The sequence below is a fragment of the Myxocyprinus asiaticus genome, chromosome 25 (genome assembly GCF_019703515.2).
Source record: "Myxocyprinus asiaticus isolate MX2 ecotype Aquarium Trade chromosome 25, UBuf_Myxa_2, whole genome shotgun sequence".
Lineage (NCBI taxonomy): Eukaryota > Metazoa > Chordata > Actinopteri > Cypriniformes > Catostomidae > Myxocyprinus > Myxocyprinus asiaticus.
The window spans coordinates 35,211,704-35,283,792 of record NC_059368.1 but is presented as its reverse complement, the minus strand read 5'-3'; the positions used below and the strand labels follow the sequence as shown (position 1 = coordinate 35,283,792).

Below are 72,089 nucleotides of genomic sequence, written 5' to 3'. Positions count from 1 at the left end.
CTGTCCCGACGGAATGCCCAACATCAAAAGGCGGGTCTGTTTCCATGGTAACAGAATTCGGTAGCACCCACGCATCACTTTGAAGAGACGTATGCATCAGTGGTTGAAGTCCCTTTGTGGTGTTCATTCAGCACTGAAAAGGTCTCACATGCAACATGCCCGGGGAGAATGACAGCGGAAGCCATGATCATGAGGCCCAAAAGCCTGTGAAATGTTTTCACATGGAGAACACGTGCAACACTGGAAAATGACAGAACGTGAACTGGAGACAGATGCACTTGCGTCGCTCGCGAATCCAGCTCCACCCCTAGAAACAGAGTCTGTAGCCCTGGCAACAGGACACTTTTGTCTAGGTTTCACACAGCCCTGGATCAAATGGCTGAGAATGACATCTCGATGTTGGGCAGCCGAAGCCTCAGAGTGGGCAAACACCAACCAATCGTCGAGATAATTCAAAATGTGGATGACTTGAAGCCTCAAGGGCATCAAAGCTGCATCCATGCATTTTGTGAAAGTGCGTGGTGCCAGTGCAAGTCCGAATGAAAGGACGCAAAATTGATACGCTTGCCCCCGAAAGTGAATCTGAGAAAGCACCTGTGCTTGGCGCAATCTGAATATGGAAATAAACGTCCTTTAAATCTATTGTCACAAACCAGTCCCCAGGCTGCACTAGTGACATTATTTATTTCTGCATCAGCATTCTGTATTGACATTTCATTAGAGCGAAATTCAAACGTTTCAAAATCCAGAATGGGACTCAAGCCACCGTCTTTTTTAGGGACCAGAAAATAATGGCTGTAAAAGCCGCATTCTCTCTGAGAAGGGGGAATCTCCTCTATTGCCCCTTTTTCTAAGAGAGAGTGAATTTCCCAAAACAAAAAAATGGGGCTTCCCAAACAGAAACGTCTGTCATAACAACCCCACTGAACACAGGCGGAGCCAGCCAGAATTTAATTGTATAACCATGCTTTATCGTTTGAAGTACCCACTTCGAAATGCCCTACAGCTGCTGCCAAGCCAACAGACGGGCAGACAGAGGGATTAATGCATGGCTCTTGCCTGCATTGTGACCTGTAACCACTAGATGGTGCGCTTGGCTTACTTTTGGTGACTGCCCCAGAACCAGTGGCACAGCGGAGGGAAGCCTTCCCTCCTCCAATACAGTGGCTGGTTGAAGGGAATTTGTTAATGTTTTTGCCTTTATTGTATTTAGGCATAAATGATGGGCACACTGAAATGTATCTACAGCAGGGACGTTGACAGAATTAACCTTTTGCCTGGTATTTGAAAGTGGAAAAATGTATTGGTTCATGTTTTTGTTATAATCGCTGATGACAGTGTGCTGGAGGGCTACTTCTTTTGTCCAGTCGCCATAATTTTTTACAAACCTAGTAATTTCGGTTGAGCCATTCGCATTGTGAAAATTGGAGAGGCATGTAACTCCACACATGTCCTTTCACTGAATTACAAGTATATTCCTCTCAATCCTACACCACCTCATATCCCCACGAGCTGTCTTGCGTTCCCATCTTTTGATGTCTTTAAATTCTGCAGGAAACAGTTTACAATTCAACCTGCATGTCCCACAGGCATTAGTTCCCATTTCTAACAACTTAACAATAAGAGCTGGGGACGTGTAAAAGTTGTCAAACCAAACATTGTGGGCCTGATCTTTGAATGGCTGCAGTAACGATTCAATTACTTTGGTGGCCAAGTCAGTGACACGCCCATCATGACTACCTGTGTAAACATTAAAGCTGAGAGTATACCCCGAGTCTGATGTTGCAATTACCCATAATTTAAAACCCCACCGAGTAGGCTTGCCCTTCATGTATTGTTTAAATCCTGACCGAGCTTTAGACTTGACCATACTTTCATCTATTGCGAGATTTTGGTTAGGTTGAAAGAGCTGCTGGCATTTTTGTTTGAGGTGGTCCATAAGATAATGCACTTCCTAAGGCGATCCTGATAATCCTCTGTGGTATGGTCTACAACATGTAGAGCTGCTAAAAGAGCCTTGTTGCGGTCACGTGACATAAATCCCCTCGCCCACGAGCCTTGAAGTGACATGGTTCCCCAATGACGATGGGAATCAAGGAGAATTGAAAACCCCTTGTAAATGAGCAACCCAAGAAATTTGTAAAATTCATCGGGGGTCACCTCCATCCAAGCTCCTTGGTAGCTGGAATATGATGGACAGTTTAGGACGAGCTCCCACCCCTGATTGTTTGTAAATCTGCATATCTCAGCAACTACAGCCTGAGTAAAAAAACAGCATGAAAAAGTAAATTTCTCGCAACATCGTATTGGAGGTTGACCACACAGCCTGACGCACATTACCTAAGTCAATACTGAATGCATGTCTAGGCTTAAATGGGAGAGGTTTTGGTGCCTGTGAATCAATGTCAGAGTACAAGGGATAAGAAACAGAGTCAAGGAAGCATTTAAGCTTTCTAGCTGACTTGGGACCTGTGCGAGAATGGCTAGCCATACCCAAAATAATAAGAGTAACAGTGTTAGTGTTACTGTGAGTATCAGTCATATAAGAAATAGAAACAAACAATACATACACATTCATACATACCCAGTTGATGGTCTTGGCTGGGGATCAGGTTCCATCTCATCCTGCATCTCCTCATGGTCCAGGTCTTCCTGCAGTAGTTCCTGGTCCAGCAGATCTTCCTCCTGTGTGCTCATGCCCTCATGAGCCATGTCCTCCTCTGCTATGAACCTAAGCTCATCAGCAGTCAGCTGCCTCCTCCTCTTGAGGATGCTGAGCAGGGAGCCATAGTCTCTATCCATCTCTACAATAGAAAATAAAGTACAACAATTGGTAGCCAGCAGTGTGTTCTTCACAAATCCATACACTGAATAGTCACCAAAGGCTTGCAGACTAAGCAGAATGTCCAACTGTAGACAGCACTCTCACACTTTCCTTGTGAACAGGAAGCTACACACAATCTAAATTCATGTTTGTGTGATGGATGGGTAAGGCTATCTGCTAAATTATAGAAAGATATCTACCATTTTTTTTTTATTAAATGGGAAAATCAACAAGCTAGATAACTTATCTAATTAGCAGGCCAGTTTCCAGGCAGGTCTGAACAGTGTCAAAAAAAAAAAAAAAAAAAAAAAGGTCTGAACAGCATCTGCTCTCTGCACCACATTACTTCAAACGCTCCGGCTGGTAAGGGTTAATGGCGCCTACTCAAGACGTGCATGGTAACTCTTCGCATACTTTGTTCATCAGAAAATGGCCGCCGAGCTATGCTCAGAGCATGTCCAACGAGACTCGCGCTTTTGCTCAGGGGGAGGGTGAAAAACACAAGGAAGAACCCGATGTCCGTTCGCACTCCAAACTTCTCAGACACAAAGCCGAAATCCCAAACGTCTCTCGTACATGGAGCTCCAAGTCTGGAGGCTGTGGAACTGGAACAAGTGGGGACAACGCCTCGTGGTGAGAAATTGAAAGCCTCGAAAAGCGCAGCTATCCCTGTGCAACCCTTGTAATGTTTGGAAAAAACACATTAAAATTGTTTTGAAATCTATGCTGTATAAACAACATACTTACATTTTCACCACTCAAAAGGGAGGATTAATAGTCCTCGCTTCAACATGAGTTGTTGGAACAAACACGGGCTTAGACAAAATCGTGCACTGAAGAACAGAAATCTGACTCGATGGCACCAAAGCGAGAGGTTTTATGGAGCACGTGATATAGCTCCCTAGGGGCCTCGCTTAAGCGCCAACAGCCAATAAACTGGCATGATTGTACAAGACCACGTGACACTCAGGGCGTGTCCCAATGCGATTATGCAGCTCGAGTTCCTACGAAAAGGAACTTTCTTTTTATAGCAAGACCAATTTACTCATGATTTTATTTCTTTTTTCTTTCCTGTTTGACTGTCTGTCTCTCTGCCTCCAAAAGCCCCTAACATACTAAAGTGCACAGCGATCACACAGAGGTAAGTTTGCATAAGAGGAGTCATGACCAAAATCCTCAGATGGTTTAACGACTACAGTACCATGAAATGACTCATGCAATAGGGGAAGTTTCTCTGTTATTTCCTCAGCATTAAAAAGAAGTCAAAGAGACACTATTTACAAAGTAAACACTGAGGAGCCTCATGACCTTCTGAAGTAACACAATACTTTATACACATTCAATATAAATGACAACATCATAAAATGGGCTTCAAAAGAAGTGATAAAGAAATAAAAATGATACTGGTACATAGGAAGTCCTAAAATAGCTTTGTAAGAGTTCATGTAAACAAATGTAATTTAAAAAAAATTGCAAAGCTGTTTTAAATGTACACAAATGTAACAAGAACATAATTAAAATCTTATCTCACTGGTAATGCAGACATCATTTTGTTTCTTACAGCCTTTTTAAAAAATGACTGGTCATAAAGTGTTCTTATGAAGGGAAAATAAAAGGAAAATAAACTGTAATGTACTTAATAATATTCTTAGGAAGGCAATGCCATAAATCAAATAAAAATGATCAAGTGGAAAAAAAGTCTGAAATTAGTATAAATATCTAGATTAAGTATAATTATATTTATTTTTAAAACTCAGCTTTCTGGGAAAATATCAAGGTTTCACAATATAAGAAAATTGTGAAAATGTGTATCTAGAATATAACTGTCCCTGCAGTAATATACCCAGCCTCAAAATCATGTACCATTTCCCTAAAGGCCACTGATTTATTTATTTGTGCTATTTATATTCACATCCCAGTAGTCTTAGCCGGAAAACTCCCCCCTCCCCCCAAAAAAGTAACCTCTTTAAATGTAGTTTATGTTCATTTAATTTCTCTTCAGGTAAAATAAATTATAGACAAAAACTATATTACCACAATTGTTATGTTACATTATCAATACAATTCAATATGACATGTAATATGATTATATACAATGCTGTGTAAGTAATTGTGTATGTCCTTGGCTTTTAATGGTAATGCACTTATCACAAAACAAGCCCTGGGGTGTACTGTGCTAAAACATATCTGTGGGACAGATTACATGAATTTCTTGTTTTGTACTGCATGAGCATGCATCATGATAGTGTGACAGGGCACCTCTTAACCAAAATAGAGGGCAATTGTAACTAACATGACAATCAGTAAACCATTGAATTATTCTGTGGTGTGAACAACCAAGATGTTAAGTGCTACCAATTTGAAGGAGGGTGTATTGTGATCACAGCAAGGAAATAAAACAGAATGGAAAAAGTGGTGGAAATATTCCTGGTGATATAGCTTCAGATCTAGATTCATCCTGATGTTATTACAGGACTTGTCCCAACACATATTTTGTAACTAGTATTTATGCCCATGTTAAATCAGACCTCCACAGAAAGCTCTGCCGATTTCTGCAGAACTGGAATCCCCATTATACATGACATCATGTTCCTTTTGTGTTCATTTCTGAAATATTTTGGCTAATTTGATTATCTGTTTCAAATGAGAGTGTGGTAATCATCCAAAAACTAAACTTATGTCATCATTTACTCACCCTAATGTTGTTCCAAATCGGTTTGACTTTCTTCTGTGGAACACAAAATAAAATGTTGAGCAGAATGTTATTAACACTTTCATTACATGGACAAAAGTTGCAACGGAAGTGAATGATGACAGGCTGGGTAGTGATACAGATTTCCTGATTCTATTCGACTCTAATTTTAATTCATTTTCATTTCAGTGTATTTCAGTTATAATGTCCATTTTGCTTACATATGGAAGAAATTATCTTTCAACTAATGCTTAGAAGTGACCTTCTAAGTTGGTACATTTCGAAAATATTAATAAAAAAATATTAGATTTTCATTATTTTGGTCACAGTATATACTTTATAAGCTATAATGTGACCAAAATAATGAAAATCTATTATTTTTTTATTAATATTTTCAAAATGTACCAACTTAGAAGGTCACATCTAAGCATTAGTTGAGAGATTATATATATATATATATATATATATATATATATATATATATATATATATATATATATATATATATATATTATATACCCCCCGGATTACAAAATAGCCAGACTGAAATCGGAAACTAAAATCGGTCTGTGCTTACCGAAATTCAAAACACTACCCCCAGAGGCCAAACCTAAAACTAACCATCAGAGTATGAAAAAGTGAAGTAAACATTGGAGTAAAAATGTAATGTTAGAGGGGAAAATGCAACCTCTGAATCACAGTTGTCACTGATTTAGCGAACGCAATAACGTCCAGGTTTCAATGTGGGATCTGAACTTGGGTTTCCCACGCTGCTGATTACATACATATGCTAATCGCAAACATTTTTAGTCACAAGCAGTGATTTACTCCCATTGTAGAAGGTTGTGCATAAACGAAAAAAATATATATCTTGTAATTTTAAGGATTGATATCGAGATAAATTCTGTTCAAATAAAGATCGAAACTGATATCGAGATAAAATACTGATCAAGATTATTTGGAAAATCTATAATTTTACCCAACCCTAATTATATCTTAGGCTAATAAACAGGTTTTAAACAACAAAAGAGTGAGAAAATATACATTTTATATTTTTGGGTGAACTAACACTTTTATCACATTTTACTATGCTTATATCCTTTCTAGAGATTTCAGACATCTTGGCCTGCTAGTGTTTTAAAGAAGTGTTCTTAGTTGTTATGCCTTCACTGTGAATTGCCCTCTCAGCTACTGAAAGGCCAACCTGAAACTTCTTGATTCCCACAGAGATTAAGTGTTCAGTACATCCGATGAACCAGCTGTGTTTACTTACAAGAGTTTACACTGGAACCATCCTCTCGTTTGAGTGCATGCATTAACAATCTTTACTGTCTCAACAGTGGCTGTCTGGACTTCCTTTAAAGGGATAGTTCACCCTCATGATATCCCAGGTGTGTATGACTTTCTTTTTTTACCAGAACACATTTGAAGAAAAAAAATATATATCTCAGCTCAGTAGGTCCTTAAAATGCAAGTGGATGGTGATTTCTCTTTTGAAACTCCAAAAATCACAAACAGTCAGCATAAACATCACCGATATGACTCCAGCGGTTAAATTAATGTCTTCTAAAGTGATACAGTCATTTTTGGTGCAAAAAAATTTCAATATTTAAGTACTTTTTAACTATAAACAATTGTTTCCGTTAGGCTCCACGAGAGGGTGGAGATCACGCGGTCTCTCTTGTGACGTATTCCGTTGCCATGATACAGATGTAATCTCACGTGCTCTACTAGGTAGAGGCATCCAGGATGAGCACACAAATGCACAATTGTGAGGAAAGAAACAGATAAATGCAGATCTAAACCAAAACCAACTAAGCTACTGCACAGCGTTCCTCCTTCTCACTTGTAAACAGAGCTGCTCTTCCGGCTGTGACTCATGTGCGTCAGTTCTTGCGTGTTTCAAATGCTAATGCTATTATGTCACACGCGCTTACCGCTCCTGACCGGAAGCGTGATTTAGAGTTTAAAAAAGTACTTAAATATTTATATTTTTTGACCCAAAAGCAATTGTGTCACATTAGAAGACATTAATTTAACAGCTGGTGTCGTATGGATGACGTTTATGCTGACTGTCTGTGATTTTTGGAGCTACAAAAGAGAAATCTCTATTCACTTGTATTTTAAGGACCTACTGAGCTGTGATATTTTTCTATTTTTCTTCAAATGTGTTCTGGTGAAAAAGGAAAGTCATACACACCTGGGATATCATGAGGGTGAGTAAATAATGAGATAATTTAAATTTTTGGGTGAACTATCCCTTTAAGAGTACAAACGCTTAATGTAATGGTGAAATTACATCATGTTTGCAGCCATACAGGCACAAATTTTTGAAGTACTGTTGTTTACACCTCCAGAATATAAAGAATCTGCATCAAGTTAAGAATGAACTTATCATGTAGTCATTTTCTTTATTGTCTTAGAATGTTCAGTATACACAAACCAGATCTCAGATTTATATTTTGACAAAAGATCTCATCTTATTATAACTATGAGACTGATGAGGCATCATACATTTATTTTTAAAACAGGAATAAAAGAAATAGAAGCAGTAATTTGGAAAAGCATTGTTGTTATTGTTGGCTCGCCACTGTAAACATTCTTCTTTACTCTCAAAACAACTTGAGATAAAAAGGACACAATTTCTGCCAGATTGTTCTAAATGTTTGCTAGAAAACAATTCCAATCTCTTTAATCTTAAAAATATAAATACAACATAAGTAGGGATATTATGTCACATTTAATTACACTTAAGATAAATATAATATTTAACATAAATAAATATAACTTTTTGCTTCACATGGTTCATTGGAACAGAAGTGGGAAATCTGGAATATGTCAATGGACACTGTGATAGTACCAGACTTGCTGCCTCCTGCACAGAATGCTGCATGCCTAATTCACTTTCCTTTATGGCTTCATCAGCAAAAGCGATAAACTATGATTAGCTCAGGCATTGCAGACTGGCGGACCATCTAAACAATGAGAGCGACCTATTATTTGAGCCTACCATCACCACAGGACACAGATACATGTGCAACTCATCACAATCACTTCACTGACAAGCTGTTAGTTTATACATTTAGATATTTAACATGGTGGTATTTGACTTGGTGACAGTTGTGGTTAATGCACTTTGAGCTTAGCTGCTTGACATCTCAGCTGTCACACTGTTGTTAACACTGTTTATAAGTCAGCAAGAAAACAAAATATATTTACTTTCTTAATTTACATTCCTTGTCTTATTGTACATGATTTATTGTTGCACGCTATTTGAAATATTTTTTTTGTGTGTGTGTGTGTGTGTTTGTAGTCTTTTAGCAAAAGTCATTTTTAATTGTTCTGGAGTGAAATTAGTAGAAATTAACTACTAATTTTGGCTTATTTTGGTGAGGCAGGTGGCTTATTTTGGGCTTGTTTTTCCAGACCAGGTAGCTTGTTTCTCTTGTGAGATCTGGCAACACTGTAACTGGTATATCACCCACCCCTTAGCGCAGAGTACTGTCATTTTAAAAAGAACGTTATTAACCATTCTTTTATTTTGTTCTAATCAGTAACCATTTGGATAGGAGGCTTCAGAACCTCGAAAAAATTAATGTTTTGCTTGTTTTTAGTTCCTGGATCCTTCAAAATATATCTATTCACCATCCTCACAATACATGATTGAATGCAACGTATGAACTCTTGACAATTTTGCTATTCTCTCTAAGCAGATGCTTACGTATCTATAAGAAAGCCAGATGTCTTGTCTCTGTCAGCTGTATAAAGTTCCCAGGCTCTTCTGTGTGAGCAAGATTATTAATGAGAATGAGGTCATATACATCACTTTGTTTTCAGCCTATATAAACCAACTATAACAATCTACTACGCAGAGTAGTTTATGACCACTTGGGCGTACATAAACTGCTTTGATAGGATATGTATGGGGATGATATGAAACTGAGTCAGGATTGGCTGCTGCTATATGTTTGTGGTGACATAGTTTCCCAGTGTCCTTATTTCCTGGATCTGATGAGGGCACAGACACAATTGCGGCATCAAACTTCCCGTTATGTGTGGATGCGTTAACTTAATGTTTACCACACGTTAGTGCTGCCGTCACAAGCTTTGTTATGATATCAAATAACATGATTGCAGTAAGTTAAGCTGCTGATGAAGTAAAGTTTTGAGTAGCAGAGATTTACTGATATTACCTGTTCAAACAAATCGAGAATTGAATGGTAGATTTTAAGTCATCCTCTTGGCTGTGGTCTTATTCTCTCTAATTGAATAATACCCCTCAAATTGTATTTTTAATTTATGTTAGTCCAGTGAATTTACACTAAATCCCAGAATGTGCTTTCAAAACTCTCTGGAACAGCAGCGATCTGTGCAGACAGAGATGGGGCTGTGATGCTGAGAATCTGCTTTCTTCTGCTTATTAGTTTCTTGCTGTCGACACATTTTTTTCTGTCAAATAAAACAAAAAAGAAGAAGACGTTCACTAAGAGGAAGTGACATTTACTGAAGAATTTGAGATGTCAGTTTAGTGGTTAAGCACGTAAGAAGAGCTAAAACTTTATCAAGTTTTATCAAGTTCTTTGAAGGTAAATCTAATGAAAGAGATTTCTACTTTTTAACATGTTTGTTTTTTTTTTAGGTTTTCTCTTTTCTTGTTTTTTATGTTAAATATATAGCTGTGTTGTGTCTAAAATGTGACTAAAATGCAGTATTGCGCTGAAACTGCCTAGGTTGCACAAGGCCTTTAGTGGTTTACAGGAAGATGTAAGTCAATTCAGCAAGGAGGGGCAAAGGGAGCATCTAACAAATGGTTACTGAGTGTTCTACAAATATGCACATCCTGGTACAACTGAGCAAACAGAAACCAGCTACTTGGAAAGGGAGCTTTGTTTTAATATGACACTCCAACTAGGTGTGAAAAAACCTTGCGACCTGCTAACCTCACCAGTAATTCTTTCATTAAAATATAAAGATGCATGCTGACAGAGTTAAGACTTGGTGTCATTTATTAAAGGCTGTCCTTCTTTAAAAGCTGTCATTATTCTTATTCTAATCATTTTGAGCATTTACATGCAATGTCTGTGACCTAATGAATAGAACATCTACAGATGCACCAATGCATGGCTGACAATGCTGTGACACACTCCATTCACTCCCCAGTGTTGTGTTAAGCACCCAATCGTCATACTTAGAAAAAAGTAAAGCTAGCTTTATGGAAATCAGCTCAAGTAAAAGTTAAGTACTTACAATATAGCTACTTAAGTATCAAAAGTACAAGTAAAACAGCTGAAATAGTCCACAACACAATGGAACATTGAAGGAGGGACCTAAATATTTTTAATGACCAGGGTCTGGGCTCTTTTCACTTGCCAGTTAGCAAACACACAGAACACCCTAGAAACTGCATAGCAATTTGCTAAAAAAATAAATAATAATAATAATAATAATGGGCAACTGCATAACAACACCATAGTAACCACATAGAACAGTTCAGCACTTCTTCTGTTTTGTTGCTATTTTTATCTACTATAAAGCAAAAATTGAGTGTTTAGTTAACTGTTTTAGTTTAGTTAACTATTTTTATGAGCACATATTCAGTCATTATTGATTTGTATCTTGGTTAAATGTTGTGAGCAAGAGACAGACACAGTGGGCATGGCGTCAAGCCTCGGAGAGGCATTTATTGGAAATAATAACAAACATAAAATGTTAATAAAAGAGAATCTGGCATCCTCATGGTGAAATGGGGCATCATGTAGGATAGGGAGTGTCCAGAGGAGGATCCAGGATGTGGGCTGGGTCCAGCGGCCACACACGCTCCCCTCATTAGTCCGTGGCACGTGGGGTGGCGGCTTCCTCGGCAGCCTGTCTTCCCAGGGCCGTGGTGTACAATATGTGAGGGGAAAGCGGCCTGGTATCCGTGCCCATCAGCCACGATGCGTGCTTAAATCTCCCAGCATCGTATCTAATTCATGTCGGTGGTGTGGGTCTGGCACACATCTAATTCGGCCGGTACCCTTCCCGCTCTACTCCTGGATCTGTGAGGACACCAGTATGTGCACACAAGGAGATAGAAGCCGGCCCCCCAAGAAGAGGCGCAATTTAGGTGCTAAACACACAATCAGGTGTGCCTCATTCCACCCCTCTGCCCAAATGAGGCTTAGTAATTATGCGCCTCTTCTCTGTCCTGCACACTCCCGGTGTGAGCCTGGCTGAAGGACGGCCCTCAGAGGCGGGGCGATGATTACGAGAGGGAGGGGTGGGTCGTTTCGCCACATTCCCACCTCCCAAGCGTCGCCCCGGCGGCACCCTCCTTGTCACCCACACGGGAATGCTACTTCCTCAACCAGGCCCTACAGTTGGAGTGGCTGTATTGTGGATACCTCTCTGGGCCTCTCTGGTTTAGTTCCCTGTTCCTGTTTCCTGTTAGTTTTGTAGTCCTTTGTAGTTTCTTTTCAAGATCGGTTTTCCCCTGATTGTTTCCCCAGGTGTTCCTCATTCCCTTGTTTTCCCTTGTGTATTTAAGCCCTTGTTTTCCCCTGGTTTCTTTGTCAGTCTTCATCTGTATTATGCTATCCTTTGTTCCCTGTGTTTTGTTTCATTATGTTCTGAGTTACCTGGTTTACCTTTATTTTATTAAAAAGGCTGCATTTAGATCCTCATTCCTCTCCTGTCTCGTCACAGAAAGACTGACCTAGAAATGGATCTAGCGGCCATCAGGATTCTGCTCCTTCAGCAAGGGGACCATCCAGTAGAGGATCACGCCTGTGAGTTTTTAGAGATGGCAAATGTAGTGCACTATACAGACCACTTTCTGGTGGTTTTCTTCCGGGCCGGTCTGAATAGTGCACTGAGGGAACTCATGTTCACGACCACAGAGATCGTTTCCGAGTCTCTGCCCATGCCCATGACCACAGAGGTCATTCCCAAGTCTCATCCCATGTTCATGACCATGGAGGTCGTTTCCGAGTCTCTGCCCATGCCCACGACCATGGAGGTCGTTCCTGAATCTCTGCCCATGTCCACAACCACGGAGGTCGTAACGTGGGTGTCTAAGAGTGGAAGAGGATGAGAGGAGATGCAGGAGTAGAATCTTTAAATACTTTAATCTCAATCACTGGAGTAGAACAAACGCTGGAGTGGAACAAACACTAAATCTTAATATCAAAACTAAGCACAACATAACACTTCAGTAACTCAATGTAACACTTCAAGGACTGACCAAGGAGTGGGTAAAACTAAAGGATAATTATACAAAAGGGACTAATGAGGGAATAGAATACAGGTAAGGATAATAATAAGAAACAGATGGAAGTGATGAGGGCAGTGCACTATGGGGAATGACGTCCGAGGGAAAACTTCAAAATAAGAGTCCTTGAAGAAGAATGAGGGAGACAGACTGTGACAGACTGTGACACTCTCTCGGCCTCACTCTCCACAGACGTCTCTCTCCCACGCCCCCATCACCACATACCCCCATCGCCCGACTCAGGCCAGGGAGCCATCTGGCCTGTCACTTACTCCCTCCCTATTTCTGGAAAGGAAATCTGCAACAGCCATTTGCGCCTCCAACCTGTGGACCACCTTGAACTTAAAAGGCTGGAGAGCTAGATACCAATGAATGATCCACACATTGGCATCATTCATGCGATGGAGCCACTGGAGAAGGACGTGGTCTGAACAGAGGGTGAAATCACATTCCAGCAGATAGTAACGGATGGTGAGGACCACCCACTTGATGGCCAAACACTCCTTCTCAATTGTGCTGTACTTAATCTCTCTCATCAAGAGCTTGCAACTAATGTACAGCACAGGGTGTTTCTCTCCTCCACCATCTGGGACAGTACAGCTCCCAACCCCCTATCCGATGTTTCCGTCTGCAAGATAAAATGGAAAGAGAAGTCAGGAGAGTGTTGTAATGGCCTGCCACAGAGTGCAGCTTTTACTTGCGAGAACACCTGCTGACACGGCTCCGTCCACTGAACCAGATCTGGTGCCTCTTTATAGTAAGATTAGTCAGCGGGCTGGTGACGGTCGAATAATTTGGCACAAACCTACGATAATAGCCAACCAGCCCCAGGAACTGTCTCACCTCATCTTTGGTCATGGGTCTTGGGCAGGCTGCAATTGCCACGGTCTTATCAATTTGCAGCCACACCTGCCTATGACCCAAGTGGAAGACCAGATAACGTACTTCCACCCATCCAGTTGCATGAACTGCTCTTGCACACAAGCTGCCAAAAGGCAGGCATACCAGGTTTTCCTGGATGTGTGGAGCATGCGTCAGTAATATGGGAGCAGATCCAGTTTGCCAAGAGAGACAAGAAAGACTTCCATGGAGTCTGGCTGGACCTGGCAAATGCCTATGGATCGGTTCCACACCAGCTCGTCAGTTATGCACTTGAGTTTTTCCATGTACCAGGGTGAATTAAGGGCATAGTAGATAGTTACTATGGGGACCTGAAAATATGTCATGCAACACAGGAGTACATAACTAGATGGCAGCAACTGGAAAAAGGGATTGCGATGAGATGTTCGATCTCTCCCATCCTGTTCACAGCTGCATTCGTGATTATCCTAATTGGTGCCAGACAGATGGCCCAAGGAATCCGTGCACAATCTGGGGTGAGATTGCCAGCACTGCGCAGCTATATGGATGATGTCACAAGCATCCTCCAAACTGCTGCATGCACAAACAGACTCTTAAAAAGGCTGGAAGAGCTTTTGGCATGGGCCAGGATGAAGATCAAACCAGCAAAATCATGTAGCCTTTCTATTTGTAAGGGGATTAGAAGCAACCAGATATAGTTTGAGGTGGATGGTGAAAGAATCCCGGTGCTGGCAGAGCAGCCCATTCAAAGTTTAGGGAGAGAATACACAGCAGATCTGTCAGATAAACACATGGCAGGGTTGGTTCTGAAGCAGCTGAAAGAGAGCTTGGATAAGATAGATGATTGTCATCTCCCAGGCAAATACAAGGTCTGGTGTTACCAATTTACCTTGTATCATTTCCTGATGTGGCCGCTAAAGATGTGTGAGATCATTGCAGCAGCAGTGGCAAGGATGGACACCAAGGCCAACAGTTACATCAGGAAGTGGCTGAGCTTTCTGCGTTGTCTTTCAGACGTAGCATTGTTTGTAAAAAATGCCTTACAACTGCCATTAAAATCCATCACCCTGGGTTACAAGCAGGAGAAAACCAGACTGTTCTTAGAACTAAGGGAATCAACAGACCAGTCAGTGAGGGTTGTCAAGCCTAGGTCCGAACAGGCCGCTCCTGGAAGGCAGAGGAGGTTGTAAACAGGGCAAGACTGAAGCAACAAGAGATTGTTGGAAGAACCCAATCAGGAGAAAGCAATGGTAGTGTCAGAAGTAACAAAGATTGTAGAGGAAGGGTATATGATTTGAGCAGTAGCAGCAAGGGTGCTGGACAGTATGGGAAGGTGCATCTAATAGAGTTTTATGATGGGCTGACCTGTGGAAGATACCCCAGGCCAGATTGATTTTTCTAATAAGATCCACCAATGACACTCTTCCAAGCCCCGGAAATTTGTCTCTGTGGTATGAGACAAACGAGGAGAGTTGTCCCCTCTGCGGTGCCCCAAGACCAAATCTGCAGCACATGTTGGCTGGGTGCAAGACCGCCTTGGCACAAGGACAGTACAGGTGATGGCATGATCAGGTTCTACGAAAGCAGGCAGAGATCCTTGACATGTGTAGAATAAAGGCCAACAAAGGCCATCATGTTCCTCAGAGAAATTATATTGAGTTTGTTAAAAAAGTGAGGTGCCATACATGTCATGGCATGGAGGGAGGAAAGGTCAATCCTGGCACATGGAAGTGATTGGTCAATGATGGTCGACCTTGGCCAGCAGCTAAAATTTCCTTCTGAGATCGCAATCCCCTCCTTGAGGCCGGACATTGTGTTATGGTCGGCATCAGCTAGGAAAGTCATCATGATTGAACTTACAGTCCTATGAGAAGAGGGACTGGAGGTAGCCTATGAGAGGAAGAAGCTAAAATATGCCAATCTATCTGCCGAGTGCAGGGAAGTGGCAGCCCTCCACCCTGTGGAGATCGGGTGTCAAGGGTTTATTGGAATATCAATGCAGCACCTGTTGAAAAACATTGGTATCTTTGGATCAGCATTGAAGAAGTCTCTGATGGAAATGGCAGAGGAAGCATAAAAAGGGAGTTTCTGGAGAGGGACTGAGTTGGGGAGCGAAACCAGGCCAAGCTAGGCCTTGGAGGGGCTGCTGACGCAGTCTTGTGTCTCGCCTCTCACATTGCTCTCCTACTTAATCTTTTGGAGGATTGGTTTAAAAACAGGCACTGGATGGGTGGTAGGCAGAGTGTGATAGCTTGTGCTTTTCTTTTTTTTCTAACAGAGATGAGCCCTTGGACGTAGGGTAAGTCTGCTCATGGGGGGGTGGGTGGGTGGTGTATTGAACCCTGGTTGTATGGTATGGTATGTCTTGACAGGAAAGGAGGAATGTCTTGATGGGAGAGAAAGAATGCGAGGCAATTGAGAGGATCCGGTGTCCAGCTGCGGGGGGTGGCAGGACATGTTCTGGGATTAATGGGGCAAAACATCCTTGATAGGTGGCTCCCAGCTGAAGAACCTACAGCTGGACAACTGAAGGCACCGGCAGAGGTGCGGCAGGCAGTAATGCCCAGCAGGTTTAGTCATTTACCTGTGCATTTGAGTTTTCATTTAATAAAACAAGTCAATTGAGATATTACCACATGAAGCAATTTAAAGTGTTAGTTCAACCAAAAATGACAATTCTCTCATCATTCACTCCCCCTCATGCCATCCCAGGTGTGTATTACTTCCTTTCTTCTGCTGAACACAAACAAAGCTTTGTAGCTCCAAAAATCACATAAAAGAAACATAGAAGTAATCCATATGACTGAAAAACAGAAAAAAATGTAAGTTATTTTTTTTACTCTAAATCTCCACTTTCACTTTTTTCAGATAAAAATGTAAGTAAACATAAAGAAGCAATATGAGAAAAGATTATGTAAGGGGAGTTGGAATGCAGAAAGTGGGGGAAAACAATGCTCCATTCTCCCCATAATGTGTTAATCTTTAGATTTCCATTTGTTTAAGTTGCAAGGCACAGTGCGAAAGTGCAAGCACGATCGTCTGTTTTCCGCAACTGCTACATTTTACGTGCGAGTAAGGGCACCCGGTGGAGTTTCTGATGCCCCCCTAGGGAGTTGGTGCCCTACACAGACTGCATAATTTGCATATAGTGAGTGGCGGTACTGGGTAAACATGTCACACTAAGCGATCAAAGACTGCCTATTTTGCCCTTTATGACGAGAAATCATTTACAATTCGCAAATTTTCTCAGACAGCAAAATCGTGGCCAAAATTGTATAATGTGAACATGGCTTAATGTATTAGCTTCTGTTGTGGCAAGATAAATTAAGACAAAGACAAATGGCAAAGATAAATTAAAAAAAAGCCAACAAAAATATTTATTCAGTTTCACCTTCAAGCTAATTTTGAAGGGATTTTAAGAAGATTCTGTCAAAGAGTACAATATTAAAGTACAACTATTACTGTGTATTTTTTTTATAAGTTCTATAATTCTATGAATTTGTTGGATCATATCTCCAGATCAGAATGTCACAGAGACATGGGAATTGGCTCATCTGACTCAGGATACAAGGTGTTTATGCATCACCGTGGAAACTACTTAGCCACGCACTAGCAAACATTTAGAGCACCCTAGCAACCATCCCATTGACTTCCATTCAAAATGGCTGAGAGGGATATCTTCAGATCAGAATATCCTAGAGCAGGGGTACTCGATAAGTGTACTCAAGTCCGGATCCGGACTGAAGGACATTTCATTTGGGACTGAGCTCTAAATTTTTGTGCTAGCTATCTGACACCTGGCTAAGTGATTGTGTAAACATACGTGTATACAGTAGGCTACAGAGCGGGAATAAAGTGCGTTCAGCGCTGCACACTTTATTCCCTCTCCGCGCGCATTGCCTCTTTCCCCACCATAGACTTTAGACACCGTATAAAGCCTAATTTACTGTACGTACAAGTTGCAGGTGTGGTTATTTTAACATAAAAAACATTAACATCAAAAATTTTAACATGGCACCTTTAGACTGTAACATTTTTCCCTGTCTAATTTTAGCTTTAATAATCAGCATGTTACGAGCCTTTCATAATAAATTTTGTGAAAAATAGATGTCATCATGGATGGTAAGGAAAGCCTATTGATACTTATTATGCAAACAATATTTTAATGCTTCACTGTTGTTATGTAAATTGTTTGTTTGTTGTTAGTAGATTCTCACTTTAAGGAAAATATAAAAATGGTCCATTCAGACATTTACATTTTTATAAATGTTCTCTCAGGGGATATCCCTGAACCCTCATACAGTGTGTTTTATCTGTCAAAAGGCCTCCTGTGTCCCATACATACAGTATATATAAATATTTAAACACATAAACTGTACTGCTGTCATTCAGCTTCAAAACGAATTGCTTATCTTATCTTTTAATATTCATATCCAAGTGCCCTCGACTGATGAAATCTTGATGAAATATTTTTATTTTTTGGTAGAAGATCCCTCAAACCCCACTAATTAAGCTGTCTCTGGGCCCCCAATGTCCTCATCCCTTCCCAGTTTTGAAGAGACTGTTTTGACTGTTTAGGAATATATACCTATATATAGAGTATATTAACAAAGTACTATTGCTGCCAACGTGGCAAGTTATAAAAACTATTTTTTTTTTAAATATACATAATTTCCTAGCCATATAACTACTTGCACCATGTAAGCTACATATTATTATCCAGACCTTTGCTGGGAAGGAAATGTAGAGACCGGACCTTTTGGAACTTTAACTGAGTACCCCTGTCCAAGAGACATGACAGTCAGCTTGTTTTAATTGGCTTAGCAAGCAGTCTTCAAGTATTGTCATAGAAACTACTTAGCCACGCCCTAGCAACCATTTAGAGCACCTTAGCAACAAAAACCCATTACCAAAAATAACTTCAGAATGGCACAGAGACTTCAGGTTTGGCTCATTACACTCAGGACAACAAGAAGCCTTTTTAGTATCACCCTGGCAACTGCCTAGCAACCAGATGTGATCACCCTAGCAACAGAGTAGCAAAACACATTTCTGTGCAGCAGAACATCATAGAGACTTCTGGGTTGGCTCATTTGACTCAGGCTAGCAAAGAGCCTTGTTAGTATAACCCTGGTATTTACCTAGCAACCAGATGGTGTCACCCGAGCAACCAAATTGCAATACACATATCTCTGCACCAGAATGTCATAGAGACATATGGGTAGACTCATTTTAGTTGAGATAGAAAACATCCTATTTATTGTTACCCTGGAAACTGCCTAGCAACCAGATGGAACACCCTATCAACCGTGGAACAACACCAATATATCTGTACCAGAACATCCTACAGTCATGGGGGTGGCCTCTTTCAACTTGGGGCAGTTGGCTGGACAGTGTGGTGACCAATTTTGCCACGGCAAGCACCACTCACATTTTCTTCAGGACAGCAGATGATCAAAAACTGGAAAAATCCCATTCACTTACATTGACGGAATTTTCAAGTGGGCCAAGACTATACAAACTTTAACTGTCAAAATGTAAATGTAAACAAACCAACAAAAGGCATTTAATATGCTTTAGGCTGCTCTATCAAATCTATTTTTCCATCTGTCTCTAAGTATCTCTTGTTCCCTGTCTTTTCTATCTATCTATCTATCTATCTATCTATCTATCTATCTATCTATCTGTCTGTCTGTCTGTTTATCTATCTATCTATTTACTTCTCTCTCTCTCTCTCTCTCTGTTGCATGATGGGAGTTGGTGAGAGTGGTGGTGGTGGTGAGAGCTGCTGTGTGAGTGGTGAGAATTTCTAAATCTTGCTTTTTCCTATTTACTTTTTCTTTTCTTTCCAGAAAATACATGGTTTAGAAAGCAAATTGTAAAATAGTTATATATTGGTGATTGTGTGGCAGAATGGCGTATCTTGATGAAACGCCGCCGTTATCACTCTGTAATGGTTTCAGGTGTGTTCCTGAGGATAATGCCACAGTGTAGGATGTGTTAATTGCAGTTGGGGATCAGATTGGTCATGAGAACATTGTATCTGCATCATGCATGAATCAGGCTGTCGTTTTTTTGAAAGATCAAAATTTAGTTAGTCTTTTAATAGTAATAGGCCTTACTGTTAAAGATGCTTTTGTGCAAATTTCTCCGCTGTATACATCGACAACGAAGGTAACAATTTCAAATATCCCGCCTTTGTATTCAATGACATTTTGCAACGTGAGTTAGCGCATTTTGGAAAAGTTGATAGTCCCTTTAAAACTGTTTATATGGTGCTAGAATCGCCTGAGAATACACTGGATATTAATTTTCGTGTGAAACATGAGGGAAGATTATATATGGTGTATGCAACTACTGGCAGCATAAGATGTTTCGAGTGTGGAGACATCGGACACAAGCGTCTTACGTGTCCACATAAGAAAACAGGTGCAGGCGTCTTGAATAATGAGGAAATGGATGTTGAGGAGGAGCAGTCTGATGATACTGAGTCACAAGTTTCTATGTGTGAAAATGATTGTAATTCACAGGGAGTTGTATTTAACACATCTCAGGCCGTTTTTTCAGGAGGTTTCAACAAAGATTCTTTGTATAGTCTGGAACAAATCAATAGTTTTCTGGATGAAATGTATTGTAAACAAATTAACATAAATGACTTCTCTGATGTAGACAAATTTGTTCAATCTGTTATTTTTTATCAGAGGACTGTTGGAGTTGAGGAACTTAGTGAGAAGAAGCGTTTTCGGCTAAAAAAGCATCTTACCACTATAAGAAAAAGTAAAGCAATGAATAGGAGAAAGCAAATCAAAAGATCACAAAAAATCATGCATTACACAGTGTCTTTTCTTCGCTTTCCTATCATGCTTTATTCTTTATTTCCCATCTTAATTTTGTGTAATGGAGGTTTTGAGGATAGGCTCTTTAAATATTAATGGTGGGAGGGATAGTGTAAAGCGTGCTATAGTCTATGAAACAATTGAACAAAAAAAGCTTGATATTGTCTTTCTCCAAGAAACTGCTAGTGATTTAATGAATGAAGCTGAGTGGAATTTGTGGTGGAAAGGACATAAAATACTTAGTCATGGTACAAATACAAGTAGAGGGGTGGGCATCTTTTTCTCTTCAACCATAAGGGTGGATATTAGAAGTACAGAGGAACCAGTGAAGGGTCGTTTGTTGGTAGTTAAAGCTCAAATTCAAGGAATGCTTTTTTTCCTGATAAATATTTATGCACCAACAGTGGGACAGGAACGCCTACATTTTTAAAATATACTTAGAGTCTTAAAAAGTGTTCTAGTGAAGGATGTGTTGTCATTGGTGGAGACTGGAACTGCACTATAAATAGACCGTAATACTGAGGAACTTCATATACAGTCCTCAAGTGCGCTGTCAAAACTCATAAAAGAATTCCAGCTCTTGGATATGTGGAGAATTATATAATAACTATCAAATTTAAAAACATTTCATCAAAACCAAAAACCTTCAATACATTAAAAAGATAATTGTGATCAACACGATCAAAAGCCTTCTCTTGATCCAGGGCAATTAATCCAACATTCACATTGAAACCATTACAAATATCTACAATGTCTCGCACTAAAAACAAATGATCCATAATAGACCTCTTTGGAATGCAATATGATTGATCCTTGTGTACAACTAAACCCAAGTAATTTTTTTTAATCTATTTGCCAGACATTTTGGGAAAAAAAATTATATTCTGTTGTAAGAAGAGCAACAGGATGCCAGTTCTTTAAAAAGGCTAAATCCCCACTTTTTTTTGGCAATAATGATAAAACAGCATATTGACAGGTAGTAGGTAAAACACCATCTCTTATAGACTCACATAAAACATCAAAATAATCATGTCCAATGCAGTTCCAAAACCTTTTATAAAAGTCTGCTGGCAGTCCATCTATTCCAGGGGATCGTCCTGAACTGAGTTGTCCCACAGCAGCAGTAATTTCCTTAAATGTTATACTAGCATCCAAGACAGTTTTAGAATCAGAGTCCAGCTGAGGAAGACCCTGAAGAAGCTGTGTCATACAGTCATCATTTTCACAGTTTTCTGCAGCATAAAGACTTGAATAAAAATCCACAGCATGGTTTCTCATTTTTATAGTCTTAGACATTATCCTCCCATCAGGGAGTTTAAGACAAGGCATTTGTTTTAGTTGAGCCACCTTATATTCCAGGTTAAAAAAAAAAAAGTTGGGGCATCCATTTCTGCTAAAGACATGAAATGGGACCTTATCAAAGCTCCCTTTACTTTCTCATTAAGGACCAGACTTTGCTCTCTCTTTTTCTTTTGTAAATCATTGTACAATACAGAATTATGTGCATCAACCAACTGCAATTCCATTGAATTAATGTGCTTTTCAACTGATTCAATCACATTCTTTATTCTACTACTACAGTTGGCTGTATATTGCTGACAAACATTTTTTATTTGAGTCTTGCCTACATCCCCCACCACTGTTTCAAGTTTTCAAAAGAACTTTTTCCAATTTTCCCAAAACAAAACAAAACAAAATCACAAAAAGCAGCATCCTGCAGCAATTTAACATTAAAATGCCAGTAAACCGATTTTCTAGGTACATTTGACATGGTCATTGTCATAATTAAATGATCAGAAAAACCTACAGGACAAATGCAACATTCAATTACTCTATTAAAATATGTTGACATAAATCTAATTGGGCAGCACTAACTCCTATTAAAAGCTTTAATCCATGTATACTATCTATTCTAAGGGGTATTAGGCAAGGCTGTCCATTGTCTGGTCAACTATATAGTTTAGCAATTGAGCCGCTGCTTTTTAAACTTCGAGAAAGATTGTCAGGTTTTAATGTGCCTGGTTTTTTAGACTCAAGAATTTCTCTTTCTGCTTATGCTGATGATATTTTCACAGTTTTTGTAAATCACACTGAGGATATTAAGTGTTTATCTGAGGTTCTCAGTTTTTACAGTGCATCCGGAAAGTATTCACAGCGCTTCACTTTTTCCACATTTTGTTATGTTACAGCCTAATTCCAAAATGGATTAAATTCATTATTTTCCTCAATTCTACAAACAATACCCCATAATGACAACGTGAAAGAAGTTTGTTTGAAATCTTTGCAAATTTATTAAAAATACAAACCAACAAAATCACATGTACATACGTATTTACAGCCTTTGCTCAATACTTTGTTGAAGCACCTTTGGCACCAATTACAGCCTCAAGTCTTTTTGAGTATGATGCTACAAGCTTGGCACACCTATTTTTGGGCAGTTTCTACCATTCTTCTTTGCAGGACCTCTCAAGCTCCATCAGGTTGGATGGGAGCGTCAGTGCACAGCCATTTTCAGATCTCTCCAGAGATGTTCAATCGGGTTCAAGTCTGGGCTCTGGCTGGGCCACTCAAGGACATTCACAGAGTTGTCCCGTAGCCACTCCTTTGTTATCTTGGCTGTGTGCTTGGGGTCGTTGTCCTGTTAGAAGATGAACCTTTGCCCCAGTCTGAGGTCCAGAGTGCTCTGGAGCAGGTTTTCATCAAGGATGTGTCTGTACATTACTGCATCCATCTTTCCCTCGATCCTGACTAGTCTCCCAGTTCCTGCTGCTGAAAAACATCCCCACAGCATGATGCTGCCACCACCATGCTTCACTGTAGGGATTGTAATGGCCAGGTGATGAGCGGTGCCTGGTTTCCTCCAGACATGACGCTTGTGGGACATTATATAGACAGGTGTGTGTCTTTCCAAATCATGTCCAATCAACTGAATTTACCACAGGTGGACTCCAATCAAGTTGTAGAAACATCTCAAGGATGATCAGTGGAAACAGGATGCACCTGAGCTCAATTTTGAGTGTCATGGCAAAGGCTGTGAATACCTATGTACATGTGATTTTTTTTTTTTTTTTTTCGTTTTTTATTTTTAATAAGTTTGCAAAGATTTCAAACAAACTTCTTTCACATTGTCATTATGGGGTATTGTTTGTAGAATTTTGAGGAAAATAATGAATTTAATCCATTTTGGAATAAGGTTGTAACGTAACAAAATGTGGAAAAAGTGAAGGGCTGTGAATACTTTCTGGATGCACTGTATGAGAAAGCTTCATCAGCTAAAGTGAACTGGGCTAAAAGTGAAGCTTTTTGGGCCGGTAAAGGGGAGTTTGAGAGTCTCCCAAAGTTACCTGGGGACCTTAAGTGGGGAAGAGAGGGATTTAAATTGTTTGGAGTTTTTTTTTGGGGGGGGGGGTCAAATGATTTTCAAAAGCTAAATTGGGAGGGTATAGTGGAGAAAGTGTGCAGCAAGTTGTCTAAATGGAAATGGTTGCTACCTCAGTTGTCCTATAGGGGAAGGATTTTATTGACCAGTAATTTGGTTGCTTCTACTCTATGGCATAAAATAACTGTTACATCCACCTGCTGGACTTATTGAGGAAATTCAAAGGAAACTTGTGAACTTTTTTTAGTCTGGACAACACTGGATTTGTGCTGCTGCTTTATACCTTCCTGTTCAAGAGGGAGGTCAAGGATTGATAGACATCAGATCCAGAATTATGGCTTTCCAGTTGCAACAGTCTCTGAGCTGCTTTTATCACACAGATGTATCATGGCTAAAGACAGCTTCTGCTCTTCTCAGGTGGGTCAGAAGAATGGGACTGGACAAACATTTGATCTTAATGGAGCTCCAGAATGATGATCGTGTGAATCTTACATCCTTCTATAAGTCAGTTCTTGAGGCATGGAAGGTGTTTACCATTTCACGTTCATCAGATACACATGCTGGATTATGGCTTTTTGCAGAGCCACTTTTTCTTAATGACTTTCTACCTTCAAGACTTATGTCTGGTCCCAGTCTGCATGCATGTTTAACTGCTGCTGGATGCACAAAATTGGGACATATTTTGACTATAAGCTCAGAGGAATTTAGTAAAAGGACTGGGGTGAGATGTTTGCGGCTGCTGTAACAAGCTACTGCTGAAATATTTAAGTCTTTGCATGTGGATCATAAGACTTTGACAAATGATTCAGTAGCAATTGATCAATGGAGAAAGGGGGTTCCTTATGTTTTCCCCTCTCTTAATGTAACTATTGCTGTGGGAGAATGGCAAGATGACGGGAAGTGTCTTTTGTCTTTTAAAACCCCTCAGCTTGGAGTTTTTGAGGAAGTAGGGAAAAAATCCCTCTATATTTCCTGTGTGAAGGCATCTAATGCTATTCTTTTGGGTGGACTTCCTTCAACAAAATGGACTGAATTTTTTTTAACTATTTCTTCACCTAGAGGCTGCTGGCAGTCCTTATACAAATGCCCAATTGATAAAAGAACGGGCGACCTTCAGTGGAGGATTGTACATGGGGCGATAGCCACAAACAGATACGTGGTGCACATTGATCCTTCTGTAGGGGTGGGTTGTCCCTTCTGTACAGACTTTGAAATGGTTTTTCATTTATTTGTACAGTGTGCTCGGTTAAATTATTTGTTTTCATTTTTATCTCAATGGTTTACTGAAATTGGTGAAGCTTTCTCTTTTGAAATGTTTATATATGGTCCAAAGTATACAGAAAAAAGAAAGTCAGTTGATTTTATTGAATTTTTTTGTCTGGTACAGCAAAACTTGCTATTTGGAAATCTAGAAAAAATAAGTTGTCAGGACAGGGTTCTCTGGATGTGTTGAAGATCTTCAAAGGCTTGGTGGCGGCTCGGCTTAGAATAGAGCATACCCATTATAAAATGGTTAAATGTGTAGAATTTTTCATGTACATTTGGGGTCCTTTGTACAGTAGACGATGATGATGATTTAATGCTTGCTTTTTAAAATGTTTTCTTGTTTTTATTTATTAATAGTAATTTTTTTTGAGCTTGTAATATTATTGTGAACACGTTACTGTTTTAATAAAGGTGTTTTAAAATTCTCTCTCTCTCTCTCTTTATCCAGCAAGGACATGCTAGCAACATTCTAGAAATATGCTAAAACATGCTAGCAACTCTCTATCTATCCTTCTCTTCTCTTTCAGAACAGGCTTTTTCAAACCAACTTAAAGTGTGTCCACAAACAAGCTTGTCTCTGTAATAAAGCCTCTTACATTAATCAAGAATAGTAAAATATGTCTATTGTAAAATATTATCAATCTGTATTTGGTGTTGGATGGATGTTTTATTTTGTATACTTTTTCGATTGTTTTCGAAAGTTAATTATCACTGCATGTTATAACATTTTGTATGGTTCCGTTTAATAAACATTCTTAAAATACTCCTTAATTCCTGACTTTGTCATGATCCACTGATACTGATGGAAAGATTATGAAGTACAGTTCTCTAATAGTCTTTTGGAATGTTTCATTGAACAAGATCTTCACACCTTATTTAAGGTAAATAATTCAATAATTTTCAACTCGATGTGAATGTGGTGCTTAAAGTAAAATTCGGGGTTCAATACAAGTTAAGCACAATCGATGGTATTTGTGGCATAATATTGATTACCACAAAAATTCATTTTGAATCCCCAATCTTTTCTTTCAAAAAAGCAAAAATCTGGGTTAAAGTGAGACACTAACAATGGGGGGCCAATTTTTTAACATTAAAATACTCACTGTTTCAAAGGTATAGCCACAAGACATACAGTGCATCCGGAAAGTATTCACAGCGCTTCACTTTTTCAACATTTTGTTATGTTACAGCCTTATTCCAAAATGGATTAAATTCATTATTTTCCTCAATTCTACAAACAATACCCCATAATGACAACGTGAAAGAAGTTTGTTTGAAATCTTTGCAAATTTATCAAAAATAAAAAATGAAAAAAATCACATGTACATAAGTATTCACAGCCTTTGCCATGACACTCAAAATTGAGCTCAGGTGCATCCTGTTTCCACTGATCATCCTTGAGGTATTTCTACAACTTGATTGGAGTCCACCTGTGGTAAATTCAGTTGATTGGACATGATTTGAAAAGGCACACACCTGTCTATATAATGTCCCACAGTTAACAGTGCATGTCAGAGCACAAACCAAGCCATGAAGTTCAAGGAATTGTCTGTAGACCTCTGAGACAGGATTGTATCAAGGCACAGATCTGGGGAAGGGTATGGAGAAATTTCTGCAGCATTGAAGGTCCCAATGAGCACAGTGGCCTCCATCATCCATAAATGGAAGACGTTTGGAACCACTAGGACACTTTCTAGAGCTGGCCGCCCGGCCAAACTGAGCGATTGGTGGAGAAGGGCCTTAGACGGGGGGTGACCAAGAACCCGATGGTCACTCTGACAGAGCTCTAGTGTTTCTCTTTGGAGAGAGGAGAACCTTCCAGAAGAACAACCATCTCTGCAGCACTCCACCAATCAGGCCTGTATGGTAGAGTGGCCAGACAGAAGCCACTCCTCAGTAAAAAGGCACATGACAGCCTGCCTGGAGGACTCTCAGACCATGAGAAACAAAATTCTCTGGTCTGATGAAACCAATATTGAACTCTTTGGCCTGAATGGCAAGCGTCATGTCTGGAGGAAACCAGGCACCGATCATCACCTGGCCAATACCATCCCTACAATGAAGCATGGTGGTGGCAGCATCATGCTGTGGGGATGTTTTTCAGCAGCAGGAACTGGGAGACTAGTCAGGATCGAGGGAAAGATGGATGCAGCAATGTACAGACATCCTTGATGAAAAACTGCTCCAGAGCACTCTGGACCTCAGACTGGGGCAAAGGTTCATCTTCTAACAGGACAACGACCCCAAGCACACAGCCAAGATAACAAAGGAGTGGCTACGGGACAACTCTGTGAATGTCCTTGAGTGGCCCAGCCAGAGCCCAGACTTGAACCCGATTGAACATCTCTGGAGAGATCTGAAAATGGCTGTGCACTGACGCTCCCCATCCAACCTGATGGAGCTTGAGAGGTCCTGCAAAGAAGAATGGGAGAAACTGCCCAAAAATAGGTGTGCCAAACTTGTAGCATCATACTCAAAGACTTGAGGCTGTAATTGGTGCCAAAGGTGCTTCAACAAAGTATTGAGCAAAGGCTGTGAATACTTATGTACATGTGTGGGTGGGTTTTGTTTTTTTTTTTTTTTTTTTTTTTTTTTTTAAATTTGCAAAGATTTCAAAAACTTCTTTCACGTTGTCATTATGGGGTATTGTTTGTAGAATTGAGGAAAATAATGAATTCATTTTGGAATAAGGCTGTAACATAACAAACTGTGGAAAAAGTGAAGCGCTGTGAATACTTTCCGGATGCACTGTAAACAATATGCATGTAAACAGGATTTTAGTGCGACAAAATCACTTACTGACCTTTTCTGTGTGATGTTATAGCCCATTTTATAATGTCGCTACCATGACGATATAATGCCAACAAACCCTAAAATGACTGTAAAAAGGACAATTTAAACAACTTTACAGCTCAAATAACACGAGTTCTAACAGAATAATTAAAGTGCTTTTATACAATTATAAGCTTCACATTTCTACCTTTAAACCCTCCAAAAATTGTAAGTGCCTCAATATAACCTTGATTTTTGCTTTTTATTTTAAAAAAAGGAGGGATGAGTTGAAATTAATGTTTGTGGCAATCAACATTAAGACAAATTCTGTCGTCTAAGCTTAACCCAGAATATTACTTTAAGAAAATAGCACTTGTTGAAGGGGTGTTAGAAGAACCTGGAAGTGACGTAATATAACGAAATCTTTACGATTTATATGTTGCTTGCAAAAAAATATTTCGTCAAAGACAGGCTGCTTTTGAATGGCCATCAGTGGAGAAATATGCTTTTTTTCAGAGTGCACTTACGCCATCTACCCGTAGGGGCTGATACTGCTGAAGCTAAATTGGTTGAGTGCCCGGTTTGTCCTGTATGTGGCGGTAAAGTGCCGTCAGATTGATAATTAACAGCACGAAGAAGCGAGAGCGGCGCGGCAGTGAACATGGCGGATAGCTGGGTGAAAGGTTTACAAGACTACCGAAAGAATCTATTGGAGCACAAAGAGATTGACGGACGCCTTAAAGAATGTAAGAGTGTAAGTATGATATCATTCTGTTCCTCTACAGTCATGGCAGACTGTTATTAGCCAGTTTGACATATTCTCCCGCAGTAAGTCGTTTTGTCATGCAGATGTAAGCGTGCATTTAGATATTCACAATACATTAGACAGTAACGTATTAATATAGAAAAATAGCCAATATTCAGTCAGTTCTCTTCTTGCTCTCATTGGCCGTTTAGCATCTCTGATTCATGAAGCAGCTGAAACAGGTTCATGTAAATAAACACTTCCTATCGCTTTATGATGACCTGGAATGCTCTGTTGCAGTGAGAGAGCAACTGAAGGAGCTCACCAAACAGTATGAGAAGTCTGAGAATGATCTGAAAGCTTTACAGAGTGTGAGGCAGGTAAGATCTAAGCTAAATCAGCTCAAATGTTTTATTATTCCCACATAATGTGTGCTAGATATCTGCATTTCTTATGATCTGACCATTCCATCGTCTTTGCAGATTGTTGGTGAGGTGCTGAAACAACTGACAGAAGAGAAGTGTAAGTACACCAGGCTGAAGTTTATTCTGGTTCCATGTGGTTTGTAGTGAATGTCTTATAGCTCTGTTCTTAAATTTCTCCCACTATTGCAGTTATTGTCAAAGCAACCAATGGCCCACGTTATGTTGTTGGATGTCGTAGACAGGTGAGCTAATGCTTAAGGAATTGTTCACGGCAAAATGAAAATTCCGTTACTATATACTCAATGGGGCTGAAACGATTAGTCGACGTTATTGACAACGTCGACAATAAAAAAAAATGTTGACTTTTTCATTGTCGAATAGTCACTTGATCTCATTTAACGTAACATGAGATCACATTACACTCTGATGATGCGCGAGAGCAGCCCTGCAGTTCGTGTCTGACTGAGGAGAGGAAGCATTACACAGTTCACAGTCCAGATGCACCCTAAACTTTCCAAACAGCTTCAGGTGATGTAGATCGCAAAGTATGAGGGAATTATAATGCAGAAATACAAAATAAGTAAATACAGAAGCACTCTTGTTGCAGAATAAGCGGAGCCGAAGCTCTTTTAAAGGAAACACCCCGGCGTTACATCTTAAATGCAGTTATATTTAATGCGTTATAGCTTTATTAAAGTTCAAATAATACGGAAGCAGATCATGTAAATAACTACAAACTCTGAAAATGTCCTGATCTAAGGGGGAGAGATTGAAACTGCACCTGGCTGATGCATAATCTGTCGTGGGGATGCTCGTCCCTCGAGCGTGCACGCTTAATGCAGCTAGATTATAACGTGATGGCTCATGACTTATTGAATCATAATATATGTTTCACTATACATTTCTTATTATTAATAAAGCTGCGTATTGCCAATTTTCTTCACAAGAGATTTTTTTTTTTTTTTTTTTGTGAGTTAAAGATGGATTGAAGTGAACAGAAAGGTGAGAGAGGGTAGTCTTTGCTTTTCAAATCTACGTTTTTGATTTGGCTTGTTTTCCAATATAAATATCTAAAAGTCCTTTTTTTTAAAAATCCTTTACTTTAGGAACTAAACTGCAGACATTTTTTTTTTATCTGAGAATGTTGAATATAATATTAAAAATACAAATATTTTAAAATATCTAAAAATCCTTTAAAAAAGATGCATTCACCTGAGAAGCTGCATATAATATATTTAGACTTGCTTTTAGAGAACAGATCTTGAATATAAGTATTTTGTCTTTACTGCACTCGAAGAAGTATAACCAAATGAAAAAATACACATATACACTTATATTTAAGATACATTCTAAATATCTTATATGTTGCTTCTCAAGTAAATGTATCTTGTTTTAAGGATATTTAAACTATTTTAAATGGAAAACAAGACAAATACACTTGATGATAATAGGATTTTTTGCAGTGAATTTCTTTACTGAATTAAACTTAAGTATTTTCTTCCCTTTAATTCAGTGAATGTCATTTAGAGGTATTTTTAAAAGATAATTTTGTCCTCTTTATTGTTAGTAAGCACGTTTAATACAACCTTTTAAGTCGGGGCACAAGCTGAATAATCGGTTAAGGGCGTAATGATTAATCGTTGCAATAATCGCCGAATAATCATTCTAATAATCGTTAATCAATTATCAAAATAATCGTTAGTTGCAGCCATAATACTCACCCTCATGTCGTTTCAAACCTGTATGGCTTACTTTCTTCTCTGGAACTTAAAAGGGGCTGTTTGGCTGAATGACAGTCTCAGCCACCATTCACTTTCATTGAATGAATTTTTTTTTTTTAAATGATTGGTTACTAGTGGTAGACCGATATTTCGGTTTTACAGATTAATCTGTGCCGATAGTTTCAGAGATTTTTTTTTTTTTTTTTTTTTTTAGTTTTTCTCCATGTTCCTTCTCCGGAGGGTTCTGCAGTATGACGGTGGCCTCTAGATGTGAAATAAAAACAATCACTGACACCTTGTGCGGGATCTAAATCTTTAATAATTGATGATATTCATTCATATTTTTATCCTCACTTTAATGCATATTTTGATTAGATAATCAAGTGTTCTAATTTGAAGTGAAGGCTCGCAACTGTATGGAAACGTGCCCCATCAGCACATTGTGTCTCCAGCTTCATATCTAATGTGAATAATCATTCAAAACATCATCTGTTGTAATGTATAGGCTATAAATAGCTTTATTTGGTAAATACTTTGCATTGGGACAGAGCTAAGTCTGTCATTTCAAAATAAGAGTCCTGTAATAAGTGTATTTCTTGTTTAGATTTAAAAGTCCCACTTTATGCATCAGATCTTTATTTTTTCTGGTCATTATTGCAATTTTGGTTGAACAATAAACATTGGCATCTGGTATTCATTTTGGACTCTTGTAGCCTGAATGTCTGTACCCGTCATAGTAAAGAGGGTCGCATATCGGACACGTCTGGTGGACGACATGGCCCAGATGAGACTGCGTAGGCTGCTCAAATTTCTAACGAGCCACGAATCACAACTATTTTTCCATGAAATTCGACCCAAATCATTATCAAAGAACAAAGATTATTTACTCAAGCCATCACTGGATGATTTATTGTGTTTATGTACACTCACCGAGCACTTTATTAGGAACACTTGTACACCTACTTATTCATGCGACTAATCAGCCAATTGTGTAGCAGCAGTGCAATGAATAAAATCATGCATATATGGGTCAGGAGCTTCAGTTAATGTTCACATCAACCATCAGAATGGGAAAAAATGTTATTTAGACAGTGGCATGATTTTTGGTGCCAGACGGGCTGGTTTGAGTATTTCTGTAACTGCTGATCTCCTGGGATTTTCACACACAGCAGTCTCTAGAATTTACTCCAAATGGTGCCAAAAACAAAAAACATCCAGTGAGTGGCAGTTCAGCGGACGGAAATGCCTTGTTGATGAGAGAGGTCAACAGAGAATGGCCAGACTGGTTCGAACTGACAAAGGCTACGGTAACTCGGATAACCGCTCTGTACAATTGTAGTGAGAAAATAGCATCTCAGAATGCACAACATGTTGAACCTTGAGGTGGATGGGCTACAAAAGCAGAAGACTATGTTGGGCACTTTATTAGGACCATTGTGTTCCTAATAAAATGCTCAGTGAGTGTATATTTAAAATAGCCTTCACAATGTATTTTCAGTTACAAGTTTGTCTTTTTGTGGATTGACCGCTTGAATGAAGCCCATTCAATGCTTCAGATTGAGAAATCGCATAATAAACGGAGCAATTTCAGTTTGCGCAGTTATGCCAGTTTTATACACTAACCTGCAAACTCATCAACGTCACTTTGTATATTTTTGAAGAAGGGAAAATCCTTGGTGACTTTTGTGTGTACCGTCTGCCACCTGAACCACATCAACGTGCACTTTGTTTGATACCTGTGCCGTGTCCTGCCTGGGATGCAGCTTTAATGCTTCTCATCCGGTGTGTGACCGGCTTAAGGAAAGACTACGACATTTCTGTAACATTCTATAAATCGATCTTAAAAATTATCAGCCGATGAATCAATTATCTGCTTTTTTATCTGTATTGTCAAAATCTCCTATCGGTCACCTCTAATGGTAACAGAGGGTAACATTCTGCCAAACATCTCCTTTAGTGTTCCATGGAAGGAAGTCTGTCATGCAGGATTGGAACAACATGAGGATGCGTAAATGATTTTTGTGTGATTGTAAAGTTTCTCTAGCTAACCTAATAAGATACATTTTGTTTCAGCTGGATAAAACCAAGCTTAAACCAGGCACTAGAGTGGCTCTGGACATGACGACTCTGACTATTATGAGGTACTTTACTAATGCCAGTCATGGCCAGAACTCTTGAACAGACTGAAGTTGTATCTGTGTAATTGACCTTCAGTGTTCAAACTGTACTGTTAAGACTGTACTTTTGTAGGGGCCTGGGTAGATCAGGGAGTATTGATGCTGACTACCACCCCTGGAGTTGCGAGTTCGAACCCAGGGTGTGCTGAGTGACTCCAGCCAGGTCTTCTAAGCAACCAAATTGGCCCGGTTGCTAGGGAGGGTAGAGTCACATGGGGTAACCTCCTCGTGGTCGCTATAATGTAGTTCTCATTTTCGGTGTGGTGAGTTGTGCATGGATTCAGCGGAGAATAGGGTAGGCCTCCACACACGCTATGTCTCCGCGGTAACATGCTCAACAAGCCACGTGACAAGATGCGCAGATTGACTGTCTCAGACACAGAGGCAACTGAGATTCGTCCTCCGCCAACCGGATTTAGGCGAGTCGCTACGCCACCACGAGGACTTGGAGCACATTGGGAATTGGGCATTCCAAACTGGGGAGAAAAGGGGAGAAGGAAAAAAAGACTGTACCTCTAATGTGAATGAGCGGGGTTATTCGGGCTTGGTAAAAATATAGATTTTTCAGATGCATCGCAATCGTCATTTGAACGATCTCGATATTGATTCTAAAATGCCAAACTTAGTCCTTTACTCTATGTGAAACCCTCCACAACACTGAGAGTAAATCACTTGCATTTGCAACCAAATTGTGTGCTATGCGACTAAAATGTATATATTTGGCAACTGGTAATTGTGTAGTATAGTGGTGGAGTATTCAGCAGCGAGATCCGTTCACAGCGTGTGGAGAGTTAAAGGTTGTTTCAGTGTAATGCGTGTCCAAAGAAGAGATACACGCAACCCATTTGTCATTGAGTAATGTCTCTTTTAATATCTTTTCTGTTCTCTACACTCAATTGATAATCAAAAACAACAAAAAATAAACATTTAATTCTAATCATACATAGCACAGATGAGATAAAGCCAATCGAGTCTCTCTCATTAACATGCACTCATTTACAGATGCTCTTTGCTGAACAGCTGGATTTCCTTAAAGAGACAGTACCGGTTTCAGCACGTGTTCAACAAATAAATGTAAATACCTTTAAATAGCACAACTTATGCAATTAAACAATAAACATGTAAGAAAAATAATATATTCAATATAATATTTATTTATTGAATAAATTGATTTAATTTTTAAAAACCTAAAATGTTACAAATATGATGAAAAACTAAATATAATTAGTAAAATTAATATTTTCATAATGTATCAACTTAGAATAATTAACAGCATTAGCTGACAGAGAATGTATTTCATATGTAAGCAAAAGGGACATTATAATTGAAATGTACCTATATGAATCAATATTGAATCAAAAGCTTTTGAATCTGAATCAAATCGGGAAATCTGTATCAATACCCAGCCCTGTTCATTATAATATAAGTGTTTTCATGTTCACTGTTATTCAAGGTATTTGCCTCGTGAAGTGGACCCTCTGGTGTACAACATGTCCCATGAAGATCCTGGCAGTGTTTCTTACTCCGAGATTGGTGGATTGTCCGAGCAGATCCGTGAGCTGAGAGAGGTTGTTTAGCAATTCTTGAACTCGGACACATTTAAACGGCATATCATTATCAGCCTTTTTGGAGACACTTTACTGTATGAACGTTTTGTAGGTAATTGAGCTACCTCTGACCAATCCAGAGCTTTTCCGGAGGGTGGGCATAATCCCTCCTAAGGGCTTCCTACTCTACAGACCCCCAGGTGAGCCACCTTATTATGGTTTGGTGCGAAATGTATTTGCTTTGTACAGTTAGATCCAGTGGTGTGTGTGAATGCGTTTGCATTTTCACTCAAAGTACATTTCAAATTGATCTAATAGGCACAGGAAAGACCCTTCTTGCCAGAACAGTGGCCAGTCAGCTGGACTGCAATTTCCTAAAGGTAAGAGTTCTCACCTTCTGTAAAACAAGCACATTGTCAGCAAGTAAATGTGACACTTTTTTTTTATAGACGTAGAACAGCTGAAATGAGAAGTGTCATGTTGAGACATTTTACTCATATTGTTTTGCCGTATCGTCATATTGTTGAGCAAAGTGTTTTGTTTACTAGGTTGTGTCCAGTTCCATTGTTGATAAGTACATTGGTGAGAGTGCCAGACTCATCCGAGAGATGTTTAACTATGCCAGAGACCACCAGCCCTGCATTATCTTCATGGATGAGATTGATGCCATTGGTAATCATATTCTCCACATGTTAATCCAAGAAATTCTTCTAGGAGGAATTAACAGGAATTGTTTGGTTGTTCTAGTGGATTTAACATATACTTTGTCTTTGAAGGTGGATGTCGGTTTTCTGAAGGAACATCTGCAGATAGAGAGATCCAGAGGACACTGATGGAGGTACATGCTCTACCTCTGTTACTCTCACCTTTCTGTGAAAAATGCCAATCTTTCTTATGGTTTTGTACTTTCCAAAATTCTACAGCAATTGCTTATGTAAGTAAAATGCTATATATATATATATATATATATATATATTTAGTGCTTGTATTTTCACCGGGGCCTGGGTAGCTCAGTGGTAAAAGACGCTGGTTACCACCCCTGGAGTTCGCCAGTTCAAATCCCAGGGCGTGCTGAGTGACTCCAGCCAGGTTTCCTAAGCAACCAAATTGGCCCAGTTGCTAGGGAGGGTAGGGTCACACAGGGTAATCTCCTCGTGATCACTATAATGTGGTTCGGTCTCAGTGGGGTGCGTGGTGTGTTGTGCGTAGATGCCGCGGTGGATGGCATGAAGCCTCCACACGTGCTATGTCTCCGTGGTAACGCGCTCAACGAGCCACGTGATAAGATGCGCGGGTTGACGGTTTGAGGCGAGTCACTACGCCACCATGAGGATTTAGAGCAAATTGGGAATTGGACGTTCCAAAAAAAAAAAAAATTCAATAATGTTACAGTAATATGTCCCTTTTTTTTTTTTTTTTTTAAACATTTCGTATTAAATGCGATTCAGTCCATAAACCATGATGGAGTCTTGGCTCTATTAAAAACCTCCTATATGTAAATATTCATCAAATTTAGCTTTTTATAGCCTATATAGTCATCAGATTAAGGGTTTTAGCCGCAGAGGAAATTGAAGGAATAATAAAAGAAAGAAAGAAAAGCTATCGGTGTTGATTTTTGCCGATAATCGATAGTTCCAAAAATCAACTATCGGCACCGATTAATGGTTAAAACCGATATATCTGTCAACCCCTACTAAGGAATTTAGCCAGTGCATGACCATCTTTTCCATTTTATCTGACAGGTATGTTTGCCATCCGTGCCGATCATGAGTATGTGACTCAGGAGGATTTCATGAAGGCTGTGAGGAAGTTGGCAGATTCTAAAAAGCTGGAGTCCAAGCTGGATTACAAGCCTGTATAATACACCATGTTTGTGCAAAGTATAAATGTGATGTTATTTCACTAAACTGTGTTTTGCCCATGGAGACCATAACTTTTTTTATGTTGCCGAAATAGCTTGGTCAACATTAGAAAGTATTATTGTTATATTTCTAATGTTATATTACCATCAAGTGTCTTGTTTGAGGAGGGGAGTGGGGGGCAATACCCCCCTAGATTTTCCATGTGCCCTCTCAGTTCTAGATAGATGGCAAAACGATCGATCGATACCCCAGTCTGACAAAGAAACAAGCAATCCTAGTACCGGCCCTGATGGTGATATCCCTTCATTTAGGAGACCTTATGTGAGAAAATTCCACAATTAACCCATTTTGAAACATGTATTTGTTAGTTTAAACAATATATTGAAAAAATAAATATTCTATTCAAGAAACATATAAAATCTTAAACACATTTCACAAGCACACTCAATTTCAAAAGCCTAAAATTACTTCTCTAATACTACAATAACAAATGTCCATAAATAGTTAAAGGGAAGCTGCCTGCATCTCTTGACCTAATAGATGCTACACCGTTTCCTTTTGTGTTTAGTCCAGCAAGGAATTGCTCATAAAACTTGGTTCAGACAGATTTAATCCTCCATTAAGTCTTCTTCATCGTGAGATGCTCGGTTAGACAGAGCAAAAGATTCAAGGACATATGCTCGGCAGATCGGACAGTGCTGAAAGCGGTGCATGCAGCCATCGCATACACATGCATGTCGGCATGGCAACAGAACCCTGTTTATTGGTGCATTTTGACACACCACACAGTCCCTGCCTTGAGTATCTGGCCACTCCCCTTCTGATTTGGACCCCTCCCCATTTTCATCTAGACCCTCAGGTTGTGGCCCCGCCCCTTGTGTGCTGGTTAAAGGCTCTGTGGTTCCAGACACGTTGCTGTTGTCAGCTGACATGAAAAGAGGCTGTGAGAAAAGAATAGAGCTCATTAGTACACAAACCCTCTCTAGACAGGACACTTAATTAATGGTTTATAATTAAACACTGTCCCCAATTACACTTTAGGTGATGAAAGCGAAATGTGATCAAAATGAGCGTACAAAGCCGACTGCATCTGATCCAAGAACAGTATAAAATAAAATGTTGTGAATACGTTTTCATACCTTTAAATCATATAGGTTTCCATGTGCTGTGAGAAGATACTGGAACAAGGTTCTCGCAGAGAGTCTGTATTTATCATCAGGTACATGGAGCACAGTCACACTAGCCACCTAGGAAATGAAAAGACAGCTTGAAATTTCTTCACCTTTAAGGATTTATTTACACATTTAATGAACTTAATCCCTTACTAATAAAGCAAAGGTGATGAACGAAGTCTCAGCGGCTTACAATATTGTAGTTGTCCCTTGTTTCCGGATTGGCCAGTGTCAACACAGCCACTATGGGGTATCGATCCCGGGGCAGCAACCCAAAATCGCTCACCCCCAGATCTGAAGGCATCTGAGTGAAGCATTCCTCTCTTTCCTCTTTCTGTATTCTGACATTATGTTATGGACAAAGCATTTTGTTATTAACAGTTACCTACACACAATTTGAAAACAAATGAATGTGTTATAAGAGATGTTTTTTTTTACAGGTATTTCTTTAAGAGATAGTAACAGGAACTTTTTGACCAATGAATTTCCATTACCTTCCCGGTTATTGGTGATTACTAGGTAACTAGATAAGGGAAATTAACTTTTACATTAGGGGCCATATTGCCCACTGTATTTGATTTTCAGGGGCATTTTATATCCTTGACACATTTTTTGTTTTTCTGAACTACTGTTTTGTGTCATCCTTTTATGTCAAATACTTAATTTTGAAATAACTTCTCAATAAAAATAAATAAATTGGCAATTTATTACCTCTTACTCATAGAATTCAGTCAGCATCAACTCAGCTACAATAAAATGTATAATTAGGTCTTAAAGGAATATTCCACGTTCAATACAAGCTAAGCTCAACCAACAGCATTTGTGGCATAATGTTGATTACCTCAAAAATTATTTGACCCGTTCCTCCTTTAAAAAAAAAAAAAAAAAAGGCTGTAACTTTACACAGAAAAGGGTTGTAAGTGATTTTATTACACTAAAATCATGTTTACACGCATAATGTTTACATCTTGTGACTATACTTTTGAAAAAGTGAGTATTTTAATGTTTAAAGATTGGCTCCCATTGACTTCCATTGTAAATGCCTCTGTGTAACTTCCATTTTTGCATTTTTTTTTTTTTAAAGGAGGGCATGTCAAAATTAAAACAAATTTTGTGGGGTTGGGGGATGCAATATATCACAAATGCTGTCGACTGAGCTCAACTTGTATTGAACCCGGAATATTCCTTTAATTTTTTAAGCCTCTAGATAAGAAAAAATCATTTTGATTCAAACTGATTCACTAATGAATCATTCATACTGATTTGTGAACCTATTTGACCAATCAACTGAAAAGAACACATTTGAGAGAACAATTCGCTCACATATCGGACTTCGCTGGCTTGTAAGAAGGTTTTACTCTACACAGGGTATTCACAGGAGCAATATCTAGCAGATATATCTTTTTTCCATGACTGTGAAAACCCTGTTGAAAGGATACTTAAAGCTTTGGCAGTGGTGGTAGCTGAAATCCATAGTATCTTGAAACAGCTCTGGGGTGCTGAGTCTGGGCCCTCGCTGGTGACTCTGAAGGGTCGCCTGGAGAGCCTGAACCCCACAACCCCAGAAACAGCTGAGGACGCAGTCTTCAAGGCAATACGGCCGCAAGCTCACACCATCTGACATGATTAGAGAGCACATCCTCTTATTGATCGCATCTCACTCATTTTAGATCAATCTACCATTATTATTAGCTGATCCTCACCAGTGACTGTACCTGCCGTAGAGCCCATTTCCAAAGAGAAGGGATTGGTCAACTGCATCATCTTCCTCTCAGGAACAGGTGTGAAAGACTCAGTCTCATCAGAGCTACGCAAAATGACCGGTACATCGAATCCAAACCTTGACAGAGAAAGACATGAGGGTGTAGCCATTAACTTCTGCTTTTAAAGAGGGAACTAACTGAACATTCCTAATGCAGTCCAGGAAGAGACAAATATCACCTCTCAGACATTGCCCATCACTTTATACAGTCCATACAGAATCCAAACCATCTAAAAGTGGACAAAAACGGTTATGTATCCTAATCATTATGAACTTACCAGCCCAGCACTACAGCCACAGTGATGATGAAACATACTGATATGACAGTAATATAAAAGAGAGGAGAATACTCATACAACATCACTAAAAATTCCGCAGCCATGCTCAAAAGGTTACATTAATACAATGCCTAAGAATGTCGGCGCATATGATAAAATAACTACTTGGAGAAAAAAAAAAAGAAAGAAAAAGTGAGGCTGTTAAAACCAATCTTGCATCCTTCTGTCACTCCGCAGGGCTTAAAAACGTAAACTTCCGGTTGCGACAGCCGCTACGGTGGCCGGAGTGCTAAACCCTGCACATGACACCAATACCGACACGCAAAGGAGCGTCCACTGTTTAAAGGGAAAGAGCATAAAACCCTGTTCACACTGCGGCATGTCGCTAAACTTTGCGATGTGTCGCTGACAGTGTTGAGTAAGTTACTCTAAAAAAAGTAATTAATTACAAACTACTAATTACATATTCTACAGTGTAATTAGATTACTGTACTAATTACTCTGTCTGAAAAGTAATTGCATTACATATTACTAATTACTTTTAAAACCCTTATCAACCTCGACCATTTGAAAAGATATCAAGGAGATACATGAAATTGTTCTTTTCATTCTTTCAAATAAATTATATAAAATCAAATAAATTATTCGTGAACTGGCCAAAGAATTTAAGGGGGCTGCATTTCATTAGAAAACATACATTTTAACATAAGACATTAATAATTTTTAAATCATTTTAAATTCACTATTGTTTTATATGGAATTGTTCTATAGTCTATACAGTATTTAACGCAATTACATCAGAAGTAACTTTAATAAAATTACTGAAAAATTAAGAATAATCCCTTAGTTTACTTTTTTCAATGAAAAAGTAGTTTAATTGCAGTAATTAATTACTTAGTATTGCATTACACACAAACACTGCTCACTGGTGGGCATTCCTAATATATAAATAAAACTCAATCAGAATGCCGACACGGTTTTCCACGCATCATTTCATTAGGCCATATCTATGTGTGTGGTTAAAGATAAATGATATAGAACAGTGAAATTGCTCACAGAAACTTTTAACTTCTCCTCCGCCTTGCCTGCATGCACTCGAGTCGATTCCAGTATCTCCCACTCAACCTGCCTGGAGATGGATGACGTGAGCTCCTCTGTCTTCGCTCGTCATTTGCATAAATTTGAAATTTTCTCAACTTGTCTTGTCGCTCCCCATGGCAATCTCTGTCGCCAATGGTCATGACAGCTCGTGTCGCCGGAAGTTGCTGTGCTCTCATTGAAAATGATGGTGTCGCCGTCTTGCACAATGTCGCTGGCGGTGTGATGGGGCTTTAAAGGGAGAGAGCATAACAGTGAATTTGGATCACGTGAGTATTCTAAGCCAATCATATAATGGCCCTAATGTCAATGAACAGCGGGTGTTTCTCAATTCTAAGAATGCAGAGAACGGATTTGTGCTCTTATGAAGACCAGTCTTGCAAGCTACCTTGGAAGAACGAACTCGGAAGGACAGGAGGACGTAGAACGCATCTATTGCAAGCTTTGAGATGTGCTGCGATCTTCCTGTTGCGCAATTAACCGTCACAGCACATTTGAATCCAGTGAGAGAACTAGTGGCATTATCACACCAGTGACAGCATTAATATCATCACACCAGTGAGGTTTTACGTTAAAAGAATAAAGTCTGTAAACACTTGTTTTCTCCATGTTTATTACTGTATTAAAATTATGCCCAAAAAAACAACAAATGTTGAAGGAGTATAACAACTCTCACGAGCCGTCAGACTTTCGCAAGCTTACAGCTGGATACTCTTGAGGAAAAAACTAAACAAAACGATAATTGTCCTTCGTCTGCCACAAGTTCTTGCCCACAAGTCACCATCCAATGCAACCTCGATTTCAAGGACACATCCAGGTAATTTCCTGCGTTCTCGGTACTTGCGTTCTTGAGGATTGGAATCGAACTTCGGCAGTGCATGATGATGTAGAACAAGTCCACGCGAACGTAAGAACACAAAAGAATGCACATTGAGAAGCATTTAGAGTCAGAATAAATTAGACGAGATTTACAGTAGGAAAGCAGAAAGTGCATGCATTCGTTCTAGGAAAAAATGACTTGAGGAAGGTGAGCAAAATTCCTCTTACTTTTTTAGACTTGAAAAACAGCGTGTTAATCACAATATCATACACCAAACACCTCAGATTCGATATTGATCTCAAAATTCTGTTCTATGTTTTACAGTAAATTTGTACACTTTCAGAACAATCAGCATCCTCCTTTTTTGCATCTTTGAAAGAAACCAGACATATTAAGACAGAGGATAAGGATTTTTGTGATGAACCTATTAATGCAAAATAAATAATGGACTCCATTCAATGTCTAAAAAACAATGTATCCACTGGAACAGATGGGCTAACCGCTGAATTTTACAAATCCTTTGCCCAGCAAATGGCACCATTCTTATTGTGTGTATTTATTGAAAGCATCTCAAATGGTCACCTTCCTTCAAGCATGAATCAAGGTCTTAACATTCTTATCCCAAAATCAAAGAAGGCTTTATAATTTATTGATAACTGGTGGCCAATCTGTCTACTAAATAATGACTATAAAATATTTGCTGCAATTTTTGCCAAAAGAATTAAAGCAGTACTAGATTCAATTATTGACGAAACGTAATCTGACTTCATGAAGAACAGACACATTTAAAATAATATCAGACTAGTTTTGGACATTCTTGATTATTCTCATTTGATCTCGGAACAAAGCTTTATCCTACTTTTGGACTTACAAAGCATTTGATACTCTTGAGCACAAATGTATCTTCCTTAGTCTTGAAAGGTTTAGTTTTGGTTCTTTTTTTTTTTTTACTTTTTTTTTTTTTTTTTGCAATGCAAATAAAACATTATATTGTAATGCCAACAGCTCAATTAAATTGAAATTTGGAACTTCAACTAGATTTGATGCTAAAAGAGGTATATGTCAAGGCTGTCCTATTTCTCCTTATCTTCTCCTTATCTTTTAGCAGACCATGTTAAGCAAAGCCATCTTAAAGATATTTCTGCCTTGCAGGGAGGGAAGTGATCATCAGTCAGCTGGCTGATGACACAACCCTCTTTTTAAAAAATAGTGACCAAATTGCAGTAGCTAGGGATAATAGATGTATTTTCTAAAGCATCCGGTTTACACCTGAATATTTCTAAATGTGAATTATTGTCTATTACAGATGGCGCTGCTCCTTCTATCTCTAATGTCCCAGTTATAGAAAAAGTCACTTACTTAAGAATCATTATAACTAAGAATCAATCCGCACTCTGTAATGCTAATTTTATCCCTACCACTGAAAAAAATACTGATTTTTTTTATTTTTTTTATCAGTGGCTTCAAAGGAATATTTCTTAAAAGGTAGGTTATTGCTTACTAAAGCAGAGGGTCTGATTGGTGTATGCAGCTTTGGCACTACATCTGGACAATAAGACTTGTACAATTATAGACCAACTGCTTTTCAACTTTTTGGAGGAATCGTGCCTATTATATTAAGAGAACTGCTGTAATGAACACATATGAGAATGGAGGATTATTTTTTTTTTTTTTTGATTTTGTTACCTTGAATTACACTTTCAAAGTTAATTGGATGAAACACTTCTTAAAATGCCCCTCATCAGTATGGAACTACATCCCGAATTCTGTATTCTCTCAACTTGGTGGTTTGAATTGTCTTTTGTTATGCAACTACAACATTGAAAAGCTACCTGTAAAGCTCTCTGCATTCCACAAGCAAATGCTTCTTGCTTGGTCTCTTATCTACAAACATAATTTTTTTGGAACAATCAGAATACACCCTAATTATTTTTCCAGAACTGGTATGATAAAAATATAATTTCAGTGCGTGATCTTTTTAATGAAGATTTCTTGTTTAAATATGAAGAGTTCTTTCAGAAATTTAATTTTCCTGTTACACCCAAAGAATTTGCCACTGTTTTTGATGCTGTTCCCTCAGGAGTTATTACTTTATTTAAAGGTCTTGAAAGAAGCTTGAATTCCATACCACCTATTTGTGATCCAATTCAAACAGCTGTGGGTAAGGCTTGCCTTGTTCCACACACCAGCAATAAGATGATTCGTGCTTTTTTCAGAGAGATGTGGTCTCTACACCATATGTAATTCCCTATTGGAGTAACTTCACAAATGAGATATACTGGAAAAAACTTTGGCCCTTGCCACATAAATACCTTATTGTGAACAAAGTTAGAGAAGTTTCTTCCAAATTAATTCACAGATTTTACCCAGCTAATAGTTACTTAAATTTAAATCTGACAATAACACAATGTGTAACTTCTATAATAGGCAAGACGAGACTGTTATACATCTATTTTTGGCACTGTCATTTCACAAAAATATTTCGGGAAAGTTTTGTACCTTTGCGACTGTTTATGTGTACTCTCGATTTTCTTTATACTGGAAAGATGTGTTGTTGTTGTTGTTTTAAATAAAAATAAGGAAACAAAAAGAGTTTTATCTTATAAATCTTTTACTTCTTTTGGCCAAATTTCACATACATAAATGCAAATCCTCCAATCACAAACCACATTTTAAGGTATTTCTCAGCTAATTTAGACAGTATCTTGCAACACTTTCTGTATCAGATAACTCTAAAGTGAGGAAAGCACTATCATGTTGTGCTTATTTTAAGAATCCCCAGTAGTATTAACAAATGTTTTTTTTTTTTTTTTCTTCTTCCCCCTTGGCTGTAGTTATTGTTGTTATTACTGGCTGTGTTTTTTTTTTTTTTTTTTATTTTGTTTGTTTGTTTTCTGTTATATTGTAAGTGACTTGCTCTTAAAAAAATGAATGAATGAATGAATGAATAAATAAATAAATAAATAAATAAAAGAAGAAGAAGAAGCGTTTAGAGTGTTACGACAGTAAATCTCCGTTTGCGGATACCATACAGATGAGCCGTAAACTAACACCTACCTGTCGCAAAATCGACCTTCACTTCTCTTTAAAAACAGCAATTTTATCGTGAAAACTTCACACATAGTTCACTCCAACAGGATTTTTTTATTATTATTATTATAAAACATGTTGAAGGCGGTCAATTCACATCGCAATGAGTTGTTTCCTCACAAAAACTGTTTATTCAGCGTTCTCAAGCATCTCCTCCATAGATATCCATTCAAAAAGAACGGCTTCTGTCTCCTCGCCAGTGTACCGCTGCGTTATGCTTTGTTTTGCTAACCTTATAGGCTCCACCTTGGTAGAGCAGTTCTGGGAGCGTTACAGAAAGAGCAGAGCAGAGGGGCTCCATGGGGAGAAATACAGTCGGCATATTAATGGACAGTGAACAGGTTGGCTTGTGTTCCCTGTAAGTTGAGGACTGTGCCAGTAAATGAGTTTAATGTCAAGCACGTGTGATTGACGCATCTTTGCAGATGCTGACCGCTTCGGTGACACTGGGGGAAGGAGAGGTTTTGGCATCGTCAGATTTGTTGTTAAAATAATCAGCTGACCGCTGCTGAAATCGCCCTGTTTGCCGTGTTCTAGAAAGCGGTGACAGTGATGAGCGGTTGTCAGGACAACACACATGTGAGTTGTTCGGAAAGCAGGGGAAATATCAGCGGAGCTGAATGGGGAAGGGTGGACGATGCGTGCATATCCTGCTTTAATGATGAACCCACTTGCGATGCGATTCATTGCGGGATGGATGCGGTGCAGCCCGGCATAGATGGACATCTGCCGCTGCCCCGAGGCCAACGCGGGCTATCCCAGGACGGTATGATGTTAGGCCTGGTGGAAGAGGGTTACACCGGCTATCATGGACGTCTCGGTTCTGACCCGGAGTCTGATTATCTCGAGATCCCCGGCGACCCGAACTACAGCGAAAGTGATGGGAACGTCGCCACGAAGAAACGCAACCGCTCCAACAGCTCGCGGCACCGCGGTGAAGTTGTCACGGAACTCGGACCCGAGGAGGTGCGCTGGTTCTACAAAGAGGACAAGAGGACCTGGAAGCCGTTTGTGGGACATGATTCTCTGAAAATCGAGTTGGCTTATCGCAAATTCTGCGAGCTGAACCCGAACGAGGTCAAACGCAGAGATGTCGGCGGTGAGGAAGCAGAGGATTTATTCGAGTCGGCATCGGGATGTGAAGCGCCGGCGGTCAGGATGCAAGCGGCGGCGGTGGCAGCGCAGCCGGTACCCGTGGATGCTGGGGATGCTAGATACTCGACAGACGAGACGGATCTGGATGCAGAATGCATTAATGTGGATGCTGTGTGCGTCCGTGGGGGGCTCTATGAGGTGGACATCAAAGAGAAAGACTGTTACCCAGTATACTGGAATCGTGAGTATTTATTTCAAGCTCCAATTTGATGTAGTTCAACCAAAAAGGACAATTCTGTCATCCTCGTATCATTAAAAAGCCATGTGATGTGTTGTTTTCCTTGGAATACAAAATAAAATATTCATGTCACTCTTTTCCATACAACAATAGTCACATGGTTACCAAATGCCATCAAGTTAAGGACATAAAAGCACCATAAAAGCAGGGTTTAATAAGATTAGGCAAGTGGTTGTCTCTTAATCCACTATCTCCCCCCCCCCAAGAGCCAATCATACATATAAGTGTCAAAACAGTTGTTTATATGACCGGTGTACTACATTCCAAGTCTTCTGAAGCCATACTATAGCTTTGTGTAATAATTTGACCCAGTTTACACCTGGTTTTAAGATGCGTCTCAGGTGATCTGATCACATGTGGTCAGGTGAAGACATTGCTGTTTACACCAGGTCACTTAAATGCATCTCCTGTGACCACTTGTGATCAGATTTAAATGGGGAGGGTCTCTGATTTCATGATGACATACATCAATCACTATGTCACTGTGTTAATGCATGACATTAAAGTGCAACAAATTCATAAAAAACAAAAAAGCGTGAAAAAAAACAACAACAGTACACTGTTTCTAAAATTTAGGGGCCGTTTACACGACAACGTTTTCAACTAAAAACGGAAAACTTTTTATGCGTTTTGGCTGTTCGTTTACACGACAACGGCGTTTTGGGGCCTGAAAACACAAACATTTGAAAACGGGTTTCAAAGTGCATGTTTTTGAAAATGATGCCGTTATCGTCTCCATGTAAACATACAAATATGCGAATTTGTGAAAACGATGACGTCATGCGCACGCATATTACATGTTATATAAAGAATGATGGATTGATAGGCATCAATTTGAGATGTATAATTATCAGTATGAATAAGGCAAGAGACGAAGTGATGGTAAAAATGAGCAGAGTTTATTGAATAATCTTGAGAGTTCAGTCTATAGGCATTCGCGCGAGACATTCAAAACTACAATGGCGGACTACAGGACTGTGTTTGTGCTGCTCAAGATTTTGAGTTTATTGATGCTTCTCCAGCAAAGTGTAGATTTACTGCATCACTACTACGACCAGCGATCGCCATCTTCATTGTTTGTATTCACCGCTCTGTGGAAGAATGTTTATGTGCGCAGGCACGTAGTGTTTCTTTACAAAGTGACATCACCAACTACTGGCCTGGATTGCATAATACAGCGTTTTTTTGTTTTGGATTTTTCCCCTTTTCTCCCTAATTTTGGATTATGTGCTTTTTTAAGTCCTTGTGGCCGCGTAGTGATTCGCCTCAATGGACGAATCCCAGTTGACTCCGCATCTGAGACTGCCAACCTGCGCATCATATCACGTGGCTTGTTGAGCGCATTGCCACGGAGACATAGTGCATGTGGAGGCTTCACGCGGCAACCATGCTCAACTCACCACGCGCCCCACCGAGAACGAACCACATTATAGCGACCACGAGGAGGTTACCCCATGTGACTCTACCCTCCCTAGCAACCGGGCCAATTTGGCTGCTTAGGAAGCCTGGCTGGAGTCACACAGCACACCCTGGGATTCGAACTAGCGAACTCCAGGGGTGGTAGCCAGCGTCTTTTACCACTGAGCTACCCAGGCCCCACATAATACAGCGTTTTTTGTCATTTTCACGGATCCGTGTGAACGGGGATCGTTTTGAAAATGTTGTCGTCTGTATGCTAAACTTTTCAAAAACGCAAAGTTAAAAACGTTTCCATTTTAATACATCGTTGTCGTGTAAACGTACCCTTAATCTAAGCACAAACGCAACATTTCGAGCAGAATTGTATGTTATTTTAGTGGATTACCTGTATTAAAGGAGCTTCAGATGTTTGTGCTTCTCATTGGTGTTAATATCAGACACACTGTAGAAGGTCCATGAAGTTCTCATGTTTGTATATGTATCTGCTTTTTTAAATTTTCTGATCGGACGATTATTTCTTTTTAAAGCTGCTCATAACCGGCAAAGTTTAAACTCCAGTTTTATCACAGCAGTTGATTGACAGGTGAGGGGTGGTGCTTCACTGCTGTCCGTAACGCATTCAGTATGGATTTGTGTTTACACCTCAAAAGTGATACAAATGTGTTTAAAAAACTAATGTGATCGCATGTGGTTTTTGTGATCCGATCACAAAACGTTTTAGACCCTGTTTAGACCTGTATTTAGTGCTGACCACATATGATCTGATTACCTGAAGCCAGGGGCAGACTGGGAAGAGAAATTGGCCCGGGATTTTACATAGAAACTGGCCCAAATGTTGTTGAGCGGGTGTGGGGGGTTGGGGGGGGGGGTCGCTCTCCTTTTCTGCATATTGCTGCCCCCTTCAGCATATTGCGGTGCCGTTTTGTGGCCCGTTCTGCATAACACAGCGGCCCATTTCAGCTTATCGCGGTCCATTCAGCCCCGTTTCACAGCTGACCCATCGGGAAAAGTCCCGGTTCTCCCGATGGCCAGTCCGCCCCTGCCTGAAGCGCATCTTAATACCAGGTGTAAACGTTGTCTTTAAGACCAAAATTTTGTCATTATTCACTGAAAATGTTCCCCTCTGCTGTAGCTCTTAAATCTCACTCACTCAAACTTTCACTATCGTCAGTTTTGCTCAGTCCTCCCATGTTCATAATACTCAATAATTATAATAATAATAATAATAATGTAACCAAGGGAACTTAAATTAACTGAGTTTATTCAACTAAAAAGTGTTGTCAGCTTTACTTAATCCATTTGTGTTTGGACAACATGAAAATATTTTTTGTTTCATTAACTAAAACTGGGCAGAAGATTTCTCGTTCCCAGCATGCTTCAAATGGGACTCTACAGGGAAAGTAAATGTCAAAATTAAGTGTTATTTTATGTGTATTTATGCAAGATGAATATAAAGCAGGAGACTTGTTAGTGTTTAGTGCTTTTTTTTTAATGTTTAGATTAAGAAGAATTTCTGTTCATTTGTAGTTTTGGGGGTTACCATCATGGCGAAGAGTGGAGCTTGAGTCTAGGTTGAGGGCCAATTCATTTTTGTAAAAAACAGATGTACTTCAAGCTTAAATAGCTCGGCTTGTTTTTATAAATGTAGAGAGCATATGGTGGAGGGGAAGAATTAAGAAGAAATAACAACTGAAATTTTGGCCTGTTCCTCACACAAAGCTATTGTATGGCTTCAAAAGACTTGCAATATAAGCACAAACACATGGTCTACTTTTAGGATGCTTTTTAGTGCTTTTTGGAACTATACAGACCCTGGTCACCATAAGCTTTTATTGTATGGCAATGATCATGTGAACATTCTGAAAAACATCTCCTTTCGTGCTCCATGAAATAAATATAGTCATACGGGTTTGGATGGAACGAAATGAGGGGGAGAAAACGCTGACAGAATTTTCATTTTGTAGATAAACTATTTCTTTAAGGTCTGGTGAAATATTGCATCAGTGTTTGCTTTAACAGAACAAGACCATATCCCAGTCATGCGGGGCCAGTGGTTCACAGACGGCACCTGGTTACCCCTGGAGGAGGAGGACAGTGACCTCATTGAACTGGAGCACCTGGCCCATTTCCGAGGCCAGCAGATGAAAGACACGTTTGACACGGAAGCAGTGACCACCACAGTGGACAGCAAGGATGGTAATAGACGGGGGGCATGGCATGAATAGGGGAACATTATGGTAGGTGTCAAACGCTTAGTTAGGTGAATTAATCATGACCCAACTCAGACATCCTGTTTTTTTCTTTCTAAACCAGGTCAAACACTGGCACATACAGCATGATTTAGAAAGGATATTGTATTAAAGAGTATTACATACTGTATTGGCTCTAAATTGAAATTATATGATGTGGTTAGACATGAAGATTATTTAACACTCAGGTAATGTGAAACAGCCCTGATTGACTTCTGCCCTGAATTCACTCAGCCATTCACAGTCTAAAACTGAGCCGGAGCCACGTGGACTGGCACAGCGTGGATGAAGTGTACCTTTACAGTGACGCTACCACCTCCAAGATAGCACGAACTGTCACTCAGAAACTGGGATTCTCAAAAGGTTTGGAACACCTTTGATTAGTGATTACATTCTCATTATTTTGCTAATTTACGTGCAGTTGGGAGAATTTTTTTTTTAATTGTCATTATTCTAATTGATGATTCTCATTAGGTTTTCTTTACAGGAATACTGTGTTACAGTAAAAATTACAATACAATAATTTTTTAATTCAAGTCAGCATAAATTAAAATGGTGTGTGTGCGTGCAATGTGCATATATGCAGAGAGAAGGCATATTTCAGTAAGTTGTACTGTAGCTTTTTTTTTAAAGTACCAGAAGTGATCGTGTCACTTTAGAAGACATTAATTTAACAGCTGGTGTCGTATGGATGACGTTTATGCTGACTGGCTGTGATTTTTGGAGCATCAAAAGAGAAATCTCCATTCACTTGCATTTTAAGGACCTGCTGAGCTGAGATATTTTTCTATTTTTCTTCAAATGTGTTCTGCTGAAGAAAGAAAGTCATACACACCTGGAATATGGTGAGGGTGATTAAATAATGAGAGAATTTTAATTTTTGGGTGAACTATCCCTTTAAGTTTATTTGAGCGGTGGGGGGTTCCGATGTTCCACGCACACCAATGACGCCATCATAGGATTACCGTATCGCATATAGAATTTCGCATTATCCAACAACTTGTCGCATATTGCATTTTTCTTTCATATCGTGCAGCCCTAGTTTACTATTTTAAAATATGATTTTTTAATGTGAATAATTGCCATGAAAAGTCATGAAAACATAATGTCACAACGCAAAGCATCTCTATGGCTCTAAAAATAGGCTTCATTTTCTTTATGGAAAATATAATTGTTTCTTTCTTTCTTTTGAATTTTGGGCTGAAATATGACACGGACAAGTTCTTCAAAGGTTTCGTGAGATTACTCTCTGGATATAACATGTAGATAACGTTTCAGTAACTCTGAAAACTAAAATATAATATTTTGGGATTGGCAGTAACTGTGCGTTTGTGTCTGGTTAGCCTCTAGCAGTGGGACCCGTCTCCACCGAGGGTATGTGGAGGAGGCGGCTCCAGAGGACACGCCCCCTGAGACAACACATATAGTCTTTGTGGTGCATGGGATTGGCCAGAAGATGGATCAGGGGCGGATTATTAGAAATACAAGCATGTGAGTCCACCAATCACACAACTCGGCACGAAACCGATCCTTTTGATATCAGGACTGAATGATGTGTGTTGATGAGTAATGTGTGTAATTGATGGTTAGGATGCGTGATGCTGCCCGTAAGATGGAGGAGAAGCACTTTTCTGACCGAACAAATGAACACGTTGAGTTCCTTCCTGTGGAATGGAGATCTAAACTGGCGCTCGATGGAGGTATTGTCTATAGACGATTATAAACATGAAAAAAAAAAAAACACAAAGAACATCATGTTTGGACATTATTATTAGTGCTGGACAGTATGACAATACATTGATTACATTTCTTCTTTCAGACACTGTGGACTCCATCACTCCAGATAAAGTCAGAGGTTTGAGAGACATGCTGAATAGCAGTGCAATGGACATTATGTACTACACAAGCCCTTTATACAGGGATGAGGTGAGATAGAGTCATAACCCTCCACTCTTTCATGCATTTTCTTATTCCTTTCCTTTCTTAGCTCTGTAACACAAACAGCTGTTTTTCAAAACCTAGTTTGATGTAGACAGCATTTGAAGGCATTATAGTGGCACTCCCAGCCACTGAAGGGTGTTTCAAAATGGAGGCAGCATAATTAAGCACTTAAAGCTGAAGTATGTAATTTCTGAGACACTAGTGCCACTAATTTAGAAATTGTAAAAATAAACTTTGATTTCAAAACAGCTTTATGAATACGCCCCCCATCTGCAGCTGGACAAACAAAGAGATAGTCCCGCCTCCAACTCATGGTCTAAGCGGGTCGCTCTAAACAAACAGAAATTTTCAAAGTGCTTACTAATAGTTGTCTCTGCATATTAAGCTTGGATATGAGAAAGTATTTTAACACAGAAAAAGCTACATCAGCTTTAAATATAGAAATGGGGTTCAAAACTTTTTGTGATTGGATCCCTCAAACCACATTCAAAGGTAAGTTGAAAAGCATGTGACTAAGGGCGGGTGATATAAACAAAAATGTATATTGTGATATTCTTTAAACTTTTTGTTAATAATGATATACATCACGATATACACTTTTTTTATGGAGTTCCTTTTCAAAGTTCAACCACATGCTGCTTGTGTTTGTGGAATAAATGGTCCAAAACTGTTAGAAAAAGGGAAATTTTGGGGGCCTGGGTAGCTCAGTGAGTATTGACGCTGACTACCACCCCTGGAGTTGCGAGTTTGAATCCAGGGTGTGCTGAGTGACTCCAGCCAGGTCTCCTAAGCAACCAAATTAGCCCGGTTGCTAGGGAGGGTAGAGTCACATGGAGTAACCTCCTTGTGGTCGCGATTAGGGGTTCTCGCTCTCAATGGGGCACGTGGTAAGTTGTGCGTGGATTGCGGAGAGTAGCATGAGCCTCCACATGCTGGGAGTCTCCAAGGTGTCATGCACAACGAGCCACGTGATAAATGCGTGGATTGACTGTCTCAGAAGCGGAGACAACTGAGACTTGTCTTCCATCACCCGGATTGAGATGAGTAACCGCGCCACCACGAGGACCTACTAAGTAGTGGGAATTGGGCATTCCAAATTGGGAGAAAAGAGGGAAAAATAAAAAAAGGGAAATTTTAATGCAAAAGTAACTCATTAGGTATAAAATTAATATATAATGAGTATTTGTAGCACAACCTCTAGTTGGAGCGCATATTCCATTCCATTGCTGCTTTATTTTGCATAACCACGGTAGTAGGGCTGTCAGCTGGGCTGAGAAACTAAATTCGCATTTGTACCTTAAATATGACAAATGTTTATTTATTTTTTTAACCTTTTTTTAGAAGTCTTTAAATGTCTTTAGTTTTAAATTGACGTTGTTTTTTAAGTCCACAAGAGACTGCAATAAATACATATAAACCATACATCACCGTGTTAAAGTATTGCAAAGAACATTCCTTGCTGTTAAAAAAAAGAGCATTACATTTTAAACTAACGTGCAGATAATAAAATAAAAATAAAATGTTTTAGTTGGTTTACATTCTTAAATCTTAAAACGCTTCAATAGACAGTTCTATGTTAACATGATGTTAGTGGTACTACTCCAGACTCAGGTGTAATAACAATGGTGATAACACAGTGTTTTTCATTCATAACCGTTGTATGTAAGGTAGTAATATTCCCAGATAGCAGTGCTATTCGGCTGAATTCGGTGTTGAAGCGGCTCAGACTATGAGCCCATGGGCGTTCAAACAGACAGAGCAGAACAGAATGGAACAGAACGTGAGGATCTCGTGAAGCACATTTCCAATTTGAGCTCCTTTCCTGACAAAGCAAACGATTGACCTCTTATTCACCTTTCAATCATCCATTGCACTAAAACAAGGGTTTTAAATTTAGCTGGTTATGTTGTGTCTTTAAAAAAAAAGTCATCTAATCAAACAATTTGGAAAAGTCCAAACATGCACAAGATTTATCGGAACATCTCCAGTTTGCCTGACATTAACAAGCAATGACACCGAAGTACAGTTAATGTAGGAGATGGACTAAAATAACAACAAGCGTTCTGCTTTTTTCGTGCTTTATAAACTTGCAACTAAGTGATTTTTGTAGTCATGAAATCCGTGACCCATTCCTCAAACACAGTTTTACTACCCAGTGTGAACAGCAATGTGTCTCGCCTGTCCTTCTGTGATTGGATCACCCGAAACACATCCTAATACCAGGTGTAGACAGGGCCTTAGTCTCTCTCATGTTTAATTTGACTGAATGCCCACTGTCCCACTCTCTCTCTCTCTCCCTGTTCTATTTTCACAAATAAAGTGTCACACTTGTTCGTTTCACGCTCACTGCACTTGTATCCTCAGATCACCCGAGGTCTAACCATAGAGCTGAACCGACTCTACACGCTCTTCTGCGAGCGCAACCCAGAGTTTGCGGATAAAGGGAAAGTGTCCATCGTATCTCACTCACTCGGCTGTGTCATCACCTTTGACATAATGACGGGGTGGGACCCCGTACGCTTTGTTCATGAAGAGGTGCCCGATTCCATGGAGGCTGATGTAAGCAGACATGGCTATGAGCGTCATCTACTGGAGGAACTTCGCATCACACGCTTAAGGTTTACTGTTAATAATAGTTATACTCTACACTCCCATTAAATTAAGTCAAGTATGTCTTAATGTTTTGGCCTAATTAGTGGTGCATGCTGAGGCAAACATCAATCTTATTCTCAGTCAATACAATCAACTATTACTATTGCTTATTCTTAGTGTTAGGGATTTGAACAAATCCTTAAACTCTAAACTAACCCTAGCCCTAGCCCTTAACCCCTAACCCCAAACCCTAAACTAATCCTTAGGATCCTATTTTGAGAGCACTATGCCTTAAGCGTCAGACGCACAAAATCAGTTGGCATGGCCGTGATGTTTTTATATTTTCATGAAAGCATCCATGCGCTAAGTCTAGGCGCAAGTGGGTTGGCGAAATTGTGCGCGCCAAGCTCTATTGGGCTGGGTCAAGTGCAAGAGGTACCTCTCCGGTTATTGCACCGTTTGTGTCCTTTTATACATTCCATTCTGTGTCAAGAATGTTGACATAAATGAGGACAGCCCATTTATACTTGAGTTTTCGAAAGGCGCTACACAAAATAAACATGTTATTATTAGTAGTAGTAGTTTTAATCTTATTGATCTACTGACACACAAATCATGGGCAGTATTAAAAGTGATTGATAGCTGTTTAATACCATCTGCTGGTGGAATCCCTAAATTTCAAATGCAGGAACTGCAGTTTAGACTTTGTGCTGAGAATAGATGTGGTTCTCAGATGTCTTAGCGCAATTACCTATTTGTCAGGAAAATAGCAAATAGTGCTTTGCGCCACATCATTAACATACAATACACCCACAGATAGCGCAAGCACTCCCACCCTCGCCCACTTTGTGCTGGCACAAAAATTGCACTTAGAATTACCGTTCTCACGAAAATTGCGCAGTCACAAAACTAGAGGCCTTAGTATTAAACTTCAGCATGCAACTTGTCCACGCACTGTTGATATGAAATCATGCCGCTAATTGTGGAGAGTTGTGCTATTGCTTTTCTAAGCAATTGTCTTATGATTTTGACCTTACATTGAAGGAGGGACACAAGCTATGTCTAAGAACCAGGATATAATATAGACTTTGTGGTGGGCTGGTTTTATTTAGACCAGTAAGTAAGTAACCTCCCAAAACATCCTAGAAACCGCACAGTAACACCCTTGTAACCACCCAGAACAATGGTATAGCAATGCCCTGGCAACACCCACAACACTCTAGCATGGTGGTAGTGAGTATTGCATGGGCAAGCACCTCTCACAATGTATTCAGAAAATGTAAAAACTTAGACTCAGTTTTTATTTTTACTCTCTGAGCTTTCTGATATATGCTGCAATGTCAATTGAAAGATCAACTTGTCTGATCATTATTTATTAGTTGTTAATTCATATTCCATTTATTTGGTTGTCAACAGAGCTGTTCAGCTGTGATGTCAATTTGATTGTGAATCTGGAAGGCCTTTCCTCAGGAATATCCAATGGATTTTTAGAATAAGGATTTTCGATTAACAAATAAAATAAGATCTGTGGTGAAAATTACTTTCTTATTTAAAAAAATATAAAAACATGTTTTGTTCTAGAGCACAAGTTAGAGTCTTACCTCAAGTCTTTCTGTGTTATTTAAAATTGTATGTTGCTAGCAGTTTGCTAAATAAGGACTACAACTACCACATGTATGTGATGAAATGGAGTCCTTATCTAGCAACTTTTTAGCAACACACTTAATACACAGCGATTTCAAAACTCACATTAGAGGGATAACTGTGTGTATGTTGTAAAACAAAATGTGAAAGTCTCTTCAAGTAATTTTAACCACAGATCTTATTGTACACATAAATCCAAAACTGCCATTAAAAAAACACATAGGGAACTCCAGAGGGAACCAATGCGAAATTACCTGCAAATTTGCATAACGGCTAAAGAGCTCTATTGTGTGGAATGAGCTTTTAAAATGCCATTGATTTTTAGTGCTCTCTTGTTTTTTCCAAAGCCTTCTAAGAGTCATGTATTATTCAAAGGTTTTTAGTTCTGAATGCACTCTACTCCACAATGACAAACCCGTTAATCCAGTTTTTGTAATGGACCACTCCAAAACATTTAATTCTATCTCTCAATTTGCAGATTGCGGGATTTGGAAAATCAGCTTCTGCATTTTGAAACCTCATCATCAAGATCCGCTCCAGCCCTAAAATTTAAGGTATGTTGACAAGAGTGCCTAGTACATACAGTACGAGAGTTTACACTGCGTCAGAGAGTGCTGCAAACATGTATATTTCAATGGGGATGACACTTTGGAAGGATGTAGAGGAACATCAGGGCTGGTTGCGAAGGTTAGCGCTCCGTCATCCGACCAAATATTTAAGCCTTCTGCCATAACGCACGCTGACATAGGCATCCGTTGACCATTGAGAATCTCAGAGAGGCGGGCCTAGTTGTACTTTTGGGAAGTCAATTCACTGTATTTTTGGGCCTGGGTAGCTCAGTGAGTATTGACGCTGACTACCACCCCTGGATTCGTGAGTTCGAATCCAGAGTGTGCTGTGTGACTCCAGCCAGGTCTCCTAAGCAACCAAATTGGTCCGGTTGCTAGGGAGGGTAGAGTCACATGGAATAACCTCCTCATGGTAGCGATTAGTGGTTCTCACTCTCAATAGGGCGCGTAGTAAGTTGTGCGTGGATTGCGGAGAGTAGCATGAGCCTCCACATGCTAGGAGTCTCCGCGGTGTCATGCACAACGAGCCATGTGATAAGATGCGCGGATTGACTGTCTCACAAGCAGAGGCAACTGAGACTTGTCCTCCACCACCCGGATTGAGGTGAGTAACCGCGCCACCATGAGGACCTACTAAGTAGTGGGAATTGGACATTCTAAATTGGGGAGAAAAGGGGATTAAAAAAAATTATTAAAAAAAATCACTGTATTTTTGAAAACAAACTGAAACTGCTCTTTCCACGCCCTCCAAACAGAGCTTATATAGTCCATCAAATGCACCTTCTGAGCTTTTCCTACTGTGCAGACACCCTAAGAATGTCCTTCTCGTCTTACTCACATAGTCTGTTTTTTTCAGTCTGATTTAATAACCTCTGTGGGCTTTGACTTGGGGTTGTAGGTGGAGAACTTCTTCTGCATGGGCTCTCCACTGGCTGTGTTCTTGGCTTTGCGAGGTGTCCGTCCTGGAACCGACGGAACGCAGGACCACATCCTGCCCAAATGCTTCTGTCAGCGGCTTTTCAACATCTTCCATCCCACTGATCCTGTGGTGAGTGTGATTAGATTGATGTCTAAATATAGCACAGAATCAGATCTCTTTTGTTACTGGCTCAAACATTTTATACCAAGGTGTTTACATGGTACATCAAGGTTGGCTGTACATATATAATGCCATTGTAATTCAATAAGCATGTCCATAAATCATGGTCCTTTTTGTAATTGAAATTAGAGAAGCAGGCTGAGAATGTTGTCAACAGATTAACTATATATTGAAATGGTTTTCTGCAGGCATACAGACTGGAGCCCCTCATTCTAAAGCATTACAGTAATATAGCGCCTGTCCAGATCCACTGGTGAGTAAAATAATGCTCTATCCTACCAGTAAATTTCTCAAAATTAAAAAAAATGTAAAATCCATCTGCACAAAGAAAGTTTTGTTTACATAAATTGTAAGCTGCTGGAATAGACGGCTTCCCATATACTGAGCACTGTGAGCTGCACATAATGTGAAATTTCACTTTTTTGTTTGTTTGTTTTGTATTTTGATTTATTCATTCATGAATAGTTTTTGTTTCCTTTGTATCTTTGGAAAAGTATTAGTTTTAGTTTTTTTGTTTGTTTTTTTCAGTATTCGTTGTCATTTTCATCCCTTACAACATAGCATCACAAATAATTCCATCTTCCTATGATGGCACTTTAACAGAAAATGCAACAAGTGAACTGTCATTGGCTGTTTTTCATTTTAGTCAGATGGCTGCTTCTTGAGCGCAACAGTGGAGTGCCACTTTTGGTTCCGGACTTTTTCAATAAATTTTTTTTCCATAGAGATTTCATAAAATCCTTCATAAAAGAGTTCTAAGCCATCAACCAAATCAACAAGCTGAGAGGTGAATCACACCATTACAAACTTTGATTTAACAAGAAAGTATTTGAAAATCAGACAAAAAGATGGTACAAGACTGCGTACTTACCGCATGAACTACAGTCCCATGAAGCATTGCAAATGGCAAAATTGAATAAAAAACGCTGGAAAATATCAAATTTTATTTAAAGTTGTTGATTATAAGTATAGAGACAATATATTTTAATTTTAGTGAAAAATATTCAGATATGTGTAAATACCTAAGTAGTTTGAGAGTATAGGGAGACTGATTGCATCATTCACAATGCATTATTGAAGTGGGCAGTCACTGCAGTGCTGGTTTGGTGTGCTTTGTTTGTGGCGATTCTCTGATTGGTGGATCTCTCTTTAGGATTATGGGTAGTGTAGTGTAATTCACCAGTTTTCCTGTATAATCAAAATTACATTTTTGCTGCTTTTAGTCCATGCCTATTAGACATTTACATTTATTCATTTGGCAGATGCTTTTACCCAAAGCGACTTACAAAAGAGGAATAATACATTATAAGCGATTCATCTTAAGGATGAAAAGTGGTATGAAAAGTGCTGCATTACAAAGTTTCACTAGCATCAGAATAGCAGTATCCAAGACAGATTAGAGTGCAACAAGAATATATATATATATATATATATATATATATATATATATATATATATATGTATGTATTAGAGCGTTACAGTAGTCCAGAATAGTTATGACAAATAACTGAACAAGAAGTTGTGTGGCATGTTCAGAGAGGAAGGGTCTTATTTTCCTGATATTGTAGAGTGTAAATCTACATGATCATGCTGTCTTTGAGATGTGGTCTGTGAAACTGAGTTGGTTATCGATGGTTACCCCTAGATTTCTGACCATTTTGGAAGGCGTTACTGTAGTTGGACCCAGCTGCACAGTGATGTTGTGTTCAGCAGCAGGGTTGGCTGGAAAGACAAGGAGCTCAGTCTTCGCTGGGTTAAGCTGCAGGTGGTGTTCCTTCATCCAGGCCGAGATGTCTGCCAAACAGGCCAAGATTAGAGCAGTCACCATGGTGTTGTTGAGCTGGAAAAACATGTAGAGCTGTGTCTCATCGGCATAGCAGTGGTAAGAGAACCCATGTGCTCGAATAATGGGTCCCAGTGATGTTGTGTATATAGAGAAGAGACGTGGCCCAAGCACTGAGCTCTGAGGTACCCCAGTAAGTAGCTGATGTGACTTGGACACCTCACCTATCCAGGCTACCTTGAAGGACATTCCTGAAAGATAGGACTTAAACTAGTGAAGCACAGTTCCTTTGATGCCCAAAGTAGAGAGGTTGGACAGTAGGATCTGATGGTTGACTGTGTCAGAGGCTGCAGAAAGGTATAGTAGAATCAGGACAGATGATCTGGGTCCAGCTCTCGCCTGTCTCAGCAACTCAGTGACAGACAGCAGGGCAGTCTTGGTGAAATGTCACCTTTTAAAGCCTGACTGATTGTCATCCAGCAGTTTGTACTGCGAGAGATAGGGAGAGATCTGATTAAAAACGGCCCTTTCAAGTTTTTTTGCCATGAATGGGATGAGAGAGACTGCTCTGTAGTGTTCTACTTGTGTTGGATTTTTTAAGCAGCGGGGTTACTCGAGCCTGCTTAAATGTAGTGGGAAAAATGCCTGTAAGTAGAGATGTGTTAATTATGTGTGTGAGTGCAGGTAGGATGGATAGAGTGATGGTTTGGAGAAGGGGAGATAGAATGGGGTTAAGGAGACAGGTGGTGGGGTGGTTGGAGAGGAGGAGTTTAGAGACCTCAGTGTCAGTCAGAGGAGAGAAGATAGAGATAGAAGAGCTGCATACAGGAGGCGGGTGTTTGAGAAGGTTTGTGTGACGAGGAGGAGGGCATGGTCAGGCCGTGAGGATGCATGCCTGACGCTGAGTTGCCCTAATCAGCGAGAGAGTGATAAGGAGGAGCCGGAGCTGCCAGAGAGAGAAAGACACGGAGCTGTGTGTGTGTCGACGTATGTTTTGTGTTCTGCTGAAAAGCAAAGTTTTATGTTGTGTTTTGTTTATTAAAAGGCTTTTTGGTTCATAAACCGGTTCCCGTGTCCTCCTTTCCGATGAACAAGAGGCTTGTCTGCCACAGTGGTGCCGAAACCCAGGATTGGAGGAAGACGCGCCATCAGAGAGCCCTTGCCACTGACGGAAGATCGCGACACTGAGGACACACGATCTGGTGGTACTGGAGCACTTCGCCAGGAGGTGGAGGAGCCGCTGCGGTCCACCAGGTGGCGGAGGAGCCGCTGCGGTCCACCAGGTGGCGGAGGAGCCCGCTGCGGTCCACCAGGTGGCGGAGGAGCCCGCTGCGGTCCACCAGGTGGCGGAGGAGCCCGCTGCCGGTCCACCAGGTGGCGGAGGAGCCCGCTGCCGTCCGCCAGGAGGAGCCCGCTGCCGTCCAGTGCCATCGCCCAGCGTTGCAGAGGATCGCTGCACAGGTGGCTGAGGACCGAATGGCGCCGTGGTCGGGAACGGGGTTATCAACCAAAAATACTTTAATTAAACACAACACAACATAAAACTGCTTTCCAGCATAACAAAACATTGACACACACAATGGCTGCATGCGTCTCTCTCTTCTCTCTCTCTCTCTCTCTCTCTCTCTCTCTCTCTTACTCTCTCTCTCTTGCGCTCTCCCACTTATTTTCTCTCTCCCCTCTCCCTCCCCTCATCATACTCATGTTCCTAGGAGGTGGGGAAGACCAGCCGGCAGCAGAATGGCCAAAGAAGCAACTCCTCCCCTCCAGGAAGGGGGGGAGGGAGTAGGTCAGACCGGTTGGCTCACCGGCCTGAATCGGGCGTTGGGGGTATGTGACGAGGAGGAGGGCATGGCCGGGCCATGAGGATGCACACCTGGTGCTGAGTTGCCCCAATCAGTGGGAGAAAGATGAGGAGGAGCCGGAGACACCAGAGAGAGAGAGATAGAGAGACACACAGAGCTGTGTGTCTGTCGATGTATGTTTAGTGTTCTGCTGAAAAGCAACGTTTTATGTTGTGTTTTGTTTATTAAAAGTCTTTTTGGTTGATAACCTGGTTCTCGCTTCCTCCTTTCTGATGAACAAGAGGCTTGTCTGCCACAGTTTGGTTCTGAGAATGTATTGCTGATGGCTGTAACCTTATTAGTAAAAAATGTGGCGAAGACATCTGCAGACATTAACAAAATTCGTTTTCTGAAGAAATGAGCATTTAAAATTGGCAGTCCCTCTGTTCCAGCTAGACAGACCCAGGCACAACCATGACGTCACATAGAGGTTGAGAAACATTGTCCAATCAAATGCAAAGATCACGATCTGCTGTGTTTGTTTGTGGGCTGGTTATATACTAACGTGGTCAGTTAGATCGTCGTTCGGCTTTCAAGTCAGTGGAAAAGCGGTCGGAATCTGCATTGAGATCGCTTCTTAGTTTCCCCGGCTGTGTTGCTTTGCTGGGCGCTGCCATGTAAACTAAAGCCTATTGGCTATATTAAAAAAAGGCACAAGCCATTCAACAAGTCCCGCCCCAACTTCATGTTTTAGTAGGAAATACGTCAACAGGCCAAAGAAAACTGCTCCCATCAAGGCACTTCTGGGGGACTTTAAACATGATTTTTTTCAATGAAAAGTTGACATAACATGGACTGATGGCTTCATCAGAAGCGTATACCATCGATTAACAACCTCTGAGCTCATGGTATCACTGTCTTTGAAGGTTTATAAGTTATCATTAATAATCAATTCCCCTATGGAGAAAATCCAGGATCCAGACTGTTGCACTTTATTGGGTGGTTATGTTTGACAGAATGCAACAATAGTTTAAAAGCTGGCTTGGGAGATCATTGAAATCAGACCTAACACTAAGAAACTAGTCATTTTCTCTTTCATTTTATTGAGTTATTTTAGTGCATATTTAGGCCTATATTTTTCGTTTAATTTCAAACTCACTTTTTTTTTTTTTAGTAAAATATTTTTTTCACTGCTAGTTTTCAACTTTGTAACAGTTTTTGAAAATGATAATAACCTAGGTACTTTGATTTTTAGGTACAACACCACCAGCCCCACACCATACGACCAAATCCGTCCCACACTACTGAACCCATCAAAGGAAAGTGCTTCAGTATCTGATACAGAGAGCCTCCCAAGCCCGTGTACCTCCCCTCCACAGCCCCGCAGACACTACGGCGAGTCTATCACCAGTCTGGGCAAAGCCAGCATCATGGGTAAGAGAGAAAGAGAGAGAAATCATTAAAGTTGTCTCACTTTAACCTGGACAGGGATATATTTGCAAATATTTTAGGTTCCCTAATATTAAGAGAATGGCTGTCATCCTTCAATTACTGCAAATCCACAGTTTATAGTCATTGATTTGAGTGCGAAAAGTGAAAAACAGAAACAGCTCAGCAAGTCAACGGATCAATAGAGAGCAACAACTGGAGATTTGGAAATGCCCTTATCATTAAATTAAGGTTGTAGCAGTAACTATGTGTATGTGTTTTCAACAGGAGCGGCAAGTATAGGTAAAGGTATTGGCGGAATGCTCTTCTCACGATTCTCACGCTCTAGTGGGCAGGTGGGCGGTGTGGAGGAGGAGCCATCTGACTCTGAGGGTGGGGCATGTGAGAAAGGGGGCGGAGTAATAGGGGAAGAAGGTAGGTCAATGGAGTCAGATGAGAAAACAGAGGAGAAGACAGAGGAGAAAATGGAAGAGAAGCGAGAGGAGAAGGCAGCAGACACCTGCATGTCACAATCAGCATCTGTCATTATGGATAACTCTTCTTGTAAGTATTATCAAAGTCCCTTTCAGGGCAAGTCAATCCACTTGGCGGCCATCTTCGGATAGCTCCCGGACAGCTGTTTTCTATGGATGCAAGCGACATAAAAGTACAGCTTCTATTTACCTGAATGAGGAAAGACCAAAATATTTGAAACGGTTGGCCAAGTTTACGATCAAATAACATTTTAAATCAGCAGTAAAATTTGACAACAGTGGTATCATACATTGTGCTTCTTCAGCACAGATCACGCTAAAAAAACGTTCTTTTTCAGGCTGGTCTAGCTAATGCAAATGCGCGTTCTTGATTTGAATTACAGGCGATGTCTGTATCTAAAAGGTAATTGGCTCTTTAACTTGTAAGGCGGTACTTTCTTTTCTACATCCGCAATATTGGCTGTACCAATTTCTTCCATTCATTTTAATACAAGTGGTCCTTCACGGGCTAAACAGTCTTTGGTTTATATACTCATGCAAGCAATTTTTTTTTTAGTATTCATACAGTGCATCCGGAAAGTATTCACAGCGCTTCACTTTGTCCACATTTTGTTATGTTACAGCCTTATTCCAAAATGGATTAAATTCATTATTTTCCACAAAATTCTACAAACAATACCCCATAATGACAACATGAAAGAAGTTTGTTTGAAATCTTTGCAAATTTATTAAAAATAAAAAACGAAATAAAAACACATGTACATAAGTATTCACAGCCTTTGCCATGACACTCAAAATTGAGCTCAGGTGCATCCTGTTTCCACTGATCATCCTTGAGATGTTTCTACAACTTGATTGGAGTCCACGTGTGGTATATTCAGTTGATTGGACATGATTTGGAAAGGCACACACCTGTCTATATAATGTCCCACAGTTAACAGTGCATGTCAGAGCACAAACCATGCCATGAAGTTCAAGGAATTGTCTGTAGACCTCCGAGACAGGATTGTATCGAGGCATAGTGGCCTCCATCATCCGTAAATGGAAGAAGTTTGGAACCATCAGGACTCTTCCTAGAGCTGGCCACCTGGCCAAACTGAACGATCGGGGGAGAAGGGCTTTAGTCAGGGAGGTGACCAAGAACCTGATGGTCACCCTGACAGAGCTCTAGTGTTTCTCTGTGGAGAGAGGAGAACCTTCCAGAAGAACAACCATCTCTGCAGCACTCCACCAATCAGGCCTGAATGGTAGAGTGGCCAGATGGAAGCCACTCCTCAGTAAAAGGCACATGACAACCCGCTTGGAGTTTGCCAAAAGGCACCTGAAGGACTCTCAGACCATGAGAAACAAAATTCTCTGGTCTGATGAAACAAAGATTGAACTCTTTGGACTGAATGGCAAGCGTCATGTCTGGAGGAAACCAGGCACCGCTCATCACCTGGCCAATACCATCCCTACAGTGAAGCATGGTGGTGGCAGCATCATGCTGTGGGGATGTTTTTCAGCGGCAGGAACTGGGAGACTAGTCAGGATCGAGGGAAAGATGAATGCAGCAATGTACAGAGACATCCTTGATGAAAACCTGCTCCAGAGCGCTCTGGACCTCAGATTGGGTGAAGGTTCATCTTCCAACAGGCAACGACCCTAAGCACACAGCCAAGATAACAAAGGAGTGGCTACGGGACAACTCTGTGAATGTCCTTGAGTGGCCCAGCCAGAGCCCAGACTTGAACCCGATTGAACCTCTGGAGAGATCTGAAAATGGCTGTGCACCGACGCTCCCCATCCAACCTGATGGAGCTTGAGAGGTCCTGCAAAAAAGAATGGGAGAAACTGCCCAAAAATAGCTTGTAGCATCATACTCAAAAAGACTTGAGGCTGTAATTGGTGCCAAAGGTGCTTCAACAAAGTATTGAGCAAAGGCTGTGAATACTTGTGTACATGTGATTTTTTTTTTTTTTTTTCGTTTTTTATTTTTAATAAATTTGCAAAGATTTCAAACAAACTTCTTTCATGTTGTCATTATGGGGTATTGTTTGTAGAATTTTGAGGAAAATAATGAATTTAATCCATTTTGGAATAAGGCTGTAACATAACAATATGTGGAAAAAGTGAAGCGCTGTGAATACTTTCCGGATGCACTGTACTTTCATTGTTAAAGCTGAAGTGTGGAACACCCGAATAACTTACTGAAATACTCAGACAATGTTTCCTGCTATCACTCAGTGGCACTGCAACTCCGTTATTGAATAAGCATGACCATTCTAGTCCGATACCCGAACAAATATGTCTTATGAGCCTGTTCTTTTGAATGGACAGCACAATACATACCAGTGTAGTCCAACTCATGTATGAATTACTCTTATAAGCCGGTTCATTTGAATCTACAATGGATGACTCTTATGAACCAGTTAATTTGAATCTACGTAATGAAATATACAGCATGACCATTGTTGTCCAATATCCCAAATGAATGATTCTTATGAGCCGGTTCATTTGAATCTACAGCACGGAATCTACAGCATGACCAGTGTAGTCTAATTCCTGAATGAATGACTCTTATAAGCAGGTTCATTTGAATCTACAGCAAATGAATCTACATCACAAAATTTACAGCATGACCATTGTAGTCCAGTTCCCGATTGAATGATCCTTCTGAGCCGGTACTTTTGAATCTACAATGAATGACTCATATGAGCTGGTTCATTTTTTCTACAACGAATGGCTCTTATGAGCCAGTTCTTTTGAATCTACAGCACGTAATAAACAGCATGATCATTGTTATCCAATTCCAGAATGAATGACTCTTATGAGCCAGTTCATTTGAATCTACAGCACGTAATAAACAGCATGATCATTGTTATCCAATTCCAGAATGAATGGCTCTTATGAGCCAGTTCTTTTGAATCTACAGCACGTAATAAACAGCATGATCATTGTTATCCAATTCCAGAATGAATGACTCTTATGAGCCAGTTCATTTGAATCTACAGCATGGAGCATACAGCATGACCATTGTAGTTTGATTCCTGAATGAATGACTCTTATGAGCCTGTTCATTTAAATCTACAGCTCAAAACATACAGCGTGACTAGTGTAGACCGATTCCTGAATGAATGACTTTTATGAGCCAGTTCATTTGAATCTACAGCACGGAACATACAGCATGACCATTGTAGTCCAATTCCTAAATGAATTACTCTTATGAGCTGGTTCATTTGAATCTACTACAAATGACAATAAGGAGCCGATTAAATTGAATCTACAATAAAGGACTCTTATGAGCCGGTTCATTTGAATCTGCAATGAAGGACTTTTATGAGCCGGTTCATTTGAATCTACAACAAATTACTCTTATGAACCGGTTTGTCTGAATCGACATCATGAAATATACAGCTTGACCAGTGTAGTCCGACTCCTGAAAAACAATGAATCTATGAGCCAGTTCATTTGAATCAAGCATGGAACATACAGCATGACCACTGTAGTCTGATTCCCGAATGAATGATTCTTATAATCGATAACGTGAAACATACAGAGCGACCACTGTAATCTGATTCCTGAAGGAATATCTCTTATAAACTGGTTCATTTGAATCTACAACGAATGACTAACAAAACGTGACAAGCATGACAAGTGTTGTCTGAATGATTCTTATAAGCCGGTTCATTTGAATCTACAGCATAAAACATGCAGCACAGCCAGTGTAGTCCGATTCCTGAACGGATGACTCTTTTGAGCGGGTTCATTTGAATCTACAAAGAATGACTCTTATGAACCAGTTAATTTGAATCTACAGCACAAAACATATAGTGCGACCAGTGAAGTTTGATTCCTGAATGAATGACTCTAAATCTACACCGCAAAACATTGATCCATACAGAACAAATTACTTTAAATGGCCCATTCTTTTTAGTGAATAAAATGTTTGTTAAAGGATGTTTGTTGATATGTCAATGTGTAGTTAAAGATACAAGTTATGAGCTTTGTTATAACTAGTGGTATTTTATAAAAACGAATGAATGAATAAAATAATTAAAAAGTCTGTTTAAACACCATTTTCAAGAATCTGTTCTGATAAAATATGAAATGATCTCATTGTTTAGTAACTGTTCTAGTAGACTGTTGAGGGCAGTAAATCCAATAAGAATTGCATTTCTTATTTCGAAATATTTCTATCTTAAAAGTACTAAAAGAATCACCAAGGAAGCGAAATCATTAAGAGAAATCAGAACCGCTAAATTCCTTAGGATTCCCATCCCTATACCATAGTACATGAAAACCTGAAAAACTTTTCCCTTCCCACAATTTGTGTTTTTATATCTAGCTTTATTCTTTTATTACTTTGCTTTTGCCAATAAAAAAATTGGCAACTTCAGACCTCCAATACCTCCAATGTTATACTGTTTTTCAGTGGAACTTGAGAAACGTATCGACTTTGAGCTGAGGGAGGGCCTGGTGGAGAGCCGATATTGGTCAGCGGTGACGTCGCACACAGCCTATTGGTGCTCCCATGATGTTGCTCTGTTTCTGCTAACATTTATGTACAGGCCAAATGAAGCAAATGATATGGCAGAGGATAACCCTGAATCATAACACACACCCACATACAACTATAAACTCTCTAACAGTACCACCCTTAATTACAATGATTTGTAAACCTGTTTAGTTTAGCAGACCTTATTCACTGTGCATCAGAAATCCTGTCTTTGCCTTGTTTCTCCTTTAACACCTTCATCTAGAAGCAAACCCATGGAGGAGACTTACTGTCCAACATACTTAAACTATATTTGTGCTAAAAGGGATTGTTCGCCCAAAAATGAAAATTCTCTCATCATGTAATCACCCTCATGCCATTCCAGATGTGTATGACTTTGTTTCTTCTGCAGAATACAAACTAAGATTTTTAGAAGAATATCTCAGCTCTGTAGGTCCATACAATGTAAGTGAATGGTGACCAAAACTTTAAAGCTCCAAAAATCACATAAAGGCAGCATAAATGTAATCCATATGACTCAAGTGGTTTAATCAATGTTTTCTGAAGCGATCTGATCAGTTTTGGATGAGAACAGAGATGAGAACTCCTTTTTCACTATAAATCTAGATATAAGCAGTTTCCTTGCCGATCATGATTTCAAGCTTGATTACACTTCCTAGCAATGGCAAGATGCGCAGTGAAAAAAAAACAATTTTACACAGGTCTGTTCTCACCTGAAACCGATTGGATTGCTTTTGAAGATATGGATTTAACCACTGGAGTCTTATGGATTACTTTTATGCTGCCTTTATGTGCTTTTTTGAGTCCCAAAGTTTTGGTCACCATTCAGTTTCATTGTATGGACCTACAGAGCTGAGATAATCTTCTAAAAACCTTCATTTGTGTTCTGCTGAAGAAAGAAAGTAATACACATCTGGGATGGCATGAGGGTGAGTAAATGATGAGTCAGTTTTCATTTTTGGGTGAACTATCCCTTTAACCTCGATGAGATGGTTATAATAACATTTTGCAGCTTGGAAAATCACACCTCGAAAGCAGCAGATTTTGACTGATGTGTGTTAACTTAAAGTGATAGTTCAGCAAAAATGAAACTTCTGTCATCATTTATTAACCCTCATGACGTTCCAAACCAGTATGACTTTATCTTGTGGAATGTTACGTACTGACAGCTTCAGTCACTATTCACTTACTTTCAATGGGAAAAAATGACATGAAAGTGAATGGTGACAGAGGCTGAACATCTGCCGAACATCTCTTTTTTTTTTTTCTGTTCCACAGAAAAAAGAAAGTCATATGGGTTTGGGACAACATGAGGGTGAGTAAATGATGAAAGAATTTTCATTTTTGGGTGAACTATCCCTTTAAATGTAATTGTGTGTATATATGGCTGACAAAAATCTGATGTATTAAAGGTTCACAATCAAAAGTTTTTTATTTTATTTATTTTTTTATATATTTGATGTGATCTGTTTCCTTGCCAAAAAAAATAGTAGTTTTAAAGATTTTTTTTTAATAAATTTAGGCATTAATATTACATGTTTACATTATTTAGATCTGTATCATTTCTAAAAGTGGCCAAAAATGTAGTTGTTTATTGGATGGGAGAAGTGCACATAGACCTGATGGAATAATTCTTCAAGAGATAGTTTGAAGAGGTAAAACCATCAGTGAAACCTGCTTAAGGAAATGTACAGTCCTGTTTCAGATGCTCCTTCCTCTATTTCTCATAGACACATTGAGGCATTAGTCTGTTCTCTATACCCGCATGAAAAATCTACTGCATATTTGAATGCACTCTTTGGTATGACCACCACTAAATTAAAGTTTATGTTATGCTTTAACATGCATGATAGAGAAGTTTTCCCATTGAAGTTTTTCTCCATCAAAATGCTTTGTGACACTCTCTTTCTTGTCAATGATGTGCATATCACTGTCTATCCAACATGTTAACATTACTTTGGTACACAATACAACGCTAAAGAACCACTTTCGGAAAGACATTGCCATTTTGAAATAACCATTGTTTTGTGTTACTTCCATGTTTTATGGATTTATTTTGTATGATTTGTTTACAGTAATCCTGAAGAACACCCCCATGCCTTTACAATGAGAAGAAAAAAGCACTTAACATCTCTCCTTACCTCACCTGGTGTAAGACATCCCTTGAATGTGCCAATAAACTGAATAGTGAGCTAGATCTTAATGATCAGGCCTGTGGTCAGAGGGAACTGTCTGTATTATGTGCATATATCAGAACTGGACTCCAGTCTTTACTGTTTCGCTTCAGTGAATACTGAGATGTTCCACTTTTATGAACCTCATGATTTGCATTAAAACTGATATTGACCGCCTGCTCTGAGTCTCTGTTTATTTTAAATCCCAACTGTGTAGTTATTATGGGGATCTATATCTACTTTTAGATGTTGCCTTCTGGTCAACACAAAGTAAATGGAAAACAATACAAAAAATTGTATTAATCCATGATGGGGAAATTAGTTTTGCATGTATACAGTAAGTCAGAGTCAAACACTGGGGTACAGGTGACCACACAAGAGTAGCCTATATGGGTAATTGAGATGGCATTTCATGCAGTGTCATGGAGTGTGTTATGATATAATTCATCTATCAGCTATTATACAAAAATATTTTCCTAATTCTTGTATTATAATTATTTTTTTACATGCAGTTTTTATGACCCCATATTATTTGAGACACTACTGCAATTGTTTCTCATATTGCATACTATTAGTGAACAGAAAATGCTAAAAGGTTTTCAAAAACAGCGGAAATCTTTATAAGAAATTGGGACCTCTTACAGCACCTGAAATGTACACTTTTCCTTGTTTAAATTTTAATCTAAAATTTTAAATGTTGGAAAATTAAAGTTTACGTGAATGTTATTAGTCAATTACCCAGCCATGATTTATTATAAAGCTGGTGGCGCCCCAGCCTGAATCGGGCGGGGGAGGAGTGTGACGAGGAGTAGGGCGTGGCCGGACGGAGCACTGCCGGCGCTGAATCGGAAACGGAGACACACGCGGCCGCATCGCATGTGTGTCTGTTTAAGTTTAAGTTCATTTATGCATTAAAACTTTATGTTGATTGTTCAGCCGGTTCCCGCCTCCTCCTTGCTCATCCTTGACCTGTTACAATTGCATTTTATTGTCATTTGTTTCATTTAATATTTAGTCCTTTCAGATGGAAATACGTATACATATAAATGATGCGATCCAAAGTGCATTTGAACAGCAGTGAAACACTTTCTTATGATGTGTTACATTCATACGAGCAGACAGAGAAGTAAGTTTGAAGTAAGTTTGGAGCAGAAGAAATAGAAATAATCCTTGTGTAAATTGTCAGCTTTACACTAAGCTAAAATGCTATTTCTAGCCATTTTACACGCACGTTACCAGGCACAATCATATTTTTTTTTATCAAGAAAATTCACGTTGGATCATAATTTATTTTTTTCTTGTAAGACCTTTGATATTAGGGCAAAAATCGTAATCGTATCGGATTTTTTTATTGTTTTCCTGTAAAAATATCTAAAAATCCTTAAAACAAGATCAATTCTATTTGTCTTGTTTTAGAAACAACACTGCATAAGATATTTAGGTTTTTCAGAGAATGTATTTTCAACATGTCCGTTTATTTTTCTATATGGTAGTAAAAAAAAAAAAAACTATGCCAACTCGTATGATTTTTTTTATTTTTTATTTTATTTTATTTTTTTTGCAGTTAACATTTTTATTGATTCATAAGTTAACACAAAGAAAAAAACAACAACATATATATATATATATATATACACACACACTACCGGTCAAAAGTTTTGAAAAACGTATTATTTATTATTTTCTTTTTTTCCTCACATTTTAGAATAAGAGTAAAGTCATTAAAACTATGGAATAACATAAATGGAAATATGGGAATTATGTTGTGACTAAACAAAATCCAAAATAAATCAAAACTGTGTTATATTTTAGCATCTTCAAAGTAGTCACCCTTTGCCTAGAATTTGCAGACATGCACTCTTGACATTTTCTCAACCAACTTCTTGAGGTTTCACCCTGGGATGCTTTTTAAACAGTATTGAAGGAGTTCCCATCTATGTTGGGCACTTATTGGCTGCTTTTCTTTATTATTTGGTCCAAGTCATCAATTTCAAAAACTTTTTTTTAAATTAAATTTTAGTTTTGTAATGAAATAAATTAATATGGTGGCACAATTATATTTTAGTCTACAAAACTAATTTCAAACAGTTAAACATATGCCTTCAGATCAAAAGATTTTTAAGATCATGAGAAACATTTCAGTCAAGTGTTTCAAAACTTTTGACTGGCAGTGTATATATATATATAATGAATCAATCACTTTTAACATTAAACCCCCACTATAACCCTTGCCCCTACCAATCTCCCACCCCACCCCCCCCCACGAACACCCCTGTGGTCAATAGAATATAGAAACACACAAAACATTTTTTAATAAATAAATACAATAGTAAAGTATAATTAAAATGAAACTCTAATTTACTCCCTCCACCGCCCCTCCTCGAGAGTCCAACAAAAATGCTAAATAATTGCCCCATTTCTTATTGAAAAAATTCCTAACTCCCAT

The 72,089-nt window shown here is 39.4% G+C and overlaps 3 protein-coding genes across 6 annotated transcripts; 2 read left to right on the top strand and 1 right to left on the bottom strand.

Annotated features, from left to right (window-relative positions):
• The first annotated feature begins 28,369 nt into the window (after positions 1–28,369).
• On the top strand, positions 28,370–36,372 carry LOC127416255 (26S proteasome regulatory subunit 10B-like). Of its 3 annotated transcripts, XM_051655505.1 has the most exons (11): positions 28,370–28,633; positions 28,837–29,004; positions 29,107–29,146; positions 29,239–29,291; positions 32,844–32,911; positions 34,401–34,515; positions 34,607–34,694; positions 34,813–34,874; positions 35,043–35,166; positions 35,271–35,332; positions 36,237–36,372. In XM_051655505.1, exons 2-11 carry the CDS (start codon positions 28,849–28,851, stop codon positions 36,270–36,272), a joined length of 804 nt encoding a protein of 267 aa, XP_051511465.1. In that variant the 5' UTR covers positions 28,370–28,633; positions 28,837–28,848; the 3' UTR covers positions 36,273–36,372. The 3 variants fall into 3 exon arrangements, with proteins under 3 accessions (XP_051511465.1, XP_051511464.1, XP_051511463.1); XM_051655504.1 differs by having other exon boundaries at positions 34,401–34,497; positions 35,043–35,332; XM_051655503.1 differs by having other exon boundaries at positions 35,043–35,332.
• LOC127416249 (cell growth regulator with RING finger domain protein 1-like) lies at positions 36,260–39,828 on the bottom strand. 2 transcript variants are annotated; one of them, XM_051655494.1, is made up of 6 exons: positions 39,569–39,828; positions 39,244–39,368; positions 38,968–39,145; positions 37,722–37,869; positions 37,496–37,603; positions 36,260–37,297 (listed from the first exon to the last, which is right to left on the bottom strand). In XM_051655494.1, exons 1-6 carry the CDS (start codon positions 39,670–39,672, stop codon positions 36,965–36,967), a joined length of 996 nt encoding a protein of 331 aa, XP_051511454.1. In that variant the 5' UTR covers positions 39,673–39,828; the 3' UTR covers positions 36,260–36,964. The 2 variants fall into 2 exon arrangements, with proteins under 2 accessions (XP_051511454.1, XP_051511453.1); XM_051655493.1 differs by having other exon boundaries at positions 36,267–37,297; positions 39,232–39,368; positions 39,569–39,827.
• Positions 39,829–44,446: 4,618 nt separating this feature from the next.
• Positions 44,447–67,829, top strand: ddhd1b (DDHD domain containing 1b). Its single transcript, XM_051655475.1, has 13 exons — positions 44,447–45,912; positions 49,408–49,584; positions 49,872–50,000; positions 50,981–51,128; positions 51,228–51,337; positions 51,457–51,563; positions 53,943–54,196; positions 56,293–56,368; positions 57,282–57,431; positions 57,671–57,735; positions 62,305–62,483; positions 62,766–63,041; positions 67,386–67,829. The coding sequence occupies exons 1-13, from the start codon at positions 45,129–45,131 to the stop codon at positions 67,565–67,567; spliced, it is 2,637 nt and encodes an 878-aa protein (XP_051511435.1). The 5' UTR covers positions 44,447–45,128; the 3' UTR covers positions 67,568–67,829.
• The last annotated feature ends 4,260 nt before the right edge of the window (positions 67,830–72,089 follow it).

Coding starts and splice junctions, on each gene's coding strand:
- LOC127416255 (XM_051655503.1), top strand. CDS start 28,849: ATGAAGCAGCTGAAACAGGTTCATGTAAATAAACACTTCCTATCGCTT. Junction 29,005..29,106: donor CTTTACAGAGTGTGAGGCAG/GTAAGATCTAAG, acceptor TCGTCTTTGCAG/ATTGTTGGTGAGGTGCTGAA. Junction 34,516..34,606: donor AGATCCGTGAGCTGAGAGAG/GTTGTTTAGCAA, acceptor AACGTTTTGTAG/GTAATTGAGCTACCTCTGAC.
- LOC127416249 (XM_051655493.1), bottom strand. CDS start 39,672: ATGGCTGCGGAATTTTTAGTGATGTTGTATGAGTATTCTCCTCTCTTT. Junction 37,870..38,967: donor CACCACTGCCAAAGCTTTAA/GTATCCTTTCAA, acceptor ACATAATGTCAG/AATACAGAAAGAGGAAAGAG. Junction 37,298..37,495: donor GAAACCTATATGATTTAAAG/GTATGAAAACGT, acceptor CTTTTCTCACAG/CCTCTTTTCATGTCAGCTGA.
- ddhd1b (XM_051655475.1), top strand. CDS start 45,129: ATGAGCGGTTGTCAGGACAACACACATGTGAGTTGTTCGGAAAGCAGG. Junction 54,197..56,292: donor CTTCGCATCACACGCTTAAG/GTTTACTGTTAA, acceptor CTCAATTTGCAG/ATTGCGGGATTTGGAAAATC. Junction 57,736..62,304: donor GCGCCTGTCCAGATCCACTG/GTGAGTAAAATA, acceptor TTTGATTTTTAG/GTACAACACCACCAGCCCCA.